The sequence below is a fragment of the Lactuca sativa genome, chromosome 7, assembly GCF_002870075.4.
Source record: "Lactuca sativa cultivar Salinas chromosome 7, Lsat_Salinas_v11, whole genome shotgun sequence".
Lineage (NCBI taxonomy): Eukaryota > Viridiplantae > Streptophyta > Magnoliopsida > Asterales > Asteraceae > Lactuca > Lactuca sativa.
Window position 1 is genome coordinate 66,002,630 of NC_056629.2, and position 72,089 is coordinate 66,074,718.

Below are 72,089 nucleotides of genomic sequence, written 5' to 3' on the forward strand. Positions count from 1 at the left end.
TATTAGCGTTCTTTCCAGAAAATCCTATATTTTCTAAATAAAAGCAGTCTTCTACCAAGACTCGACATATTTATGTTTTAAGGAGTAATTTCCCCAAAATACTATCATTACCAAAATACAGTTTTGACTTTAAAGGAATTATGAGAAAATCACAAGTAAAAATACTAGGGGAAAATAATATATACCTCAGCAGTAATATTGCTGACTAAAGTAAATGAAAACATAGACTCCAGGAGAGTATCGAATGAATGATACGTCTGGCGCAGTCTAACACAAGGAAGCACAGACTCGAGACAGTATCGAATGAACGATACAGCTAGCAAAGTCTAAAACAAGGAAATACAGGCTCCAGACAGTATCGAATGAACGATACAGCTAGCAAAGTCTAAAACAAGGAAATACAGACTCCAGACAGTATCGGATTAACGATACAGATAGCAAAGTCTAAAACAAGAGGTGAATGTGAACTCGTATGTAACCATGCTAATCGACGATAGAGTATCTGATGACCCTCCAGGTCACGCGTAGAGTTAGTGACATTGTGTCACCCATGGGCCTTACCGGCGCGGACTGTAGCTAGCAGTCGGGGTACGGGAGTGTCAGTCCCGTATAGATCTATACACATGATGTTCGCTCTCCCTCCAGGAGACTCTAGTTACACGGTGATGGTGCGATGAAGCGTCGTAGAGGGAAATAGTGTGTCACTTTCTATGTAAAGTATTATAATAATAGTAAAGATTCACGAATGAACTGACTCCTGAGTAATTATTCGTACTAGAGAGAGAGAGGGAGACAGATAGAGAGAGAGAGATGGAGAGAGAGAGAGAGAGATAGAATCTCCTAACTATTCCTATAATAGTTACTATGGTTCTAGAAGCATGAATAAAGGAAGGATGCCTCTGCTACCCAAAGGAAATGAACTGGCTGAGAAGGCTTTTATGGCCATATATGTATACATGATATATAACTAATATTTAAACGACCTTCGGACGGATAACTGAAACCTTAAACCACATCCAAACGAGGAAAAGGAATTTCAGCGAGTTAGCCTTCCTAAGTCCTTTAAACATTACTTATATAACTATACATATGTATTCATGCATATAACAATAATAATATAAAAGCATAAAAGGAATTTGGGTAAAAAACTTTGAAGAAATTATAAAGAAGAAATTATTACTTGTTGTCCTTTTTATAAACGAGCTTTGAAAACCTTTGGAAAACTTTAATAAGAAATTATGACTTGATGTCCTTTTATTAAACAAGCTTTGAAAATGATTTGATAAAACAGTTTAAGTGAAGAAAACCTTTGTTTGAAACACTTCTGTAATAGGTTTTGAAGGAAAAACATACAGCACGAAAGACAGTTTGAGAAAAGATCTAAACAAGTAAAAACGTTTTGGAAAACCATATGAAGTAATACACTTGGTAAAATAGATGAAAGTGTAATAAATCCTTTTGCATGCAGGTTATTAATCACATATGATTGATATGATAACTAGCATGTTTCAACTTGTATTCCCCCTCCCCAATAAAAGCATTTAAAAACATGTAAAAGGTTAATTCAGGGGTATAAACTCACCTGTCGTGGGTGACTCGGATGGTCGGACGATATAGGATGCTATGTGTCAATTGAGGTCTTGAACACACACTCGGATCCTATTTAGCAAGTAATGATACAATTAAGTATCCAGTTAGTCATTGAATAACTAATCAAGCAAGTAAAGACCCTCTATTGCATGAAAACACCTTGTTTAAAGTGCTAGGAGTGTTAAGGGTTGCATCTAAGGAGAGTATAGTCTCACTTTGGAGTTTACTCCTCAAATGGTAGTGTCTAGGGGTGTTTACGGTTTTGGAACCATATCCCCCATGAGTTTACGGACATAAACTCATGGGAATGGTGTATTTGTGTGTTTTAAGGCTTCTTGCTTCTCAAGGAAGGGTTCTAGGGGTGATTCAAGGGCTATGGAAGTGATTAGGGCTCAAGATGGACACTTTATGGAGTTACATTTTAGAATAACTCCTTGGGGAGTTTACGGTCTTAAAAACATGAGTTTACAGCCGTAAAATCATGCTTGTCCATTCTTCATGTGTTATGGTGGTTGTAGGCTAAGCATGCAAAGTTCTAGACCCAAATACAAGCCATACAAGGTGTTAAGGGCACTTAAAACACCCTTTGGAGGTGTTTATGGTTTTGAGAGATCCCCAAACCATAAACTCATGTTTACCCCCATTAAATTCATGTTTTGGGGTTCTTAGATCATTCATGCAAGTCCCTAGGCCATTAGCTAAGCATTGGAAAGGTTTTGGGAGGGTTTTTGGGCATTAAAACCCTCTTTTAAGGTGTTTACAGTTTTTGGATGTTCCCAAACCGTAAACTCTTGTTCTTGGGGTTTTTGGATGATTAAGCCACAAATTTGCAAGTGTGATAAGCTAAGCAACAAGCTAGGAAGGTTAACTTACCGTTTTAAAGCTCGAAGGGGCGATTTTTGACAAAAACCTGATTTGTAGAGAGAGAAAGTAGAGAGAGAGGAGGATCCTAAGGTGTGAGAAAGGTTGGAATGAAACCCACTCAACCCTTATATAGGGCTGACTTTACGGCCTGGGTGGGGGTCCACCCAACACCAATCGCAAACAGGGTTTTTCGCGACTTCCGTTAAACACGACAAAATTTTAAATTATACCTCCTTATTTTTGGTTCGCTTGAGGAATATTATTTAAAATATTCCAACGGGCTTAAATCCGGCCAAAAATATTTTGAAATAAATTTGGCTAATTTTTGGATTGCTTAATTGCATAGACAAAACAATTGGAAATTTCAGGTTGTCACAGCAATGGTAGGCCCAAATGGAATCACCACGAACTCGTAATGCCCATAACGAGTCTGGAATATGTTCTTCTCCACATCCTCCTCTCTCACTCTAAAATGATGATACCCAGACCTCAGATCTATCTTGGAGAACGAAGATGCACCCTCTAAGTGGTCAAAGATGTCATCAATCCGGGGAAGGGGATAATGGTTCCTCACCGTTAACTTGTTCAACTCGTGGTAATCAATACACATCCGATGTGAACCATACTTCTTATTGACGAACAGTATCAGCGCTGCCCACGGAGAACTATTCGGTCTGATGAACTGCTTGCCTAGCAGTTCCTACAGCTGAGATGACAACTCCTACATCTCATGCGGTACCAAGCGGTACGACACCTTGGCAATCGGGGCTGCACCTAGGACAAGTTCAATCCTAAACTAGACCTGCCTCTTGGGAGACACACTGGGAAAATCCTCCGGGAACACATAAGCAAACTCCCTGACCACTGGAACCTCTGAAACTGAAATATGATCCCCAACTCGAGTGTCAACCATATAAGCCAAATAACCTGTACACCCATGCTGAATATACTGACGAGCCGTCGCTGCAGAACAAAACCATGAACTGACCCTGGTTCCCTTTCCATAAATAACCAGTTCTCCCCCACTTGGGGTTCGAACTACTACTCGTTGGACCTCACAATCAATCACAACAACGAATCTGCTCAGGCAGTCCATACCCACTATCACTCATACATCCCCCATGGGATAAGGGGTCAAATCAATCAGATAAGACACCTTGAAGATCTCTAACACACAACCCTGATATATCGCAGATGCAGAAACCCCATGTTTGTTATCAATAGAAACCCGTAGTGAACACTCTAACTCCCCAATAGGCATATCAAACTCCCTACTAAATGATCGAGATACAAAAGACTGAATCGCACCCGAGTCAAACAACATAAGAGCAGGAAAAGAGTTCACTACGAGCGTACTAGTCACAACATCTGGAGCTGCTCTGGCCTCCTCGGCAGTGAGCTGAAAAGCGTGACCTCGAGCCCTCGGGGGATTCACCCTACTCTGACTCCAATCTGTGATCCTCAAAGTAGTCGTTGTTGGAGCCTACGTCGACCTAGCAGCAAGCGAGGGGCAATTGGTTTCACATGGCCAACCTGGTCACAATGGTAATAAATACTAGAGCTGAGGGATAGGGCCTGCTGGCGGTAATCCCTCACCATATGCATCTACCGGCCACAATTGTGGCAGCCAGAATATGATCGACGAGTACCCTCATCAACATTGTTGCACTTCCCATAAGTGTGTCCCTTCCGACCCCTAGATCTGACATCACCGACCTTCAGCTGCTTCGGCATAGGCTGCGACTACGCTGGGCTAGTCTCCGTTCTCTCTTTTGGAGCCCCATCTAAATATCACACCACCTGGCGACCTCTTACAACTCCATCAAAGAACCATAACGTTGAGTGGATAAAAACTGCCTGATATACGTCTTGAGAATGCGCAAGTAATGGGGCATTTAAGCCTACTCAGAAGTAACAAACTTAGGACAAAACATGGCCCTCTCTATATATACTGTTTTGGTATGTACTTGACCCGATGGTGCATGGTCCTTTTGGGTTGCCTTCACCAAAGCAACTTGATAGAATGAATTATGGAGAGAAAGGATAAATATGATTTATTAATATATTATGGGAATAATATATTAAAGGAGAAATCATATTGTTTAATTAATATTAGTCAAGAATTAATAAGAATTAAGTTTGTGACTAAAAGAGATTACTTAAACTTAAGGGACTGAATTGTAATTATAAGATAATTGCAATTGGGCTATGGATTGCCTTATATTATAAGGTTGGACGAATTCTACGGGGAAACCCATTGGAAATCGTCCAAGGCCTTTAAGGAAAGGAGTCCATGGGTTGCTTAGGGCTTAAGCATCCAAATTAGGGTTTCCTTGTTAGATAACCCTAATAGCCTCACTATATATAGAGCCCTTATGCCCCAAAAACGTGGACAAGCTTCCATCTAGGGTTTCCACACGTTTTGAGAGCCTCCTTCTCTTCTCTTCTTCATCCTCTTGCTCTTGGTGTTTGTGAACCATTAGAGGAGTGACATTTGTGACTCTAAGCTTTCTAAAGTCATTACAAGGAGGATTTGAGATTGTTATTGCTACATAACAATCAAGGTATGATCTAAACCCTAATTATATGTTATATTGATTATCATATGCTAGATCTAGGGTTTATAGTCTTGGATAAATTGCATGTACAATAGAGAAACCTAGATCCAAGCATTAGGGTTTGTATGAGCACATAAGATGTTCTTATGTTCAAAACCCATCAGTGGTATCAGAGCCTTGATTGGTTTCTATTGTATTGATGCATTATGTGTTTGTTCCAGTTGAAAAATTCGATTTTTGTGAAACTGCCTGATGGACTCGGCGAGTCCATATGGTTACTCGGCGAGTTCGAGCGTCAGAAAGAGGGGATTTCGGGATTTCTTGCTGTTTTTCTCATAGATACTTGCCTTATCTGTTTTAGATCATTAAAATCCAATTTTATTCATATTTTTGAGTATCTCCTTGATTAAACACAAGATAATTACCAATTGATTAGATAATAACTTCCTTATATGATAAAGATTGGATTATTTGTATTAATTGGGTAACTTATTTGGCAAGAAATTGAAATTAGGTCAAATATAGATAATGATGAAATTAATTGTTTAATTTATATTATTTGTTATTTGATCCTTGTGTTATGAAAGGTTTCAATTTTCCCCTTTAGGTTTTATAGTTTAAATTTAAAGTCAAAAGTTTAGTTTTGAAATTTAAATAGTTGAAACCCTAATGTTTTGAAAAAGGTTTCAAAACATGCCCTCAAGTTTTGGAATTTAAATTTTGATTAAAAGTTTAATTTTGATGTATATTTAAATTCTAAACCTAAATGTTTTGAAATGTTTCAAAACTTGCCCACAAGTTTTGGAATTTAAAAGTTGATTAAAAGGTTTAATTTAGGAATGTTAAATTCTAAAACCCTGGTCATGTTTTGAAAAGATTCAAATCACACCCTTATGGTTTTACTAATTAATTAAAGAGTATAATTAAAAGAGGTTTAATAAATCCATAAAAGTTTTGGTTTGCAATTTAATTGAATTAAAAGTATAATTGTTAAATTTGACAACCTAGTATTTTAAAAGTGTAAAATACACCCTATACTATATATAACATTAAAAGTCTAACATTATATATATGTATGAGTAAAAGTCAGTCTTACCGTTAGTAGGCCTCATTCACGAAGCTGGTCTATAAGGGGTGTTTAAGGAAATTGCCTATAAAATGGCGATTGAATGGGTATCCACTCTTACCCACCGCACTCTTGACTAGTGGAGAGTCGTTAGCCGAACGGGTAGGATAGGACAAAACCTTCCATTATAAGTATAATGAAGTACAATAGTAACTAAATGTTTTACAAATTCCCAATCATAGTTACTTCGGCAAAAGTGAATTGATGCAATTCCATGAAATTACACTTTGTGCCATTGCAAAGACGTTAGTGGAGCGTGTGTGGTTTACCGGCACACTAAATGGTTCTAAGAAAAGGTAGCAAAGGGTGACTCAATGTTTTTCATAGTTCGGTGGAGCGTGTGTGGTTTACCGACACATCGAATAGGTGACTGTAACATGTGAGGGCACCATGTAAGTTTGCATGGTTATTCACACCCGCTTTGTGATCCTCGGCATCCCAGTCACAAACTAGAGGGGCATATCGAGATTTAAACATGTCATTGAAATGTTCAATGAATCTCAAAGGATCTAGGAGTTTTCATAAATTTAAAACTTAAATTTCTTTTTCGTTTTTCATGGTGGAAATTAGTGAATCGTCATTCACTTACCTTCAAATATTCTACAACTAGATTACAACATCCCTTTTCTAGGTTGTAGCGTATTATGTTGGGTCCTAGCCTTAGTATCTCATTTGGGTGATTTACTAAGGACTCAATCAATCAACTAACTTGAATTTGTTTTCTCCCGTTTTGTAGATGTCAAAGTACGACAACTATGGTCTTCCCAAATCCCGTGGAACAAGTTTTCCACATAAAGATGATATTCCACGATTCGATCGAGGAACAAGAAATCATGCTTCACTTCCTCCACCTCCTCCAATTACTCTCCCTAACCCACAAGTTCGAAGGCTTGAAAAGTTCAAGCTCACTCAAGCCCTTTTGGCAAGTAAACATGAAGAGGGAAAATCGATGTGTGCACACGTCCTAGGGATGAAGTCACACATTGATAGGTTAAGAATGTTGGGATCCGTTGTCTGTGAGGAGATGGTTGTTGATTGGGTTCTTCAGTCACTTCCTAACACATATAGTGAGTTCGTAAGAGAGTACTATATGATGAACTGCGACATGACCCTTATAGATCTCACATATATGCTTATTGCTGCTGAATCAGCAATGGTTTGGCGCAATAGAAAAGCAAAGTTGATTGGTGAATCTGCCTTCAAGACCTCTATGGATATAGACAATGGCAACGAAGGACATGCTATGATCGAAAAGTTTGATCATAAGAGAAAAGCAATGTCTGAAATAGTTCCATGTCCTGTTCCAAAAGAGTTAATTTGCTTTTATTTCCAAGAGAAGGGGCATTGGAGACGAAGCTGCCCTATTTACCTAAGAGATCTAAGAGATGGGAGAGTCAAAACGTATGGCTTTGCTTTAGGTAAAATCCATTGACTAACTCTTTTAAGGTCCTATTCTAGATTCTTAATACATAATGTGATAAGATTACAATTGATGTTTTGTAGGATCGAAGAAAAGAAAGGAAGCTTAAGGGAAGAAGTGAGCAGAATCTAACCGTGAAGGAATGGATTTCGATCGCATTACTTGAAGATTAGATTCTTGAGTTGCTACTTAGAGTTAGATTGCTAAGAATATGTATTAGCATAGTCTTTCAATGAATTGCATTGTAAGGACAAAATTTTCCGCAATAAAATAAATTTTGATTTTATATTATTTATCCTTGCAATGGCGTGTATAAAAAATTGATGTTTGAAGGTTTCTAATATTAGCAATAATAGATTTGATTCATAATTATGTTGTTTGTGGAAATGTCGAAAATTTACCAAATAAGGAGAGTTTCTCATCGCTCAAGTTTCAATTGGACAGAAACTTGGAATCACGCAACTTGGTTGCACGATGAATGAGAAATTTCATATTTGGAAATTAGACTAATTCATTGACAAAGTGTCAAGTGAAGGACTAAGAGATCGAGTACACAAAGTTGTGTGTTGATCAAGTCCACCACAAGAGTAACAAAGACATTCGTCATGGTTTACTAAAGGTTTAGTAAATATGATTATACTTATAAGATTAAGTCTAATTCTGAATTGATTGAAAATGTTTAAATCAATAGCAGAACGAATAAGAAGAATCAAGTAGGCAGAAAAATAGAAGTTTCTCCATTCTAAGAAGAAGGGAGAGTACCTTTTATGCTTTATGATAGGTCTTAATGATTAAGAACCATATCTCAATTGATCCTCTAAGTGAGTATTAGTACAATTGTATGTCTAAGAAGAGGAATCAAGGATTGAAGAAATGGTTAAATCAAGAAGTCAATCATACTTCGTTCCAAAACAAGTCTTAGAGTTAAGATTGTGACATTGAGTGATAAGTATTAAGAAGGTTTATAACATTTGTCAAATGAGGAAAGTTGTGATGTCTTGGATAAGACAAATACCAACTAGGACCTATTTATGAAGTGTTTTGATAAAAACTGCACTAACTCTTGAATATTTGTTTGTTAAGAAATGTTTATTGACAAGAGAATCTTATATGTCGAGGAGTCAGTGGGAGTCTTAATGGTCTTGAAAGGTTTCAAGAACAAATCAAATTAGACCTCATTGATCATCACTAGCACACGAGTTGAGGTTTACAACCTGTCGTGTTGACACTATATTGTTTCTGTGCTGTTCCAATTGAGTTAATTATGCATGTGAGCCCTATGATTTCTCATTTGAATGCATAAAAGGCAAGGACCTTGATCAATGAAAGGTACATTAATTGGAAAAGGTGAGCTGCTTGACTACTTGGAAGACATGGTGGGCAGCCGTGCTACCATAAGGCAATAAATCAAGATTAAGAAAGTTCGGTTCATATGAGTTTGAATTTGTCGTAACCCTTTGTTTTGACAAATTCACATGGATAGGAACACATACACCATTAAAATCTTAGTGTCATAAGATTCCCTCCTTCATGAAAGTGACTGTGAGGAAATGCTTTCACTAAGAAAGATTTAAAGAAGATAGTGATTGTGAAATTGAATTCTCGAATTCGATTATGGTTACGGTATCCCTTTCCATGATTCGAATTATGAGATTTGGCAAGTAGTCTGAATTGTTTACGCACACATATGAGCTATCTAAAGGAAAGGTGTATAAGCTTAGATAAAGGATTATCAAAGCATTAGGTATTAGAAACATGAACTTAAGGAATTCAACAAGTATTGTTTTTCTGGAAGTTAAGCTGGTTTTTGAATACATGTCAAAGCTAGTGGGAGCATAAGCGTTATGTTTATAATAATCATCATGATAGTGGGAGCATAAATGTTATGATTGTATGATTATTATGGAAAGTATTGCAAGTTAGCAATATTAATTATAGAAAACAAGAGTTATACTTTGCAGAGTCGCAATAGTTGAAAAGTTGTTTTCTATAATTAAGGGAGAGAATATTATGCTTCATTTCAAATCTAAAGGTTTAGGTTGTGGAATGTTAATAATTTAGTCAAGGAAACATAGTGTGTTCACAAATTTCGATTATGATTACGACATTCCTCTTCATAGTTCGAAATTTGAGAACATAGCACATAAAATATTATGGCAGAAGATTGATAAAGTATCAAATCTTTATGTAAGACGTTATGCATCGTGTCCCATACGCTTCGGGTATAGGATCGATTGCAAATGCTATAATATTTTACCATTCTAAAATTTTCCAATTGTCTAGCGCATTTAGAGGGAAGAAGGACAAGAATTGGTTTTGACTTAGATAATTAAACAACTATCAAAGGACAATCCAAAGTTCGCCGAGGATTGGTCACTTGTGAGTAGTTGGAAGTATAGTATTGAATGGACCATATCGACATTATTATGAATAGATAAGATTCTATTAAGAATGAGTTGTCATATGGAAAATATGGAAACGTGTCCATATTGGGAATTGAATATTGAAAATCTATGTCTAGATTAGAAACTTTTATGCAAAAGGATGTTCAAAGGAATGTACTTTGAGTGAGAGACATCATATCTAAGGAATTGTATTATAACAATCTCCGATAGAGGACTTTTTGTAATATCGTTGGCAATAGTCTTTGTGACTTTTTGTGCTATGACATTACGAAAAGGATCATTGCATAAAATGTTAGAATATAACATATTCTATAAGTGGCAAGAATTTGATATTCTTTTACTTATGAAAAAGGATTTGGAGTTGGGAAATGAGTATGATTGGAAATGTGTTCATTTGATCTATTTCACAAAGTAAGAACCATAGGTAAACATTGTGTGCATGATAAGAGCATGGGACAAGTGTAATAATTCAAGTAAGAAGTTGATTGCCCGAAACAACAAATAATGAGTAATTGATATGGTGATAAATAAAAGGCGTTTTATTTATGCTCAAAGGTTTGAGGCCATATGGGATTAGTATTATTCTTGTGTTTCACTTTGCATGTTTTGACTTCCTGAATAATTTAATTGGTTTAGAACAGTCAAATTATTCGAACGGGCCACAATCGTTCATATGTTGGAAGTAGGTATGAATAAAGACTATCGTGAATTGGTGTGTGGATTGTGTAAAGAGCATTAGACATAAGCAAATGTTTGTTGCAACGTTCATGAGTGCTTATGAATATGATTTGAGCATTGGATTAAACCCACGCTCACTTGGATCACTCCATGAATTATATCACGAGTGATTGGTGAGACGATAACATCTTATATTCTTGAAACCGAGATGTGTGAGTTGTATGTTGCAAATCGGTTGCATATTGATAATATGTAAACGCACCAGTAACTTGGTGTTATAAAACATATTGTTGTGTGTGATTCGGTGAGTGAGTGCAAGCGAGCATTGAATCAAAGTTTATCCGTTCCTTTTATCCAAAGAAGGATAAAAGTGATATCTTTGGGCCCCTCGATGATTTAGTGATGACAAACGTAAATGCTCGGCCGGGCTAGGGCTAATTTGATTTGTTCAATTAGTCAGTCGTCATAAATCGGAAGTCGAGAAATGGAACAGATAGAATGATTAGAAATCATGTCTTATACGATATCTAGAATGGAGGAATATATGATCCCTTATCTAAAGGACACGCGTATCTGATAGGATCAGAGTTGACAGCGGCTTTGGAAAGCTACGATTGCAGATCAGGATCTGAAGTCATATGCAGAATAGTTATTAGACTTATCCAAGTGGGAGACTGTTGGATTAGTGTCTAAGTCCATAACTGTTTTGGTATGTACTTGACCCGATGGTGCATGGTCCTTTTGGGTTACCTTCACCAAAGCAATTTGATAGGATGAATTATGGAGAGAAAGGATAAATATGATTTATTAATATATTATGGGAATAATATATTAAAGGAGAAATCATATTGTTTAATTAATATTAGTCAAGAATTAAGTTTGTGACTAAAAGAGATTAATTAAACTTAAGGGACTGGAATTGTAATTATAAGATAATTGCAATTGGGCTATGGATTGCCTTATATTATAAGGTTGGACGAATTCTATGGGGAAACCCATTGGAAATCGTCCAAGGCCTTTAAGAAAAGGAGTCCATGGGTTGCTTAGGGCTTAAGCATCCAAATTAGGGTTTCCTTGTTAGATAACCCTAATAGCCTCACTATATATAGAGCTCTTATGCCCCAAAAACGTGGACAAGCTTCCATCTAGGGTTTCCACACGTTTTGAGAGCCTCCTTCTCTTCTCTTCTTCATCCTCTTGCTCTTGGTGTTTGTGAACCATTAGAGGAGTGACATTTGTGACTCTAAGCTTTCTAAAGTCATTACAAGGAGGATTTGAGATTGTTATTGCTACATAACAATCAAGGTATGATCTAAACCCTAATTATATGTTATATTGATTATCATATGCTAGATCTAGGGTTTATAGTCTTGGACAAAATGCATGTACAATAGAGAAACCTAGATCCAAGCATTAGGGTTTGTATGAGCACATAGGATGTTCTTATGTTCAAAACCCATCAAAAACATGGCCCTCTCTATGAACATCTTGGTGGTTTCTGTCACCAACTAAGTCCCCTGCCTCAGATCCAAATACTCCTATGCTAACCTCTCACGCTCTACTAGCAGTACATATCTAGAACGAAACATCTCTAAGAACTGCTCCCAAGACACAACAGCTCTCTGCTCAAAAGAATACGAGCCAATAACAAGCCTTCACCAATCCTTCGCTCTGGACCTCAGAAGGTTCAAATCGCACCTGACCTTCTGGTTAGCTGGGCAAGAGGAAGTGAAGAAACACCCTTCAATGTTAGACAGCCACCTCATGGCTATGATTAGGTCCTGAACTCCATCAAATGTCGTGGGATTTGTATTCTCAATGTCTCGATACTGGAGGACTCTCCCAACACCAACCCGAGCAACGAAAATGGCTGTGGTGGTTGCAGCAGTAGCAGTCTCAGACAAAGCAACATAAAGATCATTGAAATACTCCACCATGGCAGCCTTAATAGACCCAAACATCTCTTTCAACTGATCTTTAAACCGAGCAACAACCTCCTCCTAAAGAATCTCCCTAGTCTTGTCCTCAGACACAGATGACCCACTCTGGCCACCTGTCCCTAATCCTGATCCGAATCCCGCCTCGAAACGACGTGTCATCATCATACTGAAAATAAACCAGGGAGATATCAAATAACACACATATCATATCTGGGGAACCAACTCCGAACAAAGCCCTGGGGGTTGTGACTTCCTTATTATGCATACAGCTCCAATGCTTTCAGTAGTACGGGCCCATACTACCTTCCACACCCACCGTATTTGTCTCAAGGATCATCACAACCCTAACAATACATACTATCATACACATACACTCAATCCTCACTCCCTAGAGGAAGGCTAAACATCACGAAACTGGTCGGCTGACCCCGCACAACTCATGCATGAAACTTTCACCAACCCTGCAAACAGTCGTGTATGTGAATCATAAATAATGTTGGACCCTATAGAAAGGTGAATACATGATCTTATCCTAAGCCCTTCATCAAACAAGAATAGGAAAGAAGGCCAAACCAAACATTCTCAAGCTATAGAATCTTAGTTATGTATAACTATGATGCACACACTAAGAGACTATAGTAATGATGTCAATTTCATTTAAGGAAGAACCCTAGGCTATCAGGCATCATATAATCAAGCAGTTCTATCATGCAATTCTTGAAGATCCCTAACTTATCACTAACATGTTGTTCTAACATATCACAATATTAAATAACAGTGTGGTAATTTGGGGTCTACTAACTGGCTTCGACTGATTGTACACATAGCAACCTCTTTGATTTATTGAAACACTTTGAATATCATTTCTATAATCTTTTCCATTGTTTGATATTGGATTCACACGAGTGTTCCTTCAATTCACTTAAACCAAAGCTCTAATACCAGCTTGTAATACTCATAAAAATGTTGATAAATTTAATCTTTTTAAGAGCAACCAATTTCACAAATTGTTTATAAACATAGTTTTCAAAAGCATTTCAACATCATAGTTCCCAAAATCATAAGTCCAAAATGTGAGGATGTGTACGGTCACGCCTTCGCCTTCCTGCTGTCATCTAAAATACATGAAACATAACCTAAAACTGTAAGCCAACGCTTAATGAGTTCCCCCAAAATACAAACACATAACCAAATAACACATATATACAACAACATGCAATGAGTCCACATCTAAAAGTTTGGATTACCCCTGAGTCCATAACATAATTCTGGCTAACCCTCGGGGCCCACAACTTATGCCTGACTTGCTCCCCGACCAGTTCAGTCCTTGGATTGAACAACATCAAGCCCTCAGTACTAGTCTGACATACCGGCCAGTCCTCAGCTCGTATCTGTAATGCTCATGAGCCCTTAGTACGAGTCTGGCACGCCCTACGCGACCCCCAGCTCATATCTGGAATGCTTTAGGGTTTGTTGGCTACCGCACGGAGTAGTACATCCTCAATCAAACCCAACGCAATATGTCGACATATACTAGATAATAAACATAAAAAGATAATCATGTAATAGAGTCACAAGTAGTCCTACAGATCTACCAGTCTAGCATATCAATAACTAGCATAAACATGCATATCTATCCCATACTCAACATATAATTGAATATCAAACCAACAGGCCAACCTTGATGCCTTCGACCCGCAAGTACATTGAGGAAAACTCACCTCGCAAATTGAACAAAAACTAATGAGGTCTCGAATCTGAATCCCAACTCTCTAACCGACACCTATTCCTGCAAATTGATCAATTCCATCAAAAACCCAAAATACCCTCAGGGTCAAACTTGTTCAAAGTCAAAGTCAACTAGTCAAACCCACCAAGTCAACTAAGTCAACCCATCCGAGTCAACCAAACCGAGTCAACCCAACTGAGTTAACTCAGGTTGCTTATACGAGGCGTACTCTTGAGGTACACAAAGCATACATAAGGCCTCGCAGGTTGACCTGCATCGGGGTGGTTGACCGAGTACGCGGGGTATACTTCGAGTACGTGGTACGTACCCTCGCAAGCCTAAAAATCTCATTAAGATCTTAATGGCTTAAGCTCTTACGTCCCAACTTCAGATCCATGGCCAAAATACACTCTAGAGTCATAAAGTTTCTAACTTTATGACTTTACATGCCCATTAAGTGATTAACTCAATGTCTTAATCCATTAAGACATTCTACAAGATTCATGGAGAAAAACTAACAATTGAGACTTCGTTTTTATGACTTCGGACCCCTCTAAGGATCTGAAAGGACAACTCAAATCACCAAGAAAATGCCATGCTCAAGATAAGACATTTGGGACCAAAAAGTATTACTAAAACACCCATTTCTAGATCTACATGATTGAATGATAAAGTTGCAAGCTTTATACCTTATAAAGGTTGCAAATGAAGAATAAGTTCTAGATCCAAGGTGCTTCACTCCTCCAAGATGAGCTTGACTTCCTTCCTTCTTCTTCTATGCACACAAAAACACACTTGAAGGCTTGAAATGGCTTCATAAGGTGGATCTAGGGTTACAACACGAATGCGAGGGTGGAGGCTGATAAAGTGAGGGGAAATGAGGCCATATGCAAGCTTAAATACTAGCCAAATCCTAAAAATTAGGGTTTCCTCATTTATCAAGTACGCCCTTCATACACTGATGTACGCCGAGCGTACACCATGTACGCATAGTGTACTCCGAAGGTCCTTAAATTATGATAATTCCCTTAAGGCCCTTCTTGCATACATTCTTGAACTTTGGGACCAAAACAATATAAATATATTAAAGGGGTTTAATTTAGAATTGCCTCATATTGGGATGTTACACTACGATATAAGCTGCCTATTCCAAGAAACCCCAATAAAGGATTCAAACTTATTGTCAAAATGTATTTTAAAACACAACATTTTCTTTTTAACCTTTTTCTCTAAGTGTAAAATTCATTAATAGCTAATGGTCCGACAAGGATACTTCTACCTTAAATATAAATCGATTTCTCCGAACACAAAAGATTACCCATGACCATCAAAAGAAGAGAAGCTTAACGGTATTCCTTACATTCACCCGATTGGATTTATTGTCATATAGTCATTAAAAAATATAATGTCGTCTTCTTTCAGAATAACCAAGATAAAAGAGGCATGCAACCTTTGATAATCTCACATGTTGATTCAAAATCTTTGATAAAATTAAAACCATCAATTTTAATAGTGTCCTAATATTTTTTTATAAATTTTAATGTGAAGTCGTCTTGCCCCGGGGCTTTTTCGTTTCCCGAACTCTACACAAACTCCTTGATATTGGAATAGAAAAGAATGGAACTAACACAACATATACTTTAAAATTATAGTTGTAACGTTAAAAAAAATATAAAAGTTAAACTTGAGAAGAATTTAAATAAAGATTGTTGTTCATCGGTTTAACGCTAAATCCTTATTCTCCGCTGAATCATTTAATCTTTTTGGAAAAACACACATGAGCACATATAAGGGTGACGGAGAAAACGATGACAAAGAAAATGATGGGTCTCGAAGAAAAACATGATTCTAGGAGTTTCAAAGTGTATTTGATTTATGGAAAATATTGAAAACAAATTTTATTTGATGTTTTTGATCATTTAGAAACCATGTTTTCGCAAATTCATCACTAGCTTAGTCTTTATCAAATTAATTGCTTCTTGTTGTATACTTAGTAGTTCATAGTTTGTAGTAAAATACTGAAGCATCGCACTACACAAATAGAGTTCAACTCGTAAATTAGTTTCTTTATGTTAGCAAAATGTAATACAAATAGTTGATTTCGGTTTCATACCCTTTAAACTCTTCTATGGTTGAAAGAGTTGTGAGCTCTCACGAAGTCCTTAATCTCAGAGCATCGTTGTGATACCATATTGTACTAGTATAACCTTTTGTTTCTCTTGAATTGAAAAAATCCATACCATTTAGCGATTAAAATAATATGAAAAAACACATTATCACCTATTTACGAGAACACAAATATGACTTCAGAAAATGAATTGAGATTGGAAATTTCAATGACTTATAACATTTTTAAAAAATGATTTTGATAATTACATAAAATATAGTTGTCAATACTACATTACTATTTATTATTATGGATAACCCATAAGGGTTACTAATGCATTAACATCGTATAAATAGATACATAAGATACAAAAGAGGACTTTACACTCCACATAAGAAAAAAAAAGAATACTATACAAAATACACTAATATTTAACACATCCCTTCTGTTGAAGCATGGAGGGCTCACAAATGCTCAAGCTGTTATGAAAGTCTACCAACAGTTATGTAAGAAGCCATTTTGTAAAAATATCTATAAACTAATGAACCTATGTAACATGTAACACTCGTACCTAACTAATAGCAACACGTTCCCTAGAAAAATATAATCAATTTCCTTATGTTTGGTTCTTTGATGCTAAAATAGGTTAGAAGCTATGTCATGGAACTCATGTTGTTACAAAAACAACCACAACACGATAGAGGGGGAAAACATAACTTGAGGATGAAATTTAGAAGTAATTCAACTTCAAAAACAACACCAGTCGCCTCTGGTACTTAGCTTGGACACTAGACTTTGAGACAACATGTTGGCATTAGCAGGACCATGTGCTTAGCCTGTCAATAAGATAGACATGGAACCTAGAGTTCGAGAGTCATGTATAAGTATAGCCAAACCAGTAAGCATTGAAGTTAGAAACCAAATAGTGCATGAGAAAAAAAAAATTGAAGATCGTGCATAAGAGTGCCCTGAAGGTAGAAAAATATACAATTAAGAGCAAGAAAGTGTGGTTTACGTGGGTTATGCCTGTAGAGAGGGACATGTTAAACCACATATAAAATATAAGGATGAGTAAAGATGAGATGTGGTAATGCTTTCGCAGGAATAATATATAGGGTTGGATTCGATGTAGGTTTGCCTTCAGAAGAGAGCTTGGGATTTTAGTATGTTGATGTGTTACATGGATTGTACGTGTCCATAGGCACGGAAAAGGATGTATTGAGTAAAAGAGGATTGAGAGATGAACAAAATAAAGGAGTTACAAGTAGTAGGAATCCATAGAAAAAAGATCCTAATTAGAACATACGAAACTTACATTTGATTCAAGAGATGACTTGTGCTAATAATATTTATATCATCTACAAAGAGAAGTAAGTATACGGTACCGGTTCCATGATGATATATAAAGAGATACATATTAGTTCGACTTCTTTTAAATCCAAAAAAAGGCAATGTAAGTAACAAAATATTGGTACCTAGCATGGGGGTTTGTTAAGACCATACCAGGCCTTATGAAGCTGACATAAATGGTTAGGAAATAGAGGATGCACATAAATATAAGTTTGTTTCAATATATACAACTTTATTGAGATCACAGTGTAGGAGTGCATTTTCACATCAAATTGATGTATAGGTTAGTTCAGGGAGACAAAAATGCTAAAAATAGTATGAATGGGTGTATAATAAGAGTTTGTTTTTATATATACAACCTTATTGAGTTTATAGTTTATGAGTGCATCTTTCACATCAAGTTGATGTATAAGTCAGTTCAGGGAGCCAGTAGTTTACCAAGTGATGATTGGATAACAATCAAGTCTTCATGGTAGAGAATAGAAGTTGTGGGGGATGGTTCATTTTTAGTAACTAGAAGGGCTAAGGATAATTAATAATAGATGAACAAATTGTACTAAATAAGGTAGGGAAAGGATGAAAGTCCTTGTAAGGAAAATAATCTTCATGAAAGAAAATATGGTGAGAGATGGGGAAATTTTGAGTAAGAAGGTCTAGATATATATCGTCATGATGATCATAAGAGGGACAAAGGTACATAGTGGCAATGGATTGAAGTGAAAAATTATGAATAACTATCGAAATATTTTTAGGATAATAGATGCAACCAAACACTCATAGGTAAGATTAAGATAAAGAAAGAAAAAATAAACCCTCAAATAGTTGGTTTTATTAGAGAGTGGTAGTGGGAAGAAGATTGAGGGTGTGAAAAACAACAAGAAGAGACTCAACACAAATTTTGGGAGGTAGAGAATATAACATCCCTAAAATTTTGAAAAGTTAGGGAATATGTGACCTTTAATGTAAAAAGCATATTTTAATCCAATATTATAAATTTATGAAATGTTAAGCATGTTTCTTGATTGATATCTTGTTACATGTAAAAATGAGAGTAAAAAAGTGTTATCAAGATCATTGATATTGGATTTAGATCAATGGATTGAGTAATTTGGTTGAGAGGGAAAATGGAAAATTGGTTAAGTATCAAAACTACAAAGTAGATTACGCAACACATAATTCTAGAATATGCATCACATACAAACTCTTTAACGTAACACGGTGAAGTATATTTTATTTCATAGATAGGTATCATGTTATGCAAAATGCTACGCGTAATAAGAGTATCACGTGACGTGTTGAAATTAAGATGTTGAATCGGGTTTTACTAGAACATGATATATGTATGTTTGTTGACAAGACACAATTTAAACATGAACACAACACGATCATGTATGGTACGTGAAACATACATCGACATGGAAGATCAACGTATAAACATAAGGGAAATTGGTATTCAAATTCTTTCACTACCCACACGGTTTCAGAGCTATCCCATGGTGAGTTTGTAACATCCCAAAAATACCGATAAAAATTTTCACTTTTAAACAATTAATTCGATACCACCAATTGTTCCACAACCATAAAGGTAAAAGTGTAGTTTTCAAACATCAAAGTATCTCAAAACTAACTAATACGAAAAAAACCATCAGGGATGTGGTGCAGTCAAGCCGGGCTCTTTTCTTTGGAACTGGAAATACCTGAAAATGTTAAACCATAAACCATAAGCACAAAACTTAGTGAGTTCCCAAAATACAACATACCATACATACATTGTCATGGGCTACCCCTTGGTCTTGCATACAAGTTTCGTGGACTACCCCCATGGTTTTTCCTTACACTTCCTTGGCTACCCCAATGTCTTAAACACAAGCGCCATGGGCTACCACCATGGTGTTTGATACAAATGCCACATGCTACCCCAGGGTCTTCCATGCAAGTATCACAAAGAAAACTATCATCCCACATAACAAAATCTAGTGGGCTGGAATTAGTTCCTTCTACCCATGAGTATAGTGAGAAGACTCACCTCAACCCCGGAGACAAGATAAACCACCCACTCGAGCCAGTGAGATCAAGCCTTCCTATGTTGAACATATCCATGATAAAATTAACAATCAAGGAAGTGAATGGCCCACGGATGTTCTAGGATCACAATTAAACCTCCTTTGGGCAAAAGACCATTTTTATCTTCCCATATTATGTCCTAACATGGTTGACCAAAAGTCAAACCGGTCAAAAAGTTAATGGTCAACCCTTAGTTGACATATGCTTTGTGTAACTAATCCACGCCCTGCGTACAGAGGCTACACCCAACATAGAGCCCCCGTTCCCTAAGTCTTCTATTAAGCTCTTAATAAAGCAAGCCAAACTCTCAAAGTCGTATGTCTAATCTAAATGAATGTCTTCATGGATAAAGTCTTTGAATTTATCCCTTTGTATGGCCAAGATGAACACACAACCAAAATCTAAGTCCAAGATGAAACATTTCTCTCAATAACTCATGTATGGATAGATGAGAGTGCCCAAGCTCTTATTTTTATGACTCTAAAACCTCAAAAACATGATAAGGAGGCATTCAAATGGTCTGGAGTAACCCATACATACAAGGACCAAAGTCAAGGGACAAAAATCATTAAAACCCATGACCTAAATAGATCTAACAAAAAGGAACATCAAGATGAAAGCTTTATACCTTTTGGAGATAGGTGATGAAGTGTAAAGTCTGGATCTACAAAGCTTTGAGCTCACACTTGCTTCTCCAATGGACTCCTTATTCAATATGGCACATAAAATCACACTAAGGCTTCCAAAACTCACAATTGGTGGCTAAGATTTAAAAGGAACGATATGAGGTGATGGAGGTTGGTTAGGGGAAGGATTCTAAGAAGTTAGAGCCCTTAAATAGGGCTCAAAACCTTAGGGTTAGTGTTTTGGTCACAAATGCCTATGCCCTGCGTAGCACAACCTACGCCATGCGTAGGTCATTAACCTCAAAATCTGATTTGAGCATCTACGCCATGCGTAGCTCTTTTACGCCTTGTGTATGGCAAAAATCCCAACTCCCGGTTCAACTTCAAACAACCATAACGTCTTCGTTTCAACTCCATTTTTGGTGTTCCTTATATGCACGAAAAGGTATTGAAGTGCCCCACAATTCCATCTAGTTAATTTTGGCTTAACACATGTGGAAGAAAACCATAACCCATGCGAGAAGCTCAACATATAACTTTTCCCATTTTAGCCTTTGGTTCCAGCACACAAATCATGGTCTTAGATCTCATAACCAATATTATCAACCTTAAAAAAATGTCTACAATTTATTTTCTCAAATCCCAAAGCCTTTACACGATGGAATTACGGTCCACAAACCCTGAATTAACCAAAACAGGGTGTTACAAATTTAGGTGCTTTGACGACGCATTCTTGGGGCACAATTAAGTGGATTCAAGATGGACGAAAGATTGAACCATTTAAAACAACTATGTATATATTTCTTTCTTCTTCTTCTTTTGTAGTTTACACGGATATCCATGGTATTTATTCAAAGAGATGTTAGAACTCTAAATTACACCATGGATTCTTTGTTTGATACTGTAAGAAGTGTTATGATCATGAATTCAAGATATAATTGGTTATTCCCAAGATAAATTCTTGAATTTGACATAGGTGATCCCAAACCCTAATTGTGTGATTTCGTTGGAAATGTAAATTAAGCTTGTGACTAAGTTAAGAAGATCAGATATTCATGAGGTTTAATTTATTTTGAAACAAAAATGTGAAATCTGAAATTTTGATGATCAAGTGAATAGTCGTTATGACATTAAATTAGAACTAAACTCTTTATGGATTATAATATGATAGTAACAACTAAATGTACTATTTAAAAAGGTTTTTGGCAAAGATCTAGGCTAAAAGCACCATGTAAAGGCTAGATGCAAAAGTGGTAGATAGTTTTCACTAACTAACAACCTGAGTTTTGTTGACCTTTTTAATATGACTACATGGCTTAATGAGTTGAACATTATGCTTTAAGTTACTCTTTATAAGAATAAGTATTTGTTATAATTATATGATTTTCAAAAGATGAAAATATGATATATATATATATATATATATATATATATATATATATATATATATATATATATATATATATATATCTTCCTATACTAATAAAAGAATAGTTATTAGTGCCACTTGTCATTTTTTCATGATTTGCATTTTCTTTTCAAATGCTCTATAAAAATGACACTTGGCATTTTCTCATAATTTTTTAATTTTTAAAAAGTATTGATGTTGATAATAAGTTAGGTAAGTTTTTATTTGATTCTTTATTCTTAGGAGAAATTTAAATTCTTATTGAATAAGTTAAGGTTATGATTGCCGATAGTTAATCATATTTCTACATTGAAAAATCCTACAAAATCACGTTTAATTAATAATTTATTGATAATAATTGATTAATAATTATGGGTTTTACTAAAAAAATTAATTATTTTTGTAACTGTGTTTCCCACGTGCTATAACCTATTATATATAATATGTTAAATGATTTGAAAAGTATGTTATGGTTATTAGGTTATGTGAACTCTTTTCAATGAGTAAGCTAATGATTCAATGTTAAATCTTTTGATAAGAATTAAAAGGAAAAAGTATGTTATATGCCATATGAGTTATGTTGAAATTGTATGCGTTTGATACGAAAATGTTTAGTACTATGCAAACTGTTATGATTTGTTGTAATTATGGCATTTTTTCGATTAAGTCTAGAAAGAAAAGTGTGATGCATCATTTACAGAATTGCATAGTAATGAAACCTAAATTAAATGTCGGTTTGCCCAAGGGTCTGTACGAGCACTAATATTTCATAGGGTTCCACATAGGGATAAATGAAAGTCTACTAGGAGGGTACATCGTGGTGCAAAGTAAAGAGTCTTAAATGTTGGGGCCATGGCAAGATGATTTGTTGTGGTCACGTAATGTAATTGATTCCAGTCAGGATGATGAAAGTGATGGGTTTTATAGGTTATAAAACTATGTATGAGGCAGAAAAATACTTAACTCTTAAGTTCAAATGCAACCTATTTGGATCTATGTTTTCTTTATTGATAGCAATAAATTGTGAACATCAAGAACCCTAATGATAACCTATTATAATCGAAATATACATAGAATTAGGGTTACATACCTCTTGATTATTATAGCAAATAATCACACTAATATCCTTCTTGAAAACCTTGGAAAGCAATCACCAAAAGATTAGTGCCTCTAATGGTTTGTACCTACAACCCTAGAAACTGTTGAATGAAGAGGATAGAGAGAGGAGATGAGTAGCAATTTCGTTCCTAAGCTTGTAGGTACAGGTATGAACAAAAATAATGAGCCAAGTGGTCATATTTATAATTTAGGTAACTTGTAGGGAAAGCTAGGTTTGAATTGATTAAATAATAGATTTAATCCTAATTCAAATGATTTCCTTATCTACATCAAGGAGGCTTCGAGAAACCCTAAGAACCCCTCCAAAACCGTCCATGTCATGGAAGGTTCTAGAATTGTTTCTTTTGTTCAACTGTTGAACAATTACAATTCACCCTTGCCCCTTTAACTAATTCTAATTAATACCGAATTAACTTCAGATTAATAATTAATTAATTTTAATCTATTTCTTATTAAATTATTAACCAAGTAAATGAACAAATCAATTATTTCTTCCCAATTAATATATTAATTATATAATATATTAACAAATCATTTTTCTCTCTCTCTCTCTCAATATATATATATATATATATATATATATATATATATATATATATATATATCCTAATATCATTTCTGGCTATTTATAGTTATGAGGGTAACCCAAAAAGGATTTTGTTTCTGTTTGCAAGTTTATACCAATTTAGTTATGAGCTTTGACACCATAATCCAACAGAAAGGAGAGAACATCCCAAAAAAGGTAGTGAAAGCGAGAACATCTTACCAAGTAATATAAATGAAAAACAAAATGGGATAGAACATGTGTATTTGCATTGTTTAAGGACGTGATTTGTACAATTGGTTTTAAGTATATAAAACTTTGTGGAAACTTATGAAAATGAAGGGATTATGAATTATGTAACAGTTTATCAAATTTATAAAAATGAAAATTTTAAAAATTGTTTTAAAGCTTATTAAAGTATATGAATTTGATATTCATATCAAATGTCGTAAATGTTTTGGGTCTAAAACCATATTACTCATGATACATTATTGTCTTACATATGTTTTTATTTAAATGTAGTGTATACCAAATGCATATATGATGTATTAGATGATTATTCTAGTACTAATAACATTGGGTTTTTTGAAGGAAAAAACTAGACCTAGTAAACTTGTTTGTAATGGAAATTTTTGGGACCATATTTTGATAAATGTGGTTCAATTCTAGAAAACATTTAAAACCATAGTAACTTATTTATAAAATTTCGGGTGTTACAGAGAAGCTTTGATAAGTTGCATGAGAAGGATGTTGTTGGCCATACATATGGTGCATTTAGGTTTGTCATTTTCTTATGATGTGTATAACATTCCTGATGGCACATACCACAATATTGTATTCTTTGGGTTACCGGCATGAAAATTTCCTAGGAGTCACCCATTCTAAAAGTTTCTCTAGCGCGGGCCACTTTAACTATAGATTTCCTCTGCAATTGACTTTCATCTCAACCTTAAAACAAGGTATGAAAGGGAAGACATCAACACCCCTTATAAGGCAAATCTTAGTTCTCCTTCTAATTCAATATACGATTAAGGGTCTATCCTCAGTTCGCCCCTCACTACAAGGTTCGACTTCCTTGTTAAACACATTGATATGTACCTAGTCTCTCATACTGTTTGTTACATTCGTAAAAGGCACATACCATAATATTAGCCGCTTTGGGCATCCCAACACAGAAACTTCCCAAGAAGTTACCCATCTTGATATTTCTCTTTCATGGGCCTGCTTAACTATTGAATTCTTATAGGATTTAATATCCTTACCGATTTACGACACATTATGATAGGGAATGTATCCACATCCCTTGTAAGGAAATGTTTAGTTCTCCTTCTCAGTCGAAGTAAGTAGGATTACAACCTGGAAGGACATTAAAAGTGCATTTGAATACCATGACTCAACAAGTACTTTTGTAAATGTTGGTTAATAACTTCTTGATAATGATAAAATTGAAAAGTTTGAATGTTAGTTTTAAATTGATTAAGTACATCCACACACATTGAAAAACACAGACAAAAACATCAGATTTTTCACACATAGTACAGACCCAAAAAATGAGAAAAATCATAAGAAAAAAATAACAGGATATTTATAACCAATAGAGGTTGTCCATAAATAAAAGTGTCTTAGTTTAAATAAATGTGTAGATTTTGAAATAGAAGTATAAAATGGTAAATGATATGGTTTTCCAAGCTAACGAGTATGACACAACGACAAAGTGTTCGTAGAACAAGAAATAAGTTTTGAAGACAATAGAAACTTAAATAGATAGATAGTTATAGATAACCAAGCCATCAATGACATGTATAAATGTAATTGGCAAAGTAGTCATATTAGTAGAGGTGGGTGTTAAAGGAAGCACATGGTACAAGTCGTCAACATTGTGACATAAATAGAGACTATTACATTTGTTAAGATCCTTAACGGAATAACCAAGCAAATCAAATACAACGAAAACATTATTATCAACAGTATATCTATTAGTAGAAGTTAGATTTTTAACCATTTTGTTTAAAATAAGAATATTTTTTAAAGATAAACTATATTTTGAAAATAGAAAAAAGAGTTGCCAACATATATACGTAGGTTTAAAGCACCATTTACAGGGATTAATGGGAAACATTACCTTGGTTAGAGACTATGTGTGAACTTGCTCTAGAATTAGTAGTCTGCGTCTTGTGGTTGCTGAACGAACATAGACTGAAAAGTGAAATCAAGTTCAGTGGGTTGTTGATTGCCATGGTATATTGTTGTCTAACCCATAAAAGATGTGTTAGAATTATGCTTTGGAGCTTGTTGAAACTGATTTTTAGTGACATTAGAAGACATAACAACACCATTAGCTTGTTGGGCAATATACTCTTTCTATTAGACTACATAAGGATGCTACTAAAGGTATCGAAGCTGTCAAACAACCCAAAGAAGTTGCTAGGTGACGTTAAAACAAGCTCAACGTTGTTACACTGATGCTAAAATAGATTGATGGAGCAATGAGGCTGCTGGAATAGGTCTACAATGGTTGGAAGAGTTGTGGAAGGTGTATGGCAACATTAAATGGTCGGTGAAATTACCAAAATCGTTTTTGTGATTTACCATATCATGTGTGATTATTTGTGAGTTTTCACAAACATGAATTTCCTACAAAAGGGTCAGCATTGGACGAACACTAAAATTACCCCTGGAAGTACCCCTGACTATTTTTTTTTTAATTTATTTGACTTATTTTTAGACTGGTTTGATTGAGAGTAAAGGATGACAGTTGATTGTAGTGGAGAGTCAAGGATGTGGTAGGTGGATTATTCACGTATTTTATGCAAATGTAACATATTTTTAGCCTTGATAAAGGAGGGAAATGGTTTAGTATAAGCGATGACGTCCAATATAGTATCCTATGACAAGGGAAATTGACAAAAAAATTGCATGTCCAATTCGACTTCAATGATTGGGGGTCAATGGCATCAACATGATTCTTTAAGAAATGGAAAAACTCGGTAACAAAAATGGAACCTTTCTTGGTATTACAAAATTTGTCTTAAAGTTCTAATATCTTAGCCATCTTGATGTTGAGAATAATTTTATCGAGCTTATTCCAAAGATCTATGTTGGTGTAATTATTGGTTGATATATTCTGAAGTGAGTTCATATAACAAATGGCAAAAAAAAAAACCATGATTTGTTACATGCATCAATAGCATCCCATCTTCATTAGCATCACCGTTAGGAAGAGACTTACCATTTATATAACCAAGAATATGCACATATTTACACATATAAAGAAAAATCAATGTCATAGTTTGAATCTAAACCATCAATTGAGAGTTTTAAACTAAATTGTGAGTAGGCATTTGTGAGGGCATATACGCATTATGCCTATGTTGGAGTTGATGAAGGCGTTACCATGGAGGTTAAGGAAGAGTCTGATGACATAAATGGGTACAGAGGTCGATAAACTCGTAAAATAAATTGTAAAAACAAAGGATATGAAAATGATTACCTTAGGAAGACAGATTGCACTGTGACAATCAAGTAACCCATGGATAATGGTGGTTGATGGCGTCTTGACCCTACATGAACACGATGGTTTCTCTAGGGTCTACAACAATCAGCATCAAGAGGGAAGAAAAGGCAACAATAGCCCTGTCGAAAAAAAACAAATGATTGAAGGTAGCCTTTAGATAAAGAATTATAGAAGTTTGGTAGCAGAAATGATGATTGCCGACGACAGTGGTGAGGGATCGAGAAACCCTAAACGACTGGGCTTGATACCATGTTTGATTTTTTTGAACCGGAAAATCTAATTATTCCTAAGCAAACACTTAATATCACATATGTCATCAGCAACATCTAATATTGTTGGGCTAGATATCGTAGAAAACATATTATGTTTAGTATTGCATTAACGTGGGTATAAATAGATACACAATTTACACAAAGGACCATACACTATACAAAAAGAACAAAAGCAGACCACACAAAATATACTGTTATTTGACAATCAACTCTAAATAAGTAAATAGAAAGACAATCGAAATCAGTTTTGTACCCGATAATAATTATGTTTGAAAAAAAAACTCTTTTTTTATGGGATAGAGGCAATATTTGCAAATAAGATATCCATGGATAATCAAATATGACAACCTAAAACATGATTTCTTAGCATACAAAGCAATGAAACACTCATGTACGTAACCATAAGGATCAAGTCTCGTGCATAACTTGCACAAATTATTTTGTGAAAGGTAAACTAATATAGATCCATGTATATAATACATAAAAAATCTAGATTTGAGTTCAGTTACAAATGTTTTAAAAAAACATTTGTAATTGTATTGTCAGAAAAATTGTCACTAAAAATCTAAATTTCAGTTCTATTAGTTACCGTAGCTAGTGTTTCCATGGGTAAATTGTAGTATCAGAAATCTGTCCAGGGCCGGTCCATTGGTTTATAATGCCCAAAGCGACATTAATAACAGTGCCCATTTTTAACCCTCGTATACACAAATGACAAAACACACATAAGGATCTTTGAATCCTATTTTCTAACATTAAAAAAAAAATTGGGCCTTTTCTTTGCAAACAACCAAATCATAAAATGTTTTAAAAGATTTAATGGACATATCAAGCTAATTCCTAAGATCATATAATATTTAAAAGAATTGATTATTTTACAAGTATGAAGCCTCACACATAAGCAAGCTAATATGTATTTAAAAAGCTACATCCTCTTTACTATCATTTTATAAAATACTTTTTCGTTGTAATTTTTGAATTTAACCTAAACAAAAAAAACCAATCTAATTATTTTCTAAACAAATTCTTGAATATAATCATCTATCAACATCACATATATACATGAGTATGGGAGAGAGGCCTTGTAGTAGCTGGTGTGATTCCACACTTCAGAAGATGGAATTGGTGCACCTAAAAGTCAATGAGTTGTAGTAAAAATTTCACAAATATGTTACTATGCTCTAAGATCAAGATCCCTACAAAATTACATTAACTAAATATAATTCACTACTTTCAAATTTCAGGAAAACCTATTCTAACAAAATACCACTAAAACTAATACACGAACAGATCCAAAATAAGCAAGGGGTAAGGATTTCTACATGTCATGAGATGATAAAAGTAAAAATAAAATAAAATAAACATTTTGATCAAAAATAGATTAAAAAAATCTCAAAATTTAACAACACAGATACACTCTTCCAGATTAAAGACTACATCAGCTCAAGATAAACTTTAGCACCAAACCCACTAAGGGCAAAACCGTCCAGATCACTCTCTTTTACCTATAACTCAAAAATTTAAGGAGAATTACTTCCTGGGGCACTTTATATTCAACATCTAGTAAGTTTTATGGTGAATACTTCAGCATTAATGTTTCATACTCTTGAATTCCAGAAGCACGTGATGACACTCTTTTCAGCTGCATTTATGTGTCGTTTAGTATTCTGATACTCGTCTCCTTGTCTTCTCCTAATCCATTCATCTTCTTCAAGTAGGTGTACGATTTAATTTGTTGAACGTAGGGCTGACAATTCTCGACACGACCCGCGACACGACACGAAATAAATGGGTTTGGGTTGAGTTTTTCAACCCGCCAACCTGTTTATTAAACGGGTCATATATGGGTTTCTCAAAAAATAAACGGGTTGACCCGCCAACCCGTTTATTTACTCAATAAAAAAATTATTTTATTTTTAAATGTATTTATATATCAAGTATTTATATTTAATAAGTATTATATAATATATACCATTGATTCATAGACCATTTGACTATTTTGACATTTTGACTCGTGGTGAATGGTCTAAGGTCGTAAGTCGTAACCTCTAAGGCTAAGTCTGTAACATGTTTCTATAAATGTTTTTAATTTTCATTTGGATGTTTAAGACTTAAATGTCTAAAATAAGGACCCACGAACCCAAATCTGACCCACGAACCCGCCAACCTGTGAACCCATATAAATAAATGGGTTGGCGGGTCATATATGGGTTTATGTTCCAAACCCGCCAACCCGTGACCCGCCAACCTGTGACCTGTATATTTAAATGGGTCGTGTTTGGGTTGGTATATTTTGACCCGCCAACCCACGACACGCCAACCCGAACACGACACGATTGCCACGCCTAGTTGAACGGCTTCCCGCTTTCAAATTTAGGTCGACACCTACCTTTTTCAATGGACTGGACTTTTCTGTCGGACTTATGGATCATTTCGTTGGCTCAAATTGAAGTTACCCATAAAATCTTTCATAAAATTGATGCCCTCATAATTGTTGCTGCCCTGGGCTTTGGTCGGCCCTGAATCCGTCCCTAAAAAATATTCGTTGAAAATTGGTCAGTAAAATTTGCCCACGTGTTTCTACCAACCGTTTTTACCTGTGCAAATCTGCCAATGCATTACCAATGAAAAACTAACGAATTTTGCTATCGAAAATATGGCAATGTTTTAAACAATGTGTCAGCCTAGCTAGGGTTGAAGCATGTGAGTTTCGAACTTAATCAACCCAATTTTAAAATGTTTATATCATATTACCATTGATCACGAGTAGGTCATCTTGATGATAATGATGTCTAGTAGAGATTCTTAACATATATTTTCATGATTAATTCAAAAGGTAAGAATATGGTCAAAATACAAAAAAAAAAAAAAAAAAAAAAAAAAAAAAAAAAAAAAAAAAAAAAAATTATGTTTTAGCCATATTATACGGATTTAGCCTCTTAATTATTAGTTGATTTTGTAAATCAATTATCTTTATTTATGATTAAAAACGATTTGTTTAACCTGTTGGATATTGGTGGTAAAAATTCTAAAATAATAAAAAATACAATGTGTTTTATATATTTTGCCCAAAAAATATATAGCATAACAAAATAATAAGATGCCATGATATACAAATCATATCTATAAATTTATAGTAATAAACGCTTAGGTTACAAGTATCAGTTATACCTTACACAATAACTGGACTTACACCCTTCATACATTGAGCAGTAATTTATTGACAATAATTAATAGTAGATTCATCCTCTCTTCATCCCTTTGTGTATTTCACGGAATCATGGGTATAGGAGTGGCAACTAGAGGTGTTGCCCTAAGCAACGCAAGGCCAAATATATCATTCATGTCCATTTCTTCTCTGGCATGAGGAAGCTCCCAATCAAAATGATATACAAAGGAAGCCACCATTAAACTCACAACCCGATTAGCCAAACTAATACCCGGACACATCCTTTTGCCCGAGCCAAATGGTAAAAATTCAAAATTTTGACCTTTATAGTCGAACTTACCTCCCAAGAACCTTTCTGGATCGAACATTAATGGATTCTCCCAATATCTTGGGTCACGTGCTATGGACCATGCGTTCACCAGAATTTGTGTGTTTTTTGGCACAATATATTTATCGAGTTTAACTTCGGTCTCAGTTTTGTGAGGAGCTAATAAAGGCACTGATAAGTGAAGCCGCATCGTTTCTTTGATTACAGCTTGCAAATAAGGCAAGTCAAGGAGTATGGCTTCTTGAATTTTCCCATCTTTCCCTATTGTTGTGGAAACTTCTTCACGAACTCTTAAGAACATATCTGGATTTAGTAGCAGTTCAGTCATTGTCCATTCTGTTGTGTTTGAACTTGTTTCGGTTCCTGCTAAAAACAAATCCTGTAATTTAATTTAGTTAGACCAATTGATTTTTATACCAAAGGTTGGGGTTCAAGTCTCCTTAGAACGAAAAGTATTTAAAGGAAAAGTAGAGTTAGCAGTTTATAAAAACAATAGATTTTCATAAAATAGTTATCATTCAGTAAGTGCTGTTACGAAATAATTATGATATTCTTTCATATAGTAATTAGCCAATTATCAATCCATCAAAGCTATAGTCCAAGTTCTAACTGCCATTTTCTTTCCAGGTCTATATAAACTGATCTACATAAAATCAGGACAATTGAAAAACTTGGAGTAATGGTTACTGGGGAAAAGAAAGTATAAGTGGTGACTTTTAATAAATAGAATTAGGGAAAATGACCTAAGAGACCATCGAAGTTTCAAATTCGTTTGAAAAAAACCATTCAAGTATTACATGTTCAAAAACCACCATCAAACTAAGACATATGTTCAAAAAACACTAACCAAGTACATGTTTTGTTCAAAAAACACCATCTCTATGGTTTGGGGTAACTTATATATTTAGTCTCTAACTTTTTTTTCTTAACTCGGACGGTCCCTTTAGTTTAAATTTGCTTCGACTTTAGACCTTGATCGAGTTAAAAAACTAATATACCCTTATTACTTTCATTTAACATTATTGTTATTATTTATTAATTATTTATACAATTTATGTTATTATTTATTATAAGTATATCAATTGTATAAATAATTAACAAGTAATAAAAATGAATGTTAAATGAAACTAATAAGGGTATATTAGTCTTTTAACTCGATCATGGTCCGAAGGAAAAATAAATATAAACGTTACGGACTGTCCGAGTTAAGAAAAAAAAAAGTTAGGGGCTAAACATGTAAGTTACCCCAAACCATAAAGATGGTGTTTTTTGAACAGAATATGTACTTCGTTGGTATTTTTTGAACATATGTCTTAGTTTGATGGTGTTTTTTGAACATGTAATACTTGAATGGTGTTTTTTGAACAAATTTGAAACTTCAATGGTCTTTTAAGTCATTATCCCATAGAATTATTATTGTATTTCTTTTCTTAAATTACCAAAAATAGATGGACTATAAAAGGCTCGTTTGTTTGGGTTTGTGATTATTATGTGGATAAAATAACATTATCGTGTTGGACAATTTAGATTGAATTATTCGATTTAGACATTATGATTTTTGGATGAAATTTCAGCAAAACCAAATTAATATTTTGGAATTCGGATTGGTTTCGGTTTATAAAATAAAAACAAATTAGTCCAAAAATTTGAATAACAATTTATTATTTATTTATTTATATATATTCTTTTTAGTATCCATCTTTTGATTATTTATTACTTTACCAATTAAGTTGTAGTTTTAACTAGATTAGAAAGTATTCCCTAATTAGAAACCATGAATGTGTATTTTTCAAATGTTTTTTTATCTATAAAATATTAAATTATAATATATTTTTCTTGATATCAGTTCATTAATTGTCATTCAAAGCTAATCAATTTATTCAAGTTATATATATATTTAGGGAATATGACTTATTAAGGTAATTAACTTTTCGGTATGTTCATATCTGGGTAACTATCTTTTTTTTGTACACATCTAGGTAACAAACTTGTTGGAAGTGTTCACATATGACCATTATGACTTGTTATAAAATGTTAAATCCTAGATGTGAACGCTTTCAACAAGTTCGTTACGTAGATGTGTACAAAAAAAATAGTTACCCAAATATGAACAAAACGAAAAGTAAAAATTAAATTACACGAATGGTCCCTGTGGTTTGGGGGAATTCTTTTTTTTTGGTCCCTAACTTATTTTTTTTAACTTGGATGGTCCTTACTGTTTATTTTTGTTACACGTTTGGTCATGTGTTACCTAAAATGACTATTGTGCCCTTATTAATTTTTTTTATTAATTTTCTTATTTATGTATTTATTTCTTACATATTTAAAAAAATTAATCGACCATATATATTTGTGTGGTCTATTGATTTTTTTAAATATGTAAAAAATAAATACATAAATAAGAAAATTAATTAAAAAATAAATTAATAAGGGCACAAGAGTCTTTTTAGGTAAGACATGGACCAAACGCGCAACAAAAATAAACAGCAGGGACCATCCAAATTAAAAAAATAAGTTATGGACTAAAAACACAAATTCCCCTAAACCATAGGGACCATTCGTGTAATTTATTTTTACATATCTATCCATATAAATTGTTGTGACGATTTCAATTTCTTAGTTTAAGATAATATAGGGACACATTTGGTGATTTTAATTGGTGTGAGGAGTTGTAATCCTTTCACATTTTGTAATTGTTTTTCTGCCCAGCGTTGGTTTTTTATAGGCTGGTATTAATATATTTCTGCCGTTTCAAAAAAAACAAAAAGTTATGTTTGATATGATAAATTAATAATTTCAAATTTTAAAATTTTGCATGTGAATCCGTAGAATATCATATTATAATTTTATAGATCAAAAATTGGGATGATCAAATGTTCACATATGACCATTATGACCTGTTATAAAAGGTTAAATCCTAGATGTGAACGTTTTCAACAAGTTTGTTACCTAGATGTGTACAAAAAAAATAGTTAACCAAATATGAACAAAACGAAAAGTAAAAATTAAATTACACGAATGGTCCCTGTGGTTTGGGTGAATTCTTTTTTTGGTCCCTAACTTATTTTTTAACTTGGAGGGTCCTTACTGTTTATTTTTGTTGCACGTTTGGTCCTGTGTTACCTAAAAAGACTATTGTGTCCTTATTAATTTATTTTTTAATTAATTTTCTTATTTATGTATTTATTTTTTATATATTTAAAAAAATTAATAGACAACACATATTTGTGTAGTCTATTAATTTTTTTAAATATGTAAAAAATAAATACATAAATAAGAAAATTAATTAAAAAATAAATTAATAAAGGCACAATAGTCTTTTTAGGTAAGACAGGGACTAAACGTGCAACAAAAATAAACAGCACGAACCATCCAAGTTAAAAAAATAAGTTAGGGACTAAAAACACAATTCCCCCAAACCATAGGGACCATTCATGTAATTTAATTTTTACTTTTCGTTTTTTTCATATTTAGGTAACTATTTTTTTGTACACATCAAGGTAACGAACTTGTTGAAAGCGTTAATATCTAGGATTTAACCTGCTATAGCAGGTCATAATGGTCATATGTGAATACTTCCAAAAAGTTTGTTACCTAGATGTGTACAAAAAAAAGATAGTTACCCAGATGTAAAGATACCGAAAATGTAATTACCTTAATAAGTCATATTCTCATATTTTTAAGCATTCGCCTCTTGAAAAAAGAAATTTAAAAACTGATCAAACCAAGTTGTAATTTGTTGGTTCGGATCGGATTTAAATTTAATTTCAATTATTTGGATATATATTTGAAAAACAAAAATCAATTTAGATTTACTTTATTAGATCGGATCAAACTGATGAATATCTACTAATAAGTACTTTTAATTATAGTTGTTATACAATGTTTATTTTAGCTGTTTAATTACATATTACTTTATTACGGTTTAATATGGCTAATAAATATTTTTAATTTTAAGAATGGGAAAAAATAAAAAAAATGTTAATTATAACTTTAGGACTCAAGTTTTATACCATCTGTCTAACTTATATAAAACTTGCTTATAAGTTACTTGAATTAATGCTTATTATATTGAAATTAATTAGGTGTGAGACCCGTTTATTACACGGGTTAATTTCAAAAAAGGATTAAACATTAAAGTGTAAACAGAAAATATTTTTTAATGTATAACTTTAAAATAAGAAAGGGAGAAATGTATTTATTGCAATTTAATATAATATATATGATATTTAATACTTTACATATATAAGTATACGACTTTAATTTTAAAAATTGAAACAAACCAAAAATTGACACGTGGATAATATTTATTTCAAAAATACTACAAAATGAAAAGTGTCAAAACTTATGAAAGATTGACATATGATAAAAAAAAAAAAAAACTTTATTTATTAAGAAGGATTACATATCTATCATTTTTTATAACAAACCGTGCATGCATACAAAACGTTAAAATATAATTTATCAACTTATTATATTTATTTATTTCACGTCTTTATACTATATAAACTAATACAAACATTTTAAAACATAAACATTTTAAATAAGCAGCACCAAACGGCCATTTAAAAATAAGTCATGAATTTTAAACTTTATAGATATATATATATATACAACCTAACTATTATTATTATTATTATTATTATTATTATTATTATTATCATTTATATATATATATATATATATATATATATATATATATATATATATATATATATATATATATATATATATATACTAATTTAAAACTACATGATGAACAGTTAAACTCCTTAAACCAACGTCTTTGTTTAGGTGATAGTGGATTACACGTGTCTTGATCTGTTAAACTCCTTTCTACGTGTTTCTTTTCGTTGTCCTTCGTTTTTGCCAGCTCCACTTTTCCCACCGCTTACCTTCTGTGTCGCTCTTTTCTTTTGTTCTTCTCAGGAGGATCGTCGGCTTTCCTCAAAGATTCATCGACCCTTTGCAACACAACTCCGGCTCTGTTCATCGGTAAAGCCTAAGCAACGGTTTGAACACAGGCAAGTTAATTGATTATATTTGCTTCACTGGTTCTTTTTATTTGGGTACTTTGGGCATATAATTTTCAACGTATTTTTGATCACCACAAAAGAAAAAGTTGCACTTTGTTGGAAGAAAGGGTTTAAGCAATACCTCTCATAAGGTCCTGTTAATAAGTCGCTCATGCTGGAAAAGGACAAGATAGAATTAGATATCATTCATGGTATGACTGTTGATAAAGTTCAGAATGCAATCCAGTCATATGCAAGACATAAGGGTAGTTTGGTCAAAAGCCTAAAAAGCTTTTTGACTATCTTTTTTCTATATGATTTAATTGCCATTAAAACAACCTGAATTCAACAGAAATTTGTTTTGTTGTTGAAATTTCAAGACCATGTCACAACATATAGTTTTTGCTAAAGTATTTTTGTATTCGTGACTGTTGGGATTATTATGTTGCGTCATGAGCTCGGTCCTTAGCCCAGTTTTGATTGCCGGTATTGGGCCTATCCAACCGTGCATGTTTTTGTTCTAGGGTTTAGTATATAAGTTGCATGCATGCAGTCTTAGGAGATAACGCTTTAATTATTTTCTCACTGAGTTTTGTAAACCCTAGCTCGCATCTACAGTTGAAGTTCTTTGTCGAGCTCTGCTGAGGCGTGACTTTGTTGAATCATAAGCACATATTTGATTCTATTATGTGTTCATACTCTTACTGTGTTTGTCTTGTTTGATTTTCATATTTTTACATGTGAAAGATCTAATCGATCTAGAGTTATATTCTCTTAAATTGGTATCAGAGCAGGAGACTGTGTAATTTATACACATCTCTTCTGTCGAAGAAGTTATTAGGGTTTTTAATTCCGCATTGATTGATATTAATTGAGCCTTCATTCCATATTGACGTATCTCATTAATCGTTGATCTAACCCTAACGATATATTACAAGTCTGATCTTTTACAGGTAATCGATCAAAAGTCATTACAATGTCCATGGATGATTCACAAACCAATCCAATCAACATCTCCAGCAGCATTGGTTCTACGACAAGGATTCCAATCTTGTATACTCAAGACTATGAAGTTTAGACGCATCACTTTGAAGATTATGTGATTGGATGTAATGCCCGTAGATCCGGGCTAGTCAAATTAGAGGCAATAGGGGTCGAAAACGACTTTTCGACAAAAGATTATTTAGAATAAATAATCTTAACCAAGTTGTAGAGTATGTCACAAGGTTTCCGTACATATAAAGAACGTCGAAATCCGAGTTATAACGAAGAAGTTATGACCCGTCGAAGTTTCACGACAGAACCGGCACGATACCGGAAAGCGTAAATAATGAATTTACGATAGAGCGAGATTTAGCCTTAGCGATCTAAACGGAAGTCGTAGAATATGTTAAACTAAGAACATCGATAAAAAGAACGCCTAAATCTGACTTCGTATGAAGAAGTTATGATTTTTCGAAGTTTCGGACTAGCAGTGTACAACCCGAAATTCGAATATTTGATCGAGCGGTTTTTAGCTGATACGACCTAAACGAGAATCGAAGATCTCGTTGAGAGTAGCGTAACGAGAAAAAGATGGGAGAAAACGGATGTCGGATGAAGAAGTTATGAGGATTTAACGGACCAAATCGTGTCCCGGCCTGTTAATAATATAAAATTTAAAATCGAGACAAAATTAGCCGACGAAGTCTAAACGAAAGTTGTAGAGTACGTTCCCACCTTCGTGTGGATATAAAGAAAGTCGAAAACAGAGCTCGTATGCGAAAGTTATGATTTTTAGAAGTCGAGAATGCAATTTGCGAAGGCTGATAAGGAGCTGATGACGTGGCGCATTGTGGGCCGTCCATCGCTGATCAGATCTCGCTTCAGATGAAGAACACGTCGCCCTCGCTTACGCCCCGCGTCCGAATCCAGTACGCACCGCGTACCCTCGCCCTGATCTACTCCGAGTGTTAGACAGCTGGACCCTCGCTGGCGCTCTTATCCGATGACTACGCCCCGCATAGGTCCGAGGTACACCCAGCGTACCGAGGCCTCGCAGGGCTATAAAAGGGGGCCGATTATCCTTCATTTTTCACACCTTTCTTCACTCTCTCTCTCTAACTTCTTTCTCTCTCTAAGTTTTCTAAACACCCCCAAACCCTAGGGAACCTCCCTAGCACCCTAGGGAAGCCCCGAGGCTCCCGGAGTCCCGAAAAAAAGGAGTTTTTAGGTTTCGAAACGCTGCTCCAATTAGGTCCCGGTTTTCGATAAAATTCTCTGTAAGTGTGCTACGCTTACGCAATTTTTAATATAGCTTTCATATAATTATAGGAATGTTATTAGGTCCTTAAAATAATTATTTGGGCTATTAAAATGAGTTATATCGAGTACAGAGCTCGTATGCGAAAGTTATGATTTTTAGAAGTCGAGAATGCAATTTGCGAAGGCTGATAAGGAGCTGATGACGTGGCGCATTGTGGGCCGTCCATCGCTGATCAGATCTCGCTTCAGATGAAGAACACGTCGCCCTCGCTTACGCCCCGCGTCCGAATCCAGTACGCACCGCGTACCCTCGCCCTGATCTACTCCGAGTGTTAGACAGCTGGACCCTCGCTGGCGCTCTTATCCGATGACTACGCCCCGCATAGGTCCGAGGTACACCCAGTGTACCGAGGCCTCGCAGGGCTATAAAAGGGGGCCGATTATCCTTCATTTTTCACACCTTTCTTCACTCTCTCTCTAACTTCTTTCTCTCTCTAAGTTTTCTAAACACCCCCAAACCCTAGGGAACCTCCCTAGCACCCTAGGGAAGCCCCGAGGCTCCCGGAGTCCCGAAAAAAAGGAGTTTTTAGGTTTCGAAACGCTGCTCCAATTAGGTCCCGGTTTTCGATAAAATTCTCTGTAAGTGTGCTACGCTTACGCAATTTTTAATATAGCTTTCATATAATTATAGGAATGTTATTAGGTCCTTAAAATAATTATTTGGGCTATTAAAATGAGTTATATCGAGTATTATTAACACTTAATAATACTCGGACTAATTAATTTGTCGCGGTTATCGTTAAACTAAACCCTAGTGGTATTGGTACTAGGTTTTATCGAAGGAATATCGTTTTGAGAGTATCGAAGCGCTGTCCGAGTACTGAGTCACCACCTACTCAGGTGAGTGCATAGTCCCTTTCATCTTACACATAGATATGAAGTATTTTATATAAACTACGTGCTATGTGTGCATATTATCTGAATACTTGCTGTCTATGTTGGATGAACGTTTTATACATGTTTTAAAGGATTTAAACTGTATACGTATTTTATATATACGAATATGTTGGGTATGAGATGGGTAGATGAATGATGAGAGATAGAAGATGACGTGAGTATACATTGGCAGCTATAGACTTAGTGCCTATGGGACAAACACCGGTAGCTATGGACTTAGTACCTGTTAGACGTTGGTAGCTATGGATTTAGTACCTGTTAGAAATTGGTAGCTATGGACTTAGTACCTATTAGTCAGACGCTGGTAGCTATGGACTTAGTACCTGTTGAACACTGGTAGCTATGGATTTAGTACCTGATGAGTAGGATATAGCAGCTATGGAATTAGTGCTTTACGAACGAACATCGGCAGCTATGGATTTAGTGCCAGTCCTATAACCCTGGAAGTAAGGGACTTCGGAATAAACGAATGCAGGATAGATGACTCTTAGGTTAAATCCTTAAGAGTAAAGAAGATAACGGGGATGGGTAATTGGGTTAATTGTTTGATGATTGAACATAACAATTATATTATTGTGGGTTGAAAACCCTATGTACTCACCAGGTTTCCCAACCTGACCCACTCAGTTTATGTATATCACAGGTGACGAAGTAAAGTGACATTACACTGAGAGATTTAAAGAGATGTAGATCACTAGTGTAAATCATTGTAAGTTCTGTTTATGCTTATGTTTCGGTATTAACGATGACATCCCAAACGTTTTAAATAAATACGTTTCTCCGAAAATGTTTTAATAACGTATTTACCATGTTTTTCTGGGAACAAATTCCGCAACCTTTTTATAAAATGAAGTACTCTGATTTTTATAAAGCATAAACAAAATCGGTCTTTTCTGGCCGTGATTTTGGGGATGTCACATTGGATTGGAGGATAATGGATACTTGATCTGGGAAGAGATCACTGTTGGCCCATTCGCTCACTCAAGCACCTCTAAGATTGTCAAAACTCAAAAGGAGTACAATCAGCTTGTTAATGATGTCATAGATATTCCTCAAGACGAGAAGGAAAAATTTCAATGCAACATCAAGGCCCTGAGGATGATAAGGTTTGCTTTGCAGTCAGATACGTTTCGTTTGGTAAGTTCTTGTGCCACTGCTAAAGAGATTTGGGACAGATTAAAAGAATTGTATTCCACTGACGAAGACTTGGAACATTCAATTCAAACTCTCTTGCTCTCTGAATTTGGAGATTTCAAGCAGAAGCCCGAAGAGAAACTAGTTCAAGCCTTTGATCGCTTTAATCATCTTTTAAGCAAGATGATAAAGCATGGGATTGAAAGGAAAGTTATTGAACAAAAGGTTACTTTCATGAACGGTCTTAGGTCCGAATGGATGGCTGTTGTATCTACTGTTAAAGCTCATGAACAGTTCAAGTCGTATTCTCTGGCGAAACTACTAGGTATTTTGAAATCCCATGAAAGTGAACTGTCTAAGGAAACGAGTGTGGTTTCCAGTTTGGGTTCTTTAGCCCTTGTCTCTAAAGGAAAAAGCTCCGTTGAAGAAGAAGAGGAATTGGATCTTGCCAATTATGATCTAACCGGTGAAGAATATGCCATGATGGTATCTAATCCCAGAAAATTCATTAAGAAGAAATTCCCAACCAACAAGAACCGAAACCGGCAGGGAAGTTACAGCGCCGAAAAGATCAAGGAGGAACCGAAGATGGGGTCAAAGTCTGAAGAGTCAAAGAAAGAAGGGAAAGTTGGTGGAGTCTCAGGATTTGATTGCCATTACTGTGGAGGCAAGAACCATTTTGCAAAAGATTGTATGCTGAAAAAGAAAGAAGAAAAGATAAATGATGACGATGAGGAAGCGAGCCTCCTGAGAAGACTGGAGGAAATCAAGAAAAAAAAGTCTACTGCTAAAAATATTACTATGAATGCTTTAATTGTGCAGGATACAGACAACCATGATGAATTTGGTGGTGTGGAAGTATGGTCCACAGATTCAGAGGATGAAGAAGTCAGAAAGCCCGCTCATGGGAAGGCGATGCTGGCGAAAGAAGAACCAGTAACAGGAAGGTGCTTTGTGGTGACCGAAGGTGTGTCTCAAATGAGAGGATATACAACCGACGGGGGAATAGAAGACGATAAGGAGCGAGAGGACAGGTGTTTTGCTGCTAAACCTGTCAGCGCATAGATCAACGAATGTGATGAGTTGATCAAGAAGGTACAAAATATTCTTGCTTCCCTAAATATACCTATTACTAACTATGAAAAGGAATTAAATAACTTAAAATCTAAATTTTCAAGCATAAGTACTAGTCTCACCCAAACCCGCGTCACAAATTCTAACCTAACTGATCAAATCAGCAGGATATCATTGAAGAGTGAGGAAAGGAGGATGTGGATAGAGCATAAGGAGAAAGAGTTGATTAGGTCTAAGGATGATTCGATTTATTTGCAAAGAGACAATCTTAAACTTCTTAAACAACGAAATGTGTTTTGTTTGATTGCTAAAAGGCTTATTTTAACATCACTCAGTTGCATCTTGATTGTGAAATAGGAAAGAAGATACATCGCATGATTTTACCCTTCCTTGAGTTAAAGGAGGATGAAATCGATGCTGAAGCCTACAATTGTGAAAGCGTTGTATCTTCTGACGAGGTCTCTCCTGCATATAAAATAGGTCTGGACAAAATTGAATCGTACATTAAGTCCAAAGACCACAAGGACATGCTCAAAATCTGTTAGACGAGAATGATAGATTGAAATTAAGAACCGAAACTATACAAAAATTTGGCTCTTTAAATGCCAAATTAAGTTTAGAAAATAAAATTGATGTTGAAAATGCATCTGAACTTAATGAGGATGATGATTTGAGTGAAATCTCTATAGAAGATTTGGTAGACTGTTCATAATTTGACAAGAGCGAACCTGAAACACGTAAAAATTTGATTTCTAAAAATTTTGTTGAGTTCGCTCGATCATCAACAGACAAGACCAAAACTCTTAAGGCAAAAGCTGTTGTGTACCAAAAGGTACAAACCACTCCAAATCAAGTTTACACGGTCCCTGGTGTCACTCCACAACAAACTACAGAATTGACAGCTATGGTCGAAGAAGATAATGCTGCCGGATGTGACGAGTTCTTTTGGTCAGCACTAATAGACAATACTGATGAGACGAAGGGCATAACTCAGAAGACCTCATGGAGAGTGAAAGGTAGATATATACCCGAACCACTAAATGAGCTTGCAAGATATGATGTGCGAAGCACAAGTGGAACCAAAACCTCTTTGGGCGATCCTTCACAAACCACTAGTGAAACATTATCAACAAAGAATGACAACTATGCTCCTGGTTCAAAGAAAAAGGCTAACATCCACCGAAATCCAAAACAGGTAGCTGATCGAAAACACCAACGAAATCTGAGATATAAGAAGAATCTCTCAGAAAGAAAACAGTTTTGGAGATCACAAAATCCTCACTTTATAAGAATCGAGAGGAAGCAAAAATCTCAAGAAGAATCAAGGAACCGAAAGGAGAGTTTCGGTCCATCAACCGAAAGGTATCGAAAGGGTAGTTTCGGTCCTCAGAACAACATCAACCGAAAGGGTAGTTTTAGTCCCTCAACTGAAAGTAACCGAAAGGATGGTTTTGGACCCTCGACTGAAAGGAACCGAAAGGAGAGTTTCGGTCCCTCGACCGAAAGGAACCGAAAGGAGAATTTCGGTTCTCGAAGCAATATCAACTGAAAGAGCGGTCTCGGCTCTACACCCAACAGCAACCGAAAGAGCAATTTCGGTTCCCATCCCTACAAGTCCAATCAGACACACAGAAGATCCAATGCCACTTCTGAACCCAACACTTCACATTCCCATTCTCGTCCTTCAATTGATTTAAAGGGAAAAGGAAAACTCTTTCCAGAAGATAACATACTTCCAAAAGAGATCCAAAAGAATGCTGACGTCAACACCACAAATCCCAATCCTACTAAACCAACCAAAATTAAAGTTTTCACCATAAAAAGAAAAGATGAAACAACTTTAATTAAACGCACTTACTTGGTTGATATTTCTCTTACTATTCCATGTCCTGTAAAAGGCTCACAAGGACCCAAGAACTTTGGGTTCCTAAATATGCTTAATATTTTGCAGGTTATACGTGACGAGTAGTTTGACGAAGAATGGTACATTGATAGTGGCTGCTCGCGTCACATGACAGGGAGGAAGGAAGAACTGAGGGAGTTTCGGTCTCTCAAGGATGGTGGTATAGTGAAGTACGGCAAAACTCATTTGGTACTATCAAAGGCTATGGAATGATCACTAATGGCGATTTCTCTATAAGAAAAGTGGCGTATGTTGAAGGGCTCCAACACAACCTAATCAGCGTCTCACAACTTGTTGTTGGCACTGGATTGAAGGTATCATTTGATGATGAAGGATCAGAGATTGTCGAGAAGAAATCCAACAACATTCTGCTGAAGTCAAAGCGAAAAGGGGAAATGTATCCTTCGAACCTAAACCCAATTCGAGGTAAACCAGCAGTTTGCTTACTTACGAAGGCTCACTCAGACGAAATTTGGTTATGGCATCGAAGACTTTCTCATCTAAATTTCAAGGATATCAACAAGCTGGTTTTTAGTGATCATGTTCGAGGTCTTCCCATTCTAAAATTTGACAAAGAACATCTATGTGTTGCCTGTGAAATGGGAAAGCAAAGCAGGCAAAGCCATCCTTCTATCATCAATACAAAAGTGATAGAACCATTAGAGCTGTTACATATTGACCTGTGTGGACCCTCGTCCATTGAAAGCATTGGTGGAAACAAGTACATTCTGGTTATAGTGGACAATTTCTCTCGATTTACATGGGTATTCTTCTTGAAGCAAAAGTCTGAAGCTTCTCCAAAGCTTAATCTCTTTATAAAACAGATAAAGATTCAACTAAGGAAAGTCGTTCGTAACGTGAGAAGCGACAATGGATTGGAATTATAGAACAAAGATTTTGAAGACTTTCTTGCTGAAAAGGGAACGACTCACAATTTCTCAGCCCCATACACTCCACAGCAGAATGGTATCGTTGAAATACGAAACTGATCTCTGTGTGAAGCAGCTCAAACAATGCTTTGCTTCGCGTCCTTGCCTTTGTACTTTTGGGCTGATGCAATTGCTACTGCTTGTTATACTCATAACAGATCGTATTTGAACAAGCGATTCTCTATTACTCCTTACGAGATTTTAAATAATCGTAAACCGAATGTGAAATTCTTTCATGTGTTCGGTTCAAGATGCTTCATCTTCAACTCCAGAGAAAATCGAAATAAGATTGATGCTAAGGCTGATGAAGGAATATTCTTAGGTTACTCCCTGAATTCCAAGGCGTATAGAGTTCTCAATAAGCGCTCAAAGAAGATTGAAGAAACATACTATGTCAACTTTGACAATAGTTATATTAAGAAGATGAAATCAACAGAAGGTGCAATGGAAGAAATCTTTCCAAAGAATGGTCAAGTTACTACCTCTATTTCAAATCTTTTCGAGCAATATTTGCTTCTGTTTGATGAGCCTCAAAAAGCGATTGATTCTGAATCAATGGCAAAAGACAACAAAGTTGATGATCTAAAACAAATCATTGATGATGTTGCTCAAAAGATGGCTGATGATCATCCCAAAGAAACCGAAAGGCCAGAGGCAAGCAAACCTTCGAATGACCGTCCTAATGTCTAGGGGGAGGGTCCATCTCGTCATCATGATCAAAGGTCGTCGTTCCAGGGGGAGGGCTTACCGTCACATTCTTCTAGTTCTTCTGACAATCCAATTGAAGGAGGTGATACCAATCCAGATACTGAACAGGCGCCATCCTTCGAGGGGGAGAACACTATTGTCAATGATGATGACATACTGTCAAAATTGGAAGAAGAGGTTAATGCTGAATTGGATCCCAATTGTGATCCAAATTACCTACCGCTTATAAAATAGACCAAAGATCACCCTCAAAGTCAAGTTATTAGGGAATCTTCAGAAAAGGTGTTAACTCGATCTCAAATCAAAGAGAAACAAGTTGCACTCTTTTCACAAGTAAAGTTTTGCATGTTCAACCCCTTTGTTTCCAAAGTTGAACCGAAGACCATTAATTCTACACTTGATCATTCAGACTAGGTTCAAGCGATGCAAGATGAGTTAAATGAGTTTGAAAGAAACAAAGTATGGCGACTTATTCCAACTCCAAAGGATGCCTCAGTTTTCGGTCTCAAATGGGTATTCAGAAACAAGATAGATAAGGAGGCAAATGTCATTCACAACAAAGCTCGGTTGGTTGTCAAAGGCTAATGTCAGGAAGAAGGCATCGATTATGAAGAGACCTTCGCTGCTGTTGCAAGATTAGAGTCTGTTCGTATCTTTATTGCCTATGCTGCACACAAGAACTTTGAAGTCTATCAGATGGACGTCAAATGTGACTTTCTCAACAGAGAACTTGAAGAAACTGTGTATGTTGAGCAACCGTCAGGCTTCGTGAACTAGAAGTATCCAGATCATTGTTATGTCCTTGACAAAGCGGTATATGGCCTAAAACAGGCTCCCAGAGCATGGTATGAAACTCTAACTCGATTCTTATAAATGTCTAAATTCAAACAAGGTTCGGTTGACCTAACCTTCTTTCGCAAGAGATAAGGTAACCACCTTATGATAGTCCAAATTTATGTTGATGACATCATCTTTGGCTCCACGAATCCTAGCTTAACAGCTGAATTCAAGAAGTTAATGAAAACTAAATTTGAGATGAGCTCAATGGGTCCAATTAACTTTTTCCTTAGATTAAACATTAGACAGGGACCCGAAGGCATTTTTATTAATCAGGAGGAATACACCAAGACACTATTGGCCAAGTTTGGGATGACGGGAGACTCCAAAGTGAAAGTGCCTATGGCCTTTGGGACAAAGCTTACACCCTCATTGGAGAAACCAGCTGCTAATATGACACTCTATCGTCAAATGATTGGGTCTCTGATGTATCTCACACCTAGTAGACCTGGCATCATGTTTTCAGTCTGTTACTGTGCAAGATTTCAAGCTAACCCACGTGAACCTCATCTGCAAGCCATGAAAAACATCTTTCGCTATCTGAAGTGAACCTCCTCTCTCGGTCTGTGGTATCCAGCCAACTCACGATTCTTTGTTCAAGCATTCTCAGATGCTGACTTAGGTGGCTGTGGATTAGATCGTAAAAGCACCACTGGAGGATGCCAATTTCTAGATGGCAAATTGGTTAGCTAGCAATCGAAGAAACAAACTTGTGTCTCTTTCTCCACTGCAGAAGCTGAATACATTGTTGCAACATCATGCACATCTCAAGTCGTATGGATACAAAGTCAGCTTAGAGATTACGGGCTAAACATGAAGAAAACCCCACTATATTGCGACTTTGAAAGCGCAATTAGGATTTGTCACAACCCAGTGCAACACTCAAAGACTAAACATATAGCACTGAGGTACCACTTCATCAAAGGATCACGTCGAAGATGGTAACATAGAAATTCACTTCGTTTGGACAACCGATCAACTGGCAAATATATTCACTAAGGCTTTACCTAAAGCGAGCTTCAATAAGATTCTACAAGGCCTAGGAATGATGGAAGTCGAATCCGTACCAAAATCGCCTTCGCTTCAATAAAGGTAAGAAGCAAAATAGAGCGAACCGAAATGAACCGAACGTTCGGTCTATTTCGGGTTCGGGCTATTTCGGGTGAAGTTCGACCATGAATCGAAATGAACCGAACGTTCAGTCTATTTTGGGTTCGGTCCTTCTGAACTCGTTCGTTTCTTTTTCTTATCAGGGCATTTTGACTGTATTCCTTTGTACATATTTTTTAAATACTTCTTTTTATATTCATAAAATCCAAAAATATTTTTCTCTTTCGTTCAATTGGTCAATTCTCACAAAATACAAAAATATATTTTTATTTTTTTTTATTTTTTATCTAATGTTTTATTTTTTTGTATAAGTGTGATTCTCGATGGTGAACCTACGGCAGGTAATTTTTTTTATTTTTTTTTTTATATTATTATTTAGGCGTCCCTATAAGCATGTTGTTGTATGTTAATTAAAGTCTCGAAAGATTTTGAGTGAAGCCTTAATAACATGATATATACAAATCATGTTTTTCCCAATCCAGGCTGCAATATTCACTCTAATCATGAGTTACCTTACTCTACCCACATTGAGTTTAGAGTTTTCTGCTTGGTCATTTTTTTCTTTAGAGCAGAGGTACATTCGCTTCTTTTACCATCTCCATCATTTTTCTCCATTATACTTCGTTTCATCAATATAACCCTTGAGACTCTCAGTATTTACCACTGAGGTTTATGGTTATACAAAATATGCGTTAATGATCTTAGTTTCATGCCACTATGAACTAAGTGAAACCCACAATCCAACACCAATAATGAATTGATGGTGAATTCTCATATTCAAGATCTTACTTGTTACCTAATGAAATCTCTTTTTATTTTTAAGTGATCTTTTATGAATTTGCCTAAAACCAAGGCCTTTCTTTCCTTAAAGATCCAGTTTATTTTTGTTTTTGAGATTTCTATGATTTCTTTTGTCACTATAATATATATCCCACCTACTTGTTCAACAGATCACATTGATCTCACAAGTACTTCATTCAGTTTTGGTCTTATCTCAAGTATCGAAATTATGAATTGAAGTGAAAGCCACCCTTTATAACCTTAAAAAAATGCCTTTCAATACTTCTTAACAAGTTATTGATAGTTATTTAATGGGAAACCAAGCAAGCACTTTAATGTCTCTCTTGACTTTAAAGGAAGTGATTCATGCCCAGAATCAATTGTTTTATGTCTCTTTAAGACATCACAAATTATCACGAAAAGTTTGCTTTATTTCTTTATCTTTTACACTCTGTGCATGAAAATTTTTAATTTTCCAAACTCTGGTTCTTTTAAGGCTGTTTAATAAAGCACAACAGGAAATGGCGATTCAAATGAATTTTGGGGTGACGATTGGGATAAAGTGAAAGTTGACTCAGCGGTTATCCAATTGGTTTGGTGGTTTGAAAAAGCGAATTTTATGGAATGGCGTGCAAAAAGGAATTGTCCTTTCTCTTTCCTGCGTCATCATCGGTATGCCAACTGTTCATCCGTCAAGTCAAGCGCTATTTTTGAAATAATCCAAAATCTCAGCCAGATTTTTCTCTCTCCTCCTTGTACGTATAAAAGGAATTGGAATGGTACTCTTTAACCTTTTATCACTTACCAAACTCTCTCAAAGAACAAAGACGATTCCTCTTACTGTTCATCATCTTCTCCAAGCTTCTACAATGGCAAAATCTTCGTCCGTTCATGATACTTCTGTTTGTCAACCACTTCTTACAATCAAACCTCAACAGAACCTGATCATCGATCTCACTCCTTTTTTCTATGAACCCTACATGCTATATGTCGTTGAGTGTCTCAAATACTCACCTCTCGTTGAAGCTCTGACCAAAGTTAAAGTGGTACCAATGTCCTGTCTTTCTCTTGTCTACTCCACTGCTTACTACGACAAGGTTAATGAAAGGATTCATTTTGAAATCCACAATGAGAAGACCTCCATCTCCAAGCACTGCTTCTGTGCCCTAATTGGTCTTTCTCAAGAATAATCTCTGGTAAACCCTGAATCCATCACCACTGGTCAACTCTTTTCTATGTTTTATCAGATGGGGTATACTGAAACCCTCACCACAATAACCAAGTTGAAGAAGTCCTGCCTTCCGAATCAATGGAATGGCCTTTTCACTTTTCTGTTCAAAGGACTCTCTGAGCGAAGCGCCGGCTCAAATGGGGTGAGCAAGTCTTTTATGATTGTGCTATACGGACTGTACCATGGGATCGATTTGGATTTTGGAACTATTATCTGGCAGCAACTGGTCCAAAGCTTGGTCTCTTCATCCAGGCATTCAGAGATTTCATGTGGGCGATTTTAGTCAATAATCACTAATTGGGCAATTGATCTTCTTCATGTTCCCATCATGGCAGATTCTCTTCTCTCCTCCATCGCTACTTTTCACACAACCAAAATCATAGTCACAGATCCCACCAAGTACTCCTTTATTGGATCTGTTCCTACAACCATGCTCGCTCGTGTCTCTGCAGCAAGTAATGTTCTACAACAATACAGGAAGATTCCATATTCAGGCCCAAGGGAGCTTACGCCAGCCATGGTTAGCTCCATTGAAGAGGCTGACAAGCCAGCGAAAAGGGGCAAGAAAACTGAAACTCAGAAGGAGGCACCGGTTTCCAAATCAACCAAGGGGTAAACCCCTAAGAAGCGAAAGTCTGACAAGGCAGCTACATCACAGGCTCAACCGAAGAAACAAAAGAAGCCTGCTAGGAAGCTCATACTCCAATCTTCCAATGATTTAGACTCAGAGTATGTTCCTCCCAAACATAGGGCTGTTCCTCCTTCAGAATCTGAGAGCGAAAGCTCTGATGATGAGGCTTCGGGTCGAGGTGATACTCTGCCTCGCTCCCCTACCCCAGAAATTCCAGTTCGTTCCTACCCTCCTTCACCTCCACGTGTAACCATCCCAGTATCCATCCCTCCAATATTTCCTATTCCAACCACTCAACCATCCACTACAATTCCCATCCCCACTCCTATATTCACAGACGCCACTACCACCACTACTACCACAGGAACTCATTCTACTGCTCCCACTCCACCCGTTACAACCACTCCACCTGTAACAACCAAATCACCTGTCACAACCGAACCTCCAGCCACTACCAAACCCTTATCTCCTACTCCATCTACAGAAACCACCCATGTTCTAGGCGGTGAGGACATGGAATTTGATTCCACGTATTTTAGTCGTTACCGTGTACAGAGTGACGACGATGATGATGAGCTTGTTACAAAGCGTCATCTCAAAGCAGTAAACGAAAAATTTGATAAACTACTCTCATCCTCTTCCTCTGGAGCTTACTCTGAAGCTGCTTTAAAGGCCTTATTCTCATCTGTTGTTCAAGAACACAGTGCCTCACTCTCTGCTGCAGCTAAAGCTATTGAAGCCTCCACTTCCCAATGTCAACAACCCTCTCTTGCTGTCGAGGCTTCTACCAAGGAGTGCAAGGAAGCGACCGCAAAAGTCGAGAAACTAGTTTCTGAAGCTCACCTTTTTCTAGATTTTTTGCAGGCGGCTGCTAAGAAGAATGCTCAAACCGTCAACGCTTCGGTGGATAACCTTCAACGGTCCCTTTAGTCTGAAAGGTCCAACCTTGAAGCTGCACGCCAAGCGATCGAAGCTGCCAACAAGTCTCTACATGCTAATGTTAATGATCGCCTGACTCAACTTGAGGCAGAAATAGCTATAGAGAATCGCATCATGGATGAGCTTGACAGACGAACCGCACAGCTGAAAATGCAAAATTACAAGCTGCGTACTGACACTGTTGAGCTCAATGACCTGAAGTCAGAAAGGGAGGTCATTCGGAGTTCTGCTGATGATGTTCACTCCATCCTCCTTCATCTCCTTGAAGTGCACGATCCAATCATCACCATTACGATCAGACGACACTTGGCTGACAAGCTCAGGCCAGCATTGGACATCCTTAGTCGTATTGAGGATGCTCCGGTGACTGGTGTCCCGCCGAAACAAGGGGAGAGAAGGCAAAAAATCAACCTCCTCTTGTACCAAAACCATCTACTGAACCGAAGGGTAATGAAGCTTCGGTCAGTAACAAGAAGAAAAAGAAGAAGAAGAAGATTGGGGAGGATGACACAGACAATGAAGATGATGTCTATGCTGAGAATCCTGAAAAGCCTTTTCAGAAGGCAAAGCCCTCTAAGAAAGAGCTGGAAGAAAAGTACAAGCAACAACAGGCTGAGCTCGAGCAAAAGCGAAAGGAGACGGAGCACCTAGAAAAGAAGAAGTCCATGTTTCCTGTATGGACTATAGATTTGCTTCAAAGGTTTGCTATTGATGAGCCCAGCATACTTTGGCTAGAGCATATAATGTCATTTGGGCTCGAGAACTCCAAGGATGCACAGTTTGACATGCCGATCACGCGAAAGACATTCATCTTTCACTGCTTTAATTCAACTGCTGCAATTCCTTCTCCAGACCTGAAGGTAGATAGGGAGTTCGAAGAAGATCACTACTGTCAAGGTTTTGAAGCCCTACTCAGCGGGGAAATTTATTAACGTTAAATTCAAAGTGACTCGAGGCACCGAAGGCTCAGTTCACGGGAGTACCAGCCAATAATTGACCATGTCAAGCGAATGCTTGTATGCTACATTCACGAGGTAGCGAAGATGGACCAAGAGATTGCTTCTGCCATTCACAAGCGAACCACGATCAAGACTATGGGAAAAGCAGGCAATTTCAATACAATGGTCAAGGGGAAGATTTATTCGAAGTACCACACAATTATGTTCATCAGGGGCGAAGGTCAGAAATGCCTTTTCGCTCTCGTTGACAAACACCTCTTCTCAACTTCTTGCCTGGAGCATATTTTGGAGATCATTCAGAGGTGTGATCAGAACAGTGCAGCTGACAAGAAGTTGTTCACTGATATGCTGAGGTAGTATATCCAGTTTCGGCAGATACTTCTTGCAATAATTCATCGACTGTTCAAAGTAATAAAGACAGTGAAGCCAACACAGAAGAAATAATATCTCGCCTCATTTGACGCAAAGAGAGAGATTGTTGAGATTATTATGTTGCGTCATGGGTTCGGTCCTTAGCCCAGTTTTGATTGCCGGTATTGGGCCTGTCCAACCGTGCATGTTTTTGTTCTAGGGTTTAGTATATAAGCTGCATGCATGTAGTCTTAGGAATTAACGCTTTAATCATTTTTTCTCACTAAGTTTTGTAAACCCTAGCTCGCCTCTACAGTGGAAGTTCTTTGTCGAGCTCTGCTGAGGCGTGACTTTATTGAATCATAAGCACATATTTGATTCTATTCTGTGTTCATACTCGTACTGTGTTTGTCTTGTTTGATTTTCATATTCTTACCTGTGAAAGATTTAATCGATCTAGAGTTATATTCTCTTCAGTGACTGAATGTAAATTCCTTGGTAACATGTTTTCTAAGGGCATATGGTTCACTCCATCTTCACTCTTATCAGTGTCATACAATTTGGTATACTATTCTCAATGAATTCATATCAATACTTCCGGATTAAACTCACACGTTGGATGATATTCTCACGCTGAAGAACAAAAGTTGTAATGTTATTGGTTGCTTGAAGAGTAAGTGGTAGTCATCATTGTATATTTGTATGTTTGTGTGTGTTTCTTTATTCTCTGTCTAAACTGTCACTTTATACCATTATGAAGAAATAATGAACTAAAATCATTTGTTTTTCAAGTTCCTTTAAGCTCCTTCTAAAGTCCAAAGAATATATGACAATGTAGATGAAGGTACAGTTGTAATCTTCTTCAATTATAGAATCACTAAAATTGGATTATAATGTAAAACCTTTAATGCAGATGGTTTGCTTATTTAAATTTTAATTTCAAAAAAGGCGGATGATCACATGACGAAGATATGTTATTATGCTAAGTAAATTTGGTAAACTATTTTCTTTTTTATAACTTTTATATTGATAGCTTTTCTTTTTCAGTTTTCTAATGAAATTTATAATAATTTCCAGGTGAAATATTTATCTATTAATCAATTCAATGAGTGGGTTTTGGCTACATCATCTTCAAATACAACGGTTGAGCTTTTTGACATGAGGAAACTAACATCACCACTTGATGTTTTGAGTAGTCATACGCATGCTTCGTAATTTTTTTTCTTTTTATGTTTTCTTTAAATTTACATAAAAATTAATATATAGGGAGGAGGTATTCCAACTTGAGTGGGACCCAAATCATGAAACTATGATTGCATCTTCTGCTGATGACAAAAGGCTGATGGTGTGTGACCTAAACCGGTACTTAAATTGATATTCATGTCAAAAGACTTGAATGCTCTTATCCTTCTATTTCTTCTAAACACATATTCTGAATTTGGGTGATTGTTCAAACTTATTTCAGGCTCGGAGATGATTAGCTGGAAGGTGAAACTGATTTATATGTGTGTTTTTTGAATTATATGATCTACCATTTCTTTTCAACTATATGTAAAGCATTGTAAAGTCTGTTGCTATTTCTTGTTTCTTAATAAACGAGTATAAAATACCCTCTAACCCCCGCAACTCCAACACCCGCAACGCGGGATTCTACCCTAGTTATTATATCAAGTAAAACTAAAATGAAACAAAGAAAACTAACAATGTTTTTTCGGCAAGATGATATACATAAATTGAGAAATGATCCAGAAAAAAGGTGACCGAACTCCAACTTCATAGCCTTTTATGTGTAAAGAAATCATTTTTCATATAAAAGTATAGTAACCAATTTATATCTAGAGTAAATTACAGGAATGGTCCCTATGGTTTGAGGTGATTTGCGTGTTTGGTCCCTAATTTATTTTTTTAACTCGGAAATCCTTACTATTTGTTTTTATTACGCCATTGTTCCCTACTGTTTGTTTTTGTTACGCCCTTGGTCCCTATCTTAATTAAAAAGACTATTATTTAAATAGGGAAAATAAAGGGGTAGGTAAGGTAAGGTGAGAGGGACGAGGTTGGTGGTGTGTTTATTTAAACAAATTAAAAAATCAATGGCAAAATAGTTTTTTTTAGGTAAGACAGGGACCAAGCGTGTAACAAAAACAAACAATAAAGACCTTCTGAATTAAGAAAATAAATTACGGACCAAACGCACAAATTACCATAAATTACCCTAAACCATAGAGACCATTCGTGTAATTTACTCTTATATGTATCTGAAATTTTAGACACATTTGGAAAATATAAATAATTATAATTCAAATTTCTCTTAAGCATTACATAACTTTTATAATTTTTATTTTGATCAATCATTTTTTAATCTTATATTTATTAATTTGATACTCTAAACTATATATTTATTAAGTAACAGCAAGGGATATTATGTTTCACTAGTTATATATCAAGTTATCGACACTAAATTTCTTAACAATCATTGGGATTATTTATAATCTTTTTTTTTTTTTTTTGATATATAATAGTTAAACAGGGAAAAGGAGGATCTACCACAAATAAAGACTTGACGTGTATGAGATTTAAGTCGGATTCCTTATCTTCACTATAGTCCAGCAGTGAATCCAACATATCACCAAACCTCGGAAGCTTCAACTGTCGATGCTTTAACCTCTCGTTTATGAAACCTTCTGTTACTTTATCTAACCAACCATAAGCAACCTTCGCTTGCCGCCTTATGTTCTGCGGGTCCAACGGCTTTAAAACCGGAAATATGTCTGCTATGTTAAACTTCCCGTCCACCTCCATCAGAGTCTTCACCGCAGTCTTGAACCCCTCTACATCATCGGATTCATAGCTGGCCACGTTCTTTGAAACGCATGTGTTGGACATCTGGTTGAGCGCCACCGCAAATGCCAAGTTTCCGATATCCACCCCCACCTTCTTCCGCCCAGACTGATGAAGAAACTCCACCATGCCCTCCACCACGCTCTGGCGAACGTCACGGAGAGTGTCCAGTTTGTGTTGGTGGGTTAGGGATATGTTGAGAGCTTTGCGCATGCTCCGCCACTCTTGGTTTGCAGAGATCCATAGAACCGCCGAGTCATAGTTATCCATGGCGGTGACTGCGTCCGGGACAAATCGGCCAGAGCATGCATCGTCGTTGTGTTGGAGGATTTCTCTGGCGGCGTTGGGTGTAGATGCCACCACGCGGGTGATGCTGCCTAATCGGATTGTCATGAGTGGGCCGTATTTGTGGGAGAGTTTTGCAAGAGACTCATGCGGTTTGGGTCCAATTTCAAGAAGGTTTCCGATGATGGGGAGGCCGGCAGGACCTGGCGGTAGTTTCCTTGCACGGTAGAGGCCAAAGCCATGGAGGAGGAAGAGGAAGGTAATGAAAGATATACCCAGAAATAGAAGTTCCATTGCTTCTTGTTTTGTGAATTATCCGAAGGTTATGTCTATTTATAGAACGATTGTTTGAAATTTGGTAGATAAAATCTGTGTATCTACCAAATTACAAAAATGCTTCTTACGTTATAATGTCATGGACTCATGGTGCTTTTTTAAATCAACTCCTGTGTTTTTCAATTTAAACATGCACCGTCTCTGCAGTTTTGTTTTGCAACTTCCTTGGTCCCGGAGCTTAACGCCGTTTGTCTTGCCCGGTTAAAACTTATCGAGCGTGTTTGACAAAAATAGCTGTTAGCTGGAAGCGGGTAGCGGTTAGCTGGTAGCGGGTAACAGGTAGCTGATAGCGGGAAACTATAACTTTTATTTGTTATATGAATGTTTGGCAAAAGTAACTGGAAGCTTTTGAAATATATAAAATTACGTAAAAGGACAATTGATTAAAAATAAATAAATATATAAATATATTTTTAAGGGTAATTACAGAAATTGATTTCAAAAGCTCAGACGCGTTTTGTTAAACGCTACATGAAGTAGATTTTAGAATCAGAGCGTTTTGTTAAATCTAAAAGCTTAACGCTCGTGCTACTAAACAGAGCTTTTTGTTTAAACTAAAGCGTTTTATCAAAAGTTAAAAGCTAGAAGTTCCCAAACGCTTCCAAAAATTCCGTAACAAACACGCCCATCATGTTCCAAAGCACACGAGGGGAAATATTTCATTTTATAGAAGCCTTCCAATTTTATAACGAAATTACGTATTTCTCTCTCTCAAATTACAAATTTGCCCTTATCTTCATTACTTTCACCGTGTTATTCTAAGGAAATCAACATATTGTCAAGTATCATAAAATCAATTATAACTTCAAAATCAATGTTGGGACTTGACTTGCCGAATAGAGATAAGATGTCACGAAAAATTGCTGCTCATATTGTTAGTTGATAAAACTGCAAAAATGGTCCATGTGGTTTCTCATTTTATGTGGTTACAGTCCAAACGTTTGAAAAGTTGCAGATTTAATCCTTTTCAACAAGTTTTGTTGTGGTTTTGGTCCCTCATCTGTTAAGTTCCTTAAAATGATAATTTTACCCCCAAGGACCATTTTCACAGTTTTGTCTTTTGTTGTACAATAAGGACCATTTTAGCATATATTCTTTTTTATTTTAATGAAGTATTATATATTAATAGATATTATTTTTAATATATAATATTATAAACTAATAAATATTTTTTTATTGGATTATTAATTTATTTTAGTTGATTTTTTAAAAAAAATTGTTGGAGTAATTCTTTTTTATTAAATTATTATATATCAATACATATAGTTTTTAACATATAATATTTATATATATAATATTTATATATATAATATTTATATCATAATAAATATTATATTTTGCGTATTCCATGACTTTGTGGTGGAACCAATAAAATTAACAAGAACTATTATTATAATCCGATAAAATAATATTTAAGATATGAAGAAAATAATAAATTAAAAGTAATAATCCAATAAAAAATAGTTTAACAAAAAAAGAAATTATAAAAATTAACTAAAAAATAATAATTATCCAATAATATAATATTTATTATGATATAAATATTATATATTAAAAACTATATGTATTGATATATAATAATTCAATAAAAAATAATTACTTCGACAATTTAAAAAAAAAAGAATTAACTAAAATTAATTAGTAATCCAATAAAATAATATTTAGTATATGAAGAAAATAATAAATTACAAGAAATAAAAGAAATAATCCAATAAAAATAATTTAAAAAAAAGAATTAAAACTATTAACTGAAAGAAATTAATAATCTAATAATATAATATTTATTATGATATAAATATTATATATTAAAAACTATATGTATTGATATATAATAACTCAATAAAAAGAATTACTCTAACAAAAAAAATCAAAAAAAAAAATCAACTATAATAAATTAATAATCCAATAAAACAATATTTATTAATATATAATATTATATATTAAAAATAATATTTATTAATATATAATACTTTAATAAAATAAAAAAGAATGTATACAAAAATGATCCTTATGGTATGGTAAAAGACAAAACTGCGAAAATGGTCCATGAGGGTAAAATTGTCATTTTAAAAAAGTTAACAGCTAACCAGTTAAACTTAACGGATAAGGGACCAAACCACAATAAAACTTATTGAAAATGACGAAATCTGCAACTTTTCAAACGTTTGGACCATAATCATATAAAATAAAAAACCATGGGAATCATTTTTGCAATTTTGTCTTAGCACTTCATTTCATATCTTGAAGAAAGTCAAGAAGCAATAGCACCAAATCCCATTAAAAGCAACCTTAATTACAAAATAAATAGAAAATCAAATCATATCCTTTAACAATTGTGGTCATCTTCAATCGACAAATACGTGTTTTTCTCCTTGTTCAAACACCAATATTAGGGGTGAGTATGGTGTGGTTTTAGGGTCGAACCGAATTGCAAACCTCAAAATACGGTTTTTCATTTTATAAATCGTTGGGTGCGGTTTTTCAATGGCTTGGTTTTACGATTTTTTAATACGGTTTCGGTTTGTATTAGTTTGGTGTCGGTTTTAAACCGAGTAAAAAATATGTTGCAATATTTTTGTTAACCCGTACGGATTTATTTTTAATGGTGATGATGTAGCAAGCATGTACGATTGTATGGTGCTGTTTATTCAATTTTAGAAACAATGTAGTCGTTACATAAAAACACAAACACAAAAATAACAAACTCACTTTTTAAGATTAAATAATATTTTGATAAATTAAAATAAATTCCCATATTAGTCCTTTATTTGCATTTGCACCAACAAACAATAACTAAAATAAATTCTTGCCGAAAACGTTTTTAATAAAAAAAATATACAAGGATAAATTCACACCAAATATTCAGGTCATATCTCATCATAAAAAATCCATCAAATGTCTTTTGGCATTTTCCACTTAAAGTATCCTATATATACAAAATAAATAGAGTAAATTACTGAAATGGTCCCTGTGGTTTAGGTAAAATTATGTGTTTAGTCCCTAACTTTTTTTTTGCACTCGTATAGTCCTCAAGGTTTCATTTTATTACGCGCCTAGTCCATATTGACGTTTTCTGTCATTCTTCTGCGTTAAGTATATCACGTGTCTGGCACACCAAGGGTATATTCGTCCTTTTACACATGGCGCCTAAATGGATATGGCAAACGTTTCTTATATCTTCCCGATCATCTTTCTCGTTTACGTTACACATACCATTTCTCTCAACTAAATCACGTAGAAAACCCTAACCTACTCGATTTCAATTAAGATTTCCTAAAGGCAACAATGGTGGGGTGGAGGATTCGAGCAGACATGGCGGAAATAGACGTTGGACGAGTTTACAATAAGTATTTTTGTGTTTAATACTCTCATCTAAAGCACAAACTCTCAAAAACTAAGCTTCATTATCGTTCTCACTGGTGGGAATCCATCAATATTCTCGATTAAACTGTTTTATAATGGATTTTTTACAAAGTTTCCTGGAAGGAGATAATTAAAGGGAAAAGTAAAGTATGTTGATTTAGTGGACATTGGCGAGTTATCTGTTCATGATATTGATGAAATGATGGACATCATTTGCTGCGTGGAGGAAGGTAAGCTATTGTATTATCACTTCAAAAGACCATTATTAGATTTGGACACTGGTTTGTTTGCTTTGGCTTGTGATAGTGATATTAACCACTTAAGGAGATATGTGGAGAAACATTCACTTATTGAAGTTTTTACAGAGCATAGTAAGATAATGTTGAAGACATATTTAACGTCCCTTAACCCTAGTAAAGTTAGGATTGAGGAAATTATTGAACCCCTTGCATGTTCTAAAAGGCTTTTCTTAGAATGGAAGACATCAACAACAGGGGATTGTAGTGGTTCTACCATACCAGAAGTTGAACAATGTGGAAAACCCCCAAATGAGCCTCAATTTCAAACACAAGGTTTTGATCAAAACTTTGATCATTGTGAAAACCCTCCAAATTACTTTGATCAAGACTTTACTTCATTTGTACAAGACTTTGATCAACACTTTACTACATTTGTACAATATGAGGTCAATCAAAGTGAGGACATTGGAGTGCATGGTGATGATTTGACTGATAGTGAAGATAGTGAGTTCCTATTAGACGAGGATAACATGATTGAGGAGCCTGACATAGATATGAAAGATTTTTTCTTGAACATTGACCAAAATGCAGAATGGATGGGTGACAATGGAGGGTCAAGTGTGAATGTAGAAGATGGTAAGGAAGATGAAGAAATCGTGGTGCTTAATAATGACATATTGATACCTGAGTCGTCATCTGATGAGGGCGGGATAAAAGTAGAAGAAAGCCAATTAAAGCAATACGAGAGGCAAAAGAAAACAATGAAGCACGTGTTACTGATCCCTTTTACTTGTATCAAAGTGTTGGTTCACCTGAAGAGTTGAAAAACAAAATAAAACAACATGCTGTCGAGACTAGAAGAGAGATCGTCATAATTAGAAATGACAAAAATAGGGTAAGGGCTGTTTGTAAAGGTAGTATACCAGACCTTATTGAAGTAGGTGTTGGTCGTCCTGTTGAAGAAAGGAAGTGCCCGTGGTTCCTATATGCAAGCAAGTGGAGTAAGGATGCAGATCTGGAGATTTGTACGTATGAAAAAAAACATGTATATCTATAAATGAGGACTGTGAAAGCTTGTACTTACAAGTTTTTATCCAAGCAATTGTGCAACATGTGGAAAGTAACCCCACGATTCCTACAATAGCTTTACAAGAACAACTCCAACGCCAATACCAATGTGACATTTTAAAGATGAAGGTATTTCGGGCAAAAACCGAGGAAAATATTCATGTGAGAGGTGATTATGCAGGCAAATACTCTATACTAAGAGACTGTATTTTGGAACTTCAAACACGAAACCTAGACACCACCGTGAAAATCAAAGTTGAAACCGAACCCAATCCCCACTGTGAATCAAGAATATTCAAGTGGATATACATATGCTTAGGGTCATTAAAGAAGGGTTTTGCAGCTGGAAAACGAGATTATGTTGACTTGGATGGGTCTTTTATGAAGGGTCCTTATCCAGGAATAGTCCTCACTATAGTGGTAAGTTTATACTTTGTTTTTTTTCTCTCATCCATTTTTAATGTTTTAATTACTAACTTAATATATGTATTTAGGGTCTTGATGGAAACAACTATACTTATCCTTTGGCATACGCTATATTAGAGGCCGAAAACATCAACTCGTGGACTTGGTTTTTAAATTGTTTAGGTGATAACCTCAACATGCACAGTAACTCCAACTTTACATTTATATCTGATAGACAGAAGGTGATCTATTGTTTGTGTAATCTTTATAACTACACATGTATAATTCAATTTGATTTTATTTATGTTTGTATTTGGTAGGGACTGTTGTATTTTGTCTATGCCATATCCATGAAAACATGAAAAATCAGTGGAGGAGAAGGGTCTTTCAGGACATATTATGGAATTGTGCAACTGTAACAACTGTGCAAGAATTTCACTATGCAATGGAAGAGTTCAAGAAATTGAACAATGATTTCTATGAATGGGTTAAATCTATTCCACCTCAACACTGGGCTAGGTGTCACTTCACAGGTTTGTATCCTTTTTTAGTTAATGTACCTTTATTTTTGTTAGTTACTAAAATATGTTAGCTTAATCTTCAATTGTAATGCAGGGAGGGCATATTGTGATGGTCTTCTAAATAATTTGTATGAGTCTCTTAATAGTCAACTTCAAAAAGCACGTGAACAACCGATCATCACTTGCCTAGAATTCATTAAAGAGTACCTAATTGTAAGAATACTCACAGTGCAAAAGTTAATCGATAAGGCATCTGGACCTTTGATTCCAACTGCAACAACTGTATTGGAAAAAATTAAAAATGAGGCATCACAGTGTATTGGTGTTTTTTGTGGGAATGGTAAATACCAAGTCACTGGACCATGGATGGACCAGTGTGTTGTTGACATGGTTCAACATACATGTTCTTGTAGGAAATGGAACTCACTGGCATCCCATGTAAGCATGGACTAGTTGCAATATGGGATATGAGAAAAAACAACAAAGATGTGGGGTTGCCTGAATCATGGGTTCATCCCACTTACTAGCTAAAAACATGGAAGGAAATGTATTCCTTCAAGATTGAACCTATAATTGGAAGAAGAATGTGGGAAAAATATCCTTGCCCTACCACATTGCTACATCCTAAACATCATGTCCTTATTGGAAGACCAAAAAAGAAACGAAATAAGTCTGATGTGGAAGATTTGGTGAAGGGGAATGGTGCTTCAAGGAAAAACTAATATGTGACATGTTCGAAATGCAAAAATATTGGTCATAATTCAAGAAGTTGCAAAGGTCAGATTGCTAGTGGAAGTGCATATGATGGTGGACCAAGCAGGAAAAGGAAGGCATATGGTGTAGGGAAGAAAGCAGATGGTGTAAGGAAGAAGGCAGATGGTGCTGGTAAAAAAACAAATGGTGATGAGAAGAAAGCAATTGGTGCTAGGAAGAAAACAAATGGTGCTGGGAAGAAAGCATTTGGTGTTGGGAAGAAAACAGATGGTGCTGGGAAGAAAGCAAATGGTGCTGGAAAGAAAGGAAAGAATGTTTTTTGAAGAAGTATTTTCTAGTATTTATGTTGCTTAATGTATTAAGCTAACATATTTTAGTAACTAACAAAAATAAAGGTACATTAACTAAAAAAGGATACAAACCTGTGAAGTGTGACCTAGCCCAGTGTTGAGGTAGAATAGATTTAACCCATTCATAGCAATCATTGTTCAATTTCTTGAACTCTTCTATTGCATGGTGAAATTCTTGCACAGTTGTTACAGTTGCACAATTCCATAACATGTCCTGAAAGACCCTTCCCCTCCACTATTTTTTCATGTTTTCGTGGAAAAAGTGTACCTACTGCATGCAACAGTCCCTACCAAATACAAACATAAATAAAATCAAATTGAATTATACATGTGTAGTTATAAAGATGACATAAACAATAGATCGCCTTTTGTCTATCAGATATAAATGTATAGTTGGAGTTACTGTGCAAGTTGAGGTCATCACCCAAACAATTTAAAAACCAAGTCCACGAGTTGATGTTTTCGGCCTCTACTACAACATATGCCAAAGGATAAGTATAGTTGTTTCCATCAAGACCCTAAATACAAATATTAAGTTAGGAATTAAAAACATTAAAAATAGATGAGAAAAAAAACAAAGTACAAACTTACCATTGCAGTGAGGACTATTCCTGGATAAGGACCCTTCATAAAAGACCCATCCAAGCCAACGTAATCTCGTTTTCCAGCTGCAAAATCCTTCTTCAATGACCCTACGCATATGTATATCCTCTTGAATATTCTTGATTCACAGTGGGGATTGGGTTCGATTTCAACTTCGATTTTCACGGTGGTTTTTGGGTTTCGTGTTTGAAGTTCCAAAATATAGTCTCTTAGTATAGAGTATTGGCCTGCATAATCACCTCTCACATGAATATTTGCCTCGGTTTTTTCCCAAAATACCTTCATCTTTGAAATGTCACATTGGTATTGGCGTTGGAGTTGTTCATGTAAAGCTCTTGTAGGAATCGTGGGGTTGCTTTTTTGCATGGATAAAAACTTATAAGTACAAGTTTTCACAGTCCTTATTTGTAGACATACATGTTTTTTTCATACGTATGAACCTCCCAATATGCATCCTTACTCCACTTGCTTGCATGTAGGACACACGGGCACTTCCTTTCTTCAACATGCCCACCAACACCTACTTCAATATGGTCTCGTATACTACCTTTACAAACAGCCCTTACCCTATTTTTTTCATTTTTAATTATGACAATCTTTCTTCTAGTCTCGACAGCATGTTGCTTTATTTTGTTTTTCAACTCTTCAGATGAACCAAAACTATGATACAAGTAAAAAGGATCAGTAACACACGCTTCATTGTTTTCTTTTGCCTCTCGTATTGCTTTAATTGACTTTCTTTTACTTTTATCCCCCCCTCATCAGATGACGACTCAGGTATCAATATGTCATTATTAAGCACCACGATTTCTTCATCTTCCTTACCATCTTCTACATTCACACTTGACCCTCCATTGTCACCCATCCATTCTGCATTTTGGACAATGTTCAAGAAAAATTCTTTCATAGCTATGTCAGGCTCCTCAATCATGTTATCCTCATCTAATAGGAACTCACTATCTTCACTATCAGTCAAATCGTCACCATGCACTCCAATGTCCTCACTTTGATTGACCTTATCTTGTACAAATGTAGTAAAGTGTTGATCAAAGTCTTGTACAAATGAAGTAAAGTCTTTATCAAAGTCATTTGGAGGGTTTTCATAATGATCAAAGTCTTGATCAAAACCTTGTGTTTTAAGTTGGGGCTCATTTGGGGGATTTCCACATTGTTCCACTTCTGGTATGGTAGAACCACTACAATCCCCTGTTGTTGATGTCTTGCATTCTAAGAAAAGCCTTTTAGAACATGCAAGGGGTTCAATAATTTCCTCAATCCTAACTTTACTAGGGTTAGGGGACGTTAAATATGTCTTCAACATTATCTTACTATGCTCTGTAAACACTTCAATAAGTGTATGTTTCTCCACGTATCTCCTTAAGTGGTTAATATCACTATCACAAGCCAAAGCAAACAAACCAGTGTCCAAATCTCATAATGGTCTTTTGAAGTGATAATACAATAGATTACCTTCCTCCATGCAGCAAATGATGTCCATCATTTCATCAATATCATGAACAGAGAACTCGTCAATCTCCACTAAATCAACATACTTTACTTTTCCCTTTAATTATCTCCTTCCAGGAAACTTTGTAAAAACTCCATTATAAAACAGTTTAATCGAGAATATTGACGGATTCCCACCTACAAGAACGAGAATGAAGCTTAGCTTTTGAGAGTTCGTGCTTTAGATGAGAGTATTAAACACAAAAATACTCACTGTAAACTCGTCTAATGTCTATTTCCGCCATGTCTGCTTGAATCCTCCACCCCACCATTGTTGCCTTTAGGACATCTTCATTGAAATCGAGTAGGTTAGGGTTTTCTACGTGATTTAGTTGAGAGAAGTGGTATGTGTAACGTAAACGAGAAAGATGATCGAGAAGATATAAGAAACGTTTGCCATATCCATTTAGGCGCCATGTGTAAAAGGATGAATATACACTTAGTGTGCCAGGCATGTGATATACTTAGCAGAGAAGAGTGACAGAAAATGTCAATATGGACCAGGCACGTAATAAAATGAAACCTTGAGGACTATACGAGTGCAAAAAAAGGTTAGGGACTAAACGCACAATTTTACCTAAACCGTAGGGACCATTTCAGTAATTTACTCTATATTTTTTCATTTTTTTGTTTATATCTCTAATTATGAAAATGCATATTTATCATGTTTTATTTAATTTGTTTTAATATTTAAGGGAGTATTTCTATGCAATTTAATTATTTTGACAGTAGTTACTCGTATCAATATGAAAACCCTCTATGTAGTTGTATCATTCGGTAGTTGGAGGCTTTTGATCATGCAATTTGATTTTGTTTTTTTTTAAACTTTTTTTCATCTGCTGGATCTTTGTGTTTTATACTTTGAGCTTTGATTTTCTATTATCTATATATGTTGCATGACAGGTGTTTGTGGAAATTCCTGAAAGAGAACATGACCATGTGGTATGTATTATGTTAGAATGAGGAATGCACATATTGTTCAGAATAAGGAAGGTCAATATTCTTTTGGTTCTCATACATAGTTCTTTGGTTATGATCATGTGGTGTGCATTATCTCAGAATCACTAAAGATTGTACGGATAATGGGTTTTTTTGTAGGTACATTAACATTGCCTATATTATATCATGAAGATAAATATGTCCTCGTATTTTTAGAGAATGTAATTGTTGTTTGATGTTAGTCTTAGAGAATGTCATTTTCATAAAAATAGTTGGAATCAAGTCGACTCTAGACCATTGAAGAAGATGAAGTGCATGCAATGTTTTTAGGAACTTAATTCATTTTATGACATTTTGTTTGAATATGTATAATTGTAATAAAATGTATAAGATTATTATTATTATGTAAGAATATGTATGAATCTACATTCAGATGTCTATGAATATACAATGATGTTGTTAGTTTTTAACTAATGGTTCAAGAATGTTGTTTTTCTTCAAGAAGTTTATTTAATCAAAATACGTATTTTGACATAAATACGTATCCTGACATTCTTATTGAATATCATTCTAGAAGAATGTCATTCTGAAAGAATAAAATCAGGTATAATTTAAAATTACTTTAGAATGAAAATTGAATTGATTAAAAAATCAGAATGTTTAAATGAAGAGAATTAATTATCCCCAAAAATTTGGATTATTTGTTTTTTAAATTTATCAAAATTGACCAAAATACCCTTATAGTGAAATTAGATGGTGTTTTTCTATTATTTTTAATTTAATAATATTTATTAATCATTTTCTTTAAATAACTAAAATGATTAGTCCACAATCAACGCTACATCTACACATTAGATAGTTACAATACAATAACATGCCCTTATTGTTATGAATTTAGAATATAAAATCAAAACTCAAAACATAAGGAGAAATCTTTACCGATTTCTATTGATGCTAACTTTTCATTTAATTCATCTATTTGTTTACTTGGCATTCTACTAACTAACTCAAGATCACCTAGCCAATCTTGTGTACATATGAAGGCTTCCATGGTCTTAGTGCTAAGTAAACTTCTATACTTATCTATAACACGGCCGTTGGTACTAAATGTCGACTCTGATGCCACTATGGAGATCGGAATTGCCAATACATGTCTAGCTAGTTTAGAAAATATAGGGAATTTAATTGAGTTTGCTTTCCACCAGCCCAAAATATCAAAATTGTCTTCCCTTTTTTCCTCTGTCATCCATTAAATAAATATCCACTTCACTTTTACTCTCTTGATGTACATCATCAAACTTATTAAATTCGAGCTCAAGTCAATAGTTGTTTCACAAGAAGTAATTGACTTGCTACTAGAAACACCCACTATGTGTTCTGTCATTTTGTTTTTCCCCATTTTATCCTTATAGTGGTTAAACAATTCTAGAAGCTTCTTATCCAAATTTTCTAATATATGTTTGCCCTTCTTAGAATTTTCACCATAAATTGTGTCGATGCAAAAACGTACATAACAAAGTTTGAATTATGGATCTAAAACAATTGCGACATACAATACAAGATTCATGTGATCAATGTCATCCCAAGATTTAAAATATTTGGCTTTCATCGACTTCGCCATATTTTTCTTTTTTTCATCTGGACTCAAGCACATTTGGGTGATTGTGGCTTGCATTTTCACAAGCTCAGAAAAAAATACATTCGATGTTACATAATTTGTACTAGATATCTTAGTTGTAACATTAGAATAAAAAATTTAAGTACTCGATCATATTTCTATATTTAAAATAAATAAAAATATTTAATTATTCAAATAATTATTAGAAATAATAAATTTAAAAAGTGAATCATACCTAACAGTCTCCCACTAAAACAGTCTCCCAATAAGCTTCACTTTGAGCACCAATTACTTTAACTTTCCTTTTTCTTTTCCTTGTGCTTCTATCACAATCGTCATCCACTTCACTTTGAAAATGAGATCCATAATTCGAATCTATCATGTAAAGCTTATTCAAAAAATAAGACATACATAAAGTATTAGTTTCATCTGTTAAAGGAATATAAAATTAGTATAAATAAATAACATATAAATATACCTGTCAAATGCTTGTTTATACTTTGTTTTTCTTTCCAACATTAAATATGTCAAATTCCACCTAGTATCAACATCAAGACATGGCTTCTGTTTACATTGAATAGTTACCCAAGCAACACAATCTTCAAATGTTTTATATCTAGCTGTTGATGATGTCACATACATCACATCGCCTTAAATTCTAGTAATTGAATGAAATTCTTCTTCCAAGTCGTCTCTAACCACAAGATTGATAATATGTGCACAACAACATAGGTGCAAATATTTACAACCCAAAATATTTTTCGGCCCTTTTAACTTCCTCTTTAAAAACTAAATAGCTCCATCATTAGATTTCGCATTATCAACTGTGATAGTAAAGATATTATCAACACCCCAATCTCGTATGCATATATATACAATCTCGTATGCATATATATACAAGACTAACAATAGTATCACCCCTATGGTTCTCTATCGGAAATGCTCATATTTGGAATGCTCATGAGCCCACAGCATGAGTTTGGCATGCCCTCCCCGACCCTCAGCTCATATCTTGGTTTGCACTAGGGTTTGTTGGCTACAACACAGAGCAGTACAACATCAATCCAACCCACACAATTTTTCAACATATAACAGATAATATCATATACTGACAAACATATAGTATCACAGGAAGTCCTACAGATCTACCAAACTAGCATATCAAAACTAGCATGTATGTATATATATATATATATATATATATATATATATATATATATATATATATATATATATATATATTCCATACTCGACATATCAACAATATCAAGTTATCAAACCACTGAGCCGACCTTGGTGCCTGCAACCCGAAAGTACATTGAGGAAAGCTCACCTCACATGCTGAATAGTACTGATAAGGCCCGACTCCGAATCTCAGTTCTCTACTCAATGCCTACACCCACCAAGTGGCCAACTCCATCAAAATCCAAATAATACCCAAAATACCCTCAAAAGTCAAGCTTGGTCAAACATGGTCAAACTCAAAGTTAACTGGTCAAAGTCCATAAACCCACCGAGTCAAACTAACCGAGTCAACCAACCCGAGTTAACTCAACATGGGTTGACCCATGCGAGTACGCGGGGCATATTCTGGAGGTACGCTCAGCATACGCATGGCTTCGTAGAGGACCACCATCGGGGTGGTTAACTGGGTATGCAGGGCAGACACTAGGCTATGCGGGGCGTACCTTGGCAGAACCAACTCCTTCATTATGTCCTTAATGGCTTTAGTACTTGAGCTCATACTTCTGATCCAAGGTCTAGAGGCATAATAGGGTCATAAAGTTCCCAACTTTATGACTTTCCACGTCCAAAAAGTCCTTAATGCAAGGTCTTAATCCATTAAGACCTTCTACAAGAAGCATGGAGCCAAACTAGCTAAAGGGACCTCATTTTTATGGCTTAGAACCCTTCTTAGGCTCTATAAGGACAACTCAAAACGTCCAACACCAACATGCATATAAATTAGAATTTTGGGACAAGAAGAACAACATAAAGTCACCAAAATGAGATCCAAGTAAACAAAGCACCAAGGTGAAGACTTTTTACCTCCTGGAGCTTCCCAAGAAGGTAATGATAGAAGATCCACAAGCTTGCTTCAACTTCTAAGCTCCTTGGTGCAACTCCTTTTTCTTTAAGAACACAAAGAACACACTTTTAGCTCAAAATACACTCTTATGGGGTTAGGGTTTGCCAAAAATGACTCAACGACTTGGAGACTGAAAAGATGGGGCTAAATGATCCATAAATATGCTTAAATACCCCCACAAACCCTAAAATTTGTGGCTTCACTTGGACATGAGTACGCCTAGCGTACATATGTGTATGCCTTAGTATGCTTAGCGTACCCACATGTACGCTTAGCGTACTCCTCATGCATCAAAATTACAATCCTACTACTAGGGCTTCCCATAGCCTCTTTCTTCCAATCCAAGGACCAAAAAAAGACATAATTTAAAACCAAGGGATGAATTTGAAAATAGCTGAAAACTGGTTGTTACAACTTTGTCCCACTTGAACTAGACTTCATCCTCGAAGTCTGCTACAGAGAACAAATCTGGCTAATGCTCCCGCATCTTAGCCTCCTGCTCCCAGGTCCACTAAGAGTCCCTCCAGTGCTGCCATCGTACCTTTACCAAAGGTACTTCCTTGCTACACAAAACCTTTACCTTCCTTTCCAGAATAGTTACTGGCTCTCAACATAGTTCATGTGCTCATTGTAACGCCCGTAGATCCGGGCTTGTCGATTTAGAGACAATAAACATCAAAAATGACTTTTGGATAGAAGATTATTTAGAATAAATAATATTAACCAAGTTATAGTATAGGTCACAAGGGTTCCGTACATATAAAGAACATCAAAATTCGAGTTATAACGAAGAAGTTATGACCTCTCGAAGTTTTATGGAAAAACAGGCATGACACCGGGAATCGTAAAAAGTGAATTTTTCATAAACTGCTTTTTAGACTTAGATATCTAAATGAAAGTTGTATTATATGTTAAACCGAGAGCATGCATAAAAATAACGTTAAAATCTAACTTCGTATGAGGAAATTATGATTTTTCTAAGATTTCGCATAATAGTATACAACCTAGAATTCAAATTTTAGATTGATCAATTTTTAGCCGAAACAACCTGAGTGAGAATTTAAGATCTCATTAATAGGAGTTCAATGATAAAAAGACAGTCGAAAACGGAGTCCGTATGTAAAAGTAATGAATTTTACATGGTCGTTAACAGTGTGATCTTCTCATACTTGTTCAATTAAAAATCCGTCGAGAACTAGCTGATAAAGTCAAAAGGAGAGTTGTAGATCTTGTCAATACCTACATGTGGATATAAATAACGTTGAAAACAGAGCTCGTATGTGAAAGTTAGGGAGTTTAGAAGTCGGAAAAGTGTTGCCGCGAAGTGGGTGACATGGCGCGATCTGAGCCATTGCTTTCTCCCCAAGCCTTGCCACCAAATGGTGACATGTTGAAATGTCAAGGTCACAAGTTATTTCCCTTTGATTTTTTTAAGTGTTTAATACAATGTGATTTTGAGAAAAGGTCGTACGTTAGGCATACATAGTGTACGCACGACGTGTTGGATTAGTGTCTAAGTCCATAACTATTTTGGTATGTATTTGACCCGATGGTGCATGGTCCTTTTGGGTTGCCTTCACCAAAGCAACTTGATAGGATGAATTATGGAGATAGAGGATTAATTATGATTTATTAATATATTATGAGAATAATATATTAAAGGAGAAATCATATTATTTAATTAATATTAGTCAAGAATTGATAAGAATTAACTTTATGGCTAAAAGACATTAATTAAATAAAGGAGACTAGAACTGTCAATTGTGTGATAGTTGAATATTGGGCTAATGGACTCCATATAGAGGATGAAGTTGACGAATTCTATGGGGAAACCCATTAGAAATCGTCCAAGGCCTCTAAGGAAGGAGTCCATGGGTTGCTTAGGGCCTAAACAGTCAAATTAGGGTTTCCTTGTTAGATAACCCTAATAGCCTCACTATTTAAGGACCACTAGGGCACCAAAAACGTCCCCAACTGATTCCTTAGGGTTTCTACACGTTTTTTAGGTGCCTCCTCTCTTCTCATTCTTCATCCTCTTGCTCTTGGTGTTTGTGAGCCATTAGAGGAGTGACACTTGTGACTCTAAGCTTTCTAAAGCCATTACAAGGAGGATTTGAGATTGTTATTGCTCATAACAATCAAGGTAAGATCTAAAACCCATTCATATGTTAATATGATTAATTGTATGCTAGATCTAGGGTTTATAGCTTTGGATATTCAATTGCATTTTCATTAGACAAACTAGATCCAAAAGCTATTAGGGTTTGCATGTACACCATAGGAATGGTGTTTTGCTCATAACCTATTAGTGGTATCAGAGCCATGGTTGTTTGTTTGATGTATTTGATGCTATTGTGAATTATCCTTGCTTAAAGATCGAAATTTAGGGTTTCTGGGGGCTGAACTCGCTGAGTCCAAAGATGAACTTGCCGAGTCCAAAAATGAACTCACCGAGTTCATGGTGAACTCGCCGAGTCCATGCCTGACTTGACGAGTCAGCTGGTCAGAAAGAGGGAAAATCGGGATTTTGTGCTATTTTGGCTGTGGGATAGTTACCAAATCGTTTTTTATTGATATAAATCAGATTTTTATGATATTGGGTGATTATCTTTGCCAAAATTAAAGATAACTTCATATTAGTTAGATGATTCTTTCCTTATATGATTAGATTTAATTATTTGAATTATTTGGTGAATTATCTTGCAAGAATTTGGACTAGGTCAAATTAGATAACCACCAATTAATTGTTAATTGCCTTATTTGGATTTTGTGATCTAGAATATTCTTGACAGAGTTTGGAAAATTTTCAAATTAATCCCTCTTGGTTTTATAGTTTAAATTTGAACTTAAAAGTTTTGTTTTTGAAATTTAAATAAGTTAAACCCTAATGTTTTGAAATGTTTCAAAACTTACCCTTAAGTTTTGGAATTTAAAAGTTGATTAAAAGTTTAATTTAGAAATATTAAATTCTAAAACCCTAGTATTTTTATGAAAAGTTGAAATCACACCCTTATGGTTTTATTAATTAATTAAAGTGTATAATTAAAAGAGATTTAATAAATCCATAAAGTTTTGGTTTACATTTGATTAAATTAAAAGTGTAATTTATTGAATTAGACCACCTAGTATTTTAAAAGTGTAAAATACACCCTATACTATATATAACAGTAAAAGTCTAGTATTATATATATGTATGAATTAACAGTCAGTCTTACCATTAGTAGGCCTCATTCACGAAGCTAATCTATAATGGATGTTTAAGGAAATTGCCTATAAAATGGAGATTGAATGGGTATCCACTCTTACCCACCGCACTCTTGACTAGTGGAGGGTCGTTAGCCGAACGGGTAGGATAAGACAACCCCCTTTCCATTAAAAGTCTAACGAAGTATAAAGTAACTAAATGCTTTTACAAAATTCCCATTCTTAGTTACTTTAGGCAAAAGTGAATTGATACAATTCCATGAAATTACACTTTGTGCCCTTGCAAAGTCGTTAGTGGAGCGTGTATGGTTAACCGACACACTAAATGGTTCTAAGCAAAGGGTGACTCATTGGTTGTCATAGTTCGGTGGAGCGTGTGTGGTTAACCGGCACAT

General features: G+C 35.3%; 1 protein-coding gene across 1 annotated transcript; it reads right to left on the bottom strand.

The window, feature by feature from the left end:
- Positions 1-30,420: 30,420 nt before the first annotated feature.
- LOC111882223 (geraniol 8-hydroxylase) lies at positions 30,421-55,163 on the bottom strand. Its single transcript, XM_023878582.3, has 2 exons — positions 54,161-55,163; positions 30,421-31,190 (listed from the first exon to the last, which is right to left on the bottom strand). The coding sequence occupies exons 1-2, from the start codon at positions 55,031-55,033 to the stop codon at positions 30,585-30,587; spliced, it is 1,479 nt and encodes a 492-aa protein (XP_023734350.1). The 5' UTR covers positions 55,034-55,163; the 3' UTR covers positions 30,421-30,584.
- Between the last annotated feature and the right edge of the window lie 16,926 nt (positions 55,164-72,089).

What these genes read in the sequence shown, in the direction of transcription:
- LOC111882223 (XM_023878582.3), bottom strand. Translation starts at nt 55,033, where the DNA reads ATGGAACTTCTATTTCTGGGTATATCTTTCATTACCTTCCTCTTCCTC. An exon ending in ACGTCAAGTCTTTATTTGTG is followed by an intron (nt 31,191 to 54,160) that starts GTAGATCCTCCT and finishes ATTAAATTACAG; the next exon opens with GATTTGTTTTTAGCAGGAAC.